The following is a 72,089-nucleotide window of genomic DNA, read 5'->3' on the forward strand; positions in this document are numbered from 1 at the left end:
ATTGATTCGTTACACAGCTTACAGTCACTATTTTGATCGCGAACTTTGTATAAAAAAAGTTGATTAACTGAAGTAATAAAAATCATTCAGAAATCATCCAATGACTCACCACTGATGTAGAGTGGCATACACAAGGGGTTCTGGACCTCGTCCCCCCCTGTCTTATCATCCTCAATTTTTTTTTTTTTTCATCCTCTATCATCTTATTTATAAAGTGTAGGTCTTATTTATAAATTGATAACTCCAACGGACAAGAAATTCGCAACTTGATTTATTAGTAACGAATCACTGCTCCAAAAGACTATGCATTGAGCAGAAACGATGGATCATTCTGTAAAAATGAGGTATCAAAATCGTAAAAGAAAAAAAACTCACTTGTTTTTAGTGAAAATCTTACGTTATGATCAAAAACAAAAGAGTCTGGAAATACATAAAATACTACCGAACAGAAAGCATACAAAATATATATTCAATGCATAATATTATAGAATGAATTAAACTTTAAAGCAGTTCTAATGTTGAGTCCAAAGTACAATAAAGAACCAATGAGTCCAAACTTCAAAAAATATTCGGCTTACTAATTACAGAAGTATTTTTTTCAATCTATTTTTTTTTCGACAAATAAGGTTGCATACCTATTGAGTTAAAGAAATCAAGACCGCTTCTCTGTTCGGATAAAACAGCTCAGTTGGATGTTCGGTGTGGTGATCGATGTTGCACCTTCTTAAAGAATGTTGGACACCTCAAAGAGCTAGCGAGCAGATGCTGTAGAAAATATTTTAACAGAGCGACCTCTCAGATTTATTAAAGATAATTCGAAAAAAAAACCCGAAAGATATAAAAAAATATAAACACATGTGATAAGCTTGAAAAACTTTTGACCCTAAAGGCGACCGCGTAAACAATGTCACGTGGTTACAGTTAAGATCTCTCTAACTTTTTTTTCTGGCTGCGTTCGCTGACCTCAACCGGTATCTACCAGCCGGTTGATCACATGACAGCTAATAACTGTTGTAAAGTAAACATAAACAACGTCAAAAAAGCACAAATTTGCAGATTACTGCATACACCTGTTTCGGCGTTTCAGGGAACGCCTTTTTCAATGCAAAAAGTAAAGAGCTTATGGATGAAAAGACATCCGATGTGTTTTTGACGGATGTATTTCTGAGATGTATTATATGTTCTGAATACTACTTTTATGACTAAAATAATGTTTGAAAAGTACATTTCGTTGTTTGGGTAACCTTAACAATACAAATTTTTGGACATTCCTAAAGATTACTAACTTTCTCTTCTTTCTCTTTAAGTGTACCACCTCCCTCCCCCCCCCCCAAAAAAAACCTTTTTGCTTGTTTAACTCATTTATTCTTTTCTTTCTTATTTTGAAGGCAAAGTTTTTCCTTTTATACATCACTAAAATGTGAGGAAAATGGGTGAGTGTTTAGCTCCTCCAGTCCTCTCCCCCCCCACTCTTCGTGAGAGCTTTGTATATGTTACGACCAAAGCCCGAAATTGGCCAGCTTGCGAATTGGCCAGCCAATTCACGAACTGACCAACATTGCCGAAAATTTACCGGCCAAAGCCTGAAATGTTCTTGATTTTGGGCTTTGGCCGGCCAATTCGCGAAGGGGCTAGGGACGATCGGCCAAAGTATGAAGAAAGAAATCAAGAGCATATTTAAAATACACCACCAGCTCAGTTATTACAACCGAGGACTGCAGTTTCGTTCTCTTTAGCACTCATCAGCCCAAAATAGGAATCACATGAGCTGGAGGCGAAAAATCTCTTAAGGCTCTTCTAAACCTCTCCGTAAAATCAGATTCGACGAAAACACGAAATCTGTGGCAACACAGGGGGTGTATCTGGGAGGGGCTAACTCGATTTTTTTGCACTGCTAATTGGTCAGATTTCATGATGGACAACGTCAATCATTGAGTTGTTGAAAGGACAGTCGTAAATCTAAGCTGTCCCCATGAGGGCAGAGAGCGAGCTAAGAAGGATTCTGTTCCAAAACATGTCCCCCACCCCTCCGGCCTGTTTCCCACCACGACAACAGATCGGGTAGAAGGGTGTAGTATGAGGATGAAGAAAAAAGAATCCAATTCTTCTATTCTATTCTACCACCCTTCTCACTTTTACTTGAAAACTTTGGAACCGCGAGACAATTCTACACATTTACTCTTCGAATCGAATTCTGTATTTGTTTTGCAATTCATGGGCGGCATAATCTTCGTTTTTTTTATTTGTTTTATATTTATTCGTTCAGTTCATTCATTTATGTATTTTTCAATATATAATTGAGGGGGAGAGGGCGAGCGGAACACTGATGATCTTTATAACTTTATCGATAAAAGATTGCTTTACTTTTTACAGAAATTTCTGAAACTATTCTTGAAAAGAAAAGCAAATTAATCATAGAAAAATGTCGAAGAATTTCTGCGGATGTCGGTGTGAGCATAAAATAAAAACATTTGGTAGTTGTGTAGTTAGGTTTGCTGATAGCTAGTTTGATGAATGTTACAATTAATAAAAAGGCATAAATAGTAAATCTTTCGAAAACAATCGCGCCCTGTACAAGGATTTTCTGTGCAGTTTTTAATTAGAAAATTATGCTTTTGTTTTGTCAGTGAATTTTCTGCGCATTAAAAGAGGAAATAAAGAAACTGACGAATCTGCATGTTGGCACGATAGAAAACAGGAAAAGAAAAAAAATGCTGTTGTCTTGTTAGTGATCAGAAGGATACCATATTACCAGTGGCGCACATGAATTTTTTAAAGGGAGGGTCCAAGGTCGAAAGTCTCATTCCATTATTACGCCGTCAAACATATTGACTTGATTTTACCGATTCCCGAGAACAAAAAACAGTAAAAAATAAGCTAATGAATAAATAATCAGCATTAAGTAAAGAAATAACCAGAAATTAAATAATTTACGCTTTTATTTTTCTCATAATAAAAAAATGAATTCAAGTTCAAAGGATCTCATTTCAATTTGTAATCACAAAACTAAAAACATACTTATTACTGTCTATTCATTTATAATCCCTATTCTTCTTCTCATAGGCTAAGAGCACAATATTTTAAAAAATCTCTTAACATGCGGGTTTTATTTTTTCACTTATTAAAACAGAAGTTATTGTAACCTTTGTTTGAAATTATTTCACGCACAAAATATAGAATCGTAATCGATCGGGGAAAAAAGCAAGACCTATGGGAGGGGTCCTGACCCCCTGGTCCCTAGTGTGCGCCAATGATAAATACCCACTAAGGTTTTCATTATTTATACACGTGTACTAAATAATTAGAATGAAATGACACCTCTCAGTAATGCTAAAAGCAAATTATTGCAGAGCTTAGTATTTTTGACAGTTGCATGCAGAATCAACGCTTGATTTAAATCTGAGAAAAGCCATGTTACTGCGTACAAAAGCCCTTTATCACGCTCTGAATGCAAATTGGGAATTTTACTGTTGTTTTTCTTGGATAAAAGCATACTTCAATTCAAACTTTCGTCGATGTGCCTATTCATCAACATTTTAAGATAATTTCAATTCATTGAGCGTATTGTTAAAAGAATAAAAATTATATGTTCACAAATTTTACCAATGCATATAATAAAACGTAAGTAATTGAACTCTAATGGTTTAAATATACTTCGAAAGAATGAATGAAGTGTAAGAAAGCGTACAGTGGTTCAAAATAGTCAGCAAGTGGTATTTAGGAATTTCCGTATCATAAAAATTTGATTTCTTGATCTTGAGGCAAAGAATGTTTTTTTCTTTCAGTTTGACACTCTCTGTTATTTAAACATTTTGTTCACATAGTAGGAAATAAATAAAATTCCTTATGAAAATAGAGTGGCGTTAAACAATATGAGTAGCACAGTATACAAATGAAAAACGTTATCTATCATGAAAGCGTCTCGAAAAATATTTACGTGTACCAACAACTACGCTGTTGTAAAAAGATTGCCATCAATCATGAAACGAGAAAAAAAAAATCCTAAAAAAAGGAAGGAACATGGTTTTGTTAATATTTTCGAAAAATATTTTCGTTTAGAGTTGAAAACTGTCATATGACAAAAAGAAAAAAAATGCATCGATTCAATGAATCAAATGTATGATCATGTTCAATATCGAGAATTATAGGAAAAAATAGATTGCAAAAGACACAAAATTAAATAAGCATTATTCGAAAGGAGAGACAGTGAGGCACTCAATTTATGTGCCGAATTAATTATCACTATGAGGAACTTTCTTGTTCCCAGTCTCATTCGCTGTACGCAAAAGAGAAGACTTGTTTATCCAAAGTGGGGAAACAAAGTGCAAAAGGTGAGAAAAAATTATACATGAAATCAAATGAATTGATATCGTTCCATCTTCAGTATTGGAGGCAAACAAAATAATATGAAAATTCAAAAAAAAAAAAAAAAAAAATGAGCAAGGAAAAAATAGTACTGTGGCCCTAAATTACTGTGACAGTATCACCATACTAAACTTTCTTGTTCGCAGCCTCATTTCTTTTCATGCAGTCACGATGATTGACAAATTCGGATTGCAAAAATAAACTTTATGTAACATGAAAAGATTTCGGAAAATGCATTGTAAATTGTGAATAGAGTTCTTTGATTGTGAGCATGCGCAAATGATCAAGACGAAAGTTCAACTAATGATACTTCTTGAAATATGGAGAATGTTTTTGATATGAAGTGCTGCTGGCGTCATTGCTTTCTGGATTCTTTGAAAAAAATACTTTCAATTAGTGTTTTAAAGAGCCATTTGGGCGGAAAAAAGCATCACTTTATACATGAAATTGAATGAAGCAAATATGATCTTGTTCCATCTTGAGTATTGGAGGCAAACAAAATAATATGAAAATTCAAAACAAAAAAAAAAAAAAAAGAGCGAGGAAAGAGTACTGTAGCCCTAAATTACTGTGATAGTATCACCACACTGACCTTTCTTGTTCGTAGTTTCATTTCTTTTTCATGCAGTCACGATAATTGACAAATTCGCCCTGCAAAATTCGTATTGCTTTCTTGATTCTTAGAAAAAATATACTTTCAACTGGGGTTTTAAAGAGCCATTTGGGCGGAAAAAAAAAGCACCAATTTATTCATAAAATTGAAGGAACCGAATATGATCCTGTTCCATGTTGAGTGTTGGAGGCAAACAAAATAATATGAAAATTAAAAAAAAAAAATGATCGGAGAAAAAAGGTTGTGAGGTACAAGGGCGGATTCAGGGGAGGGTCAAAGGGTCAGCCGACCCCCTGTGAGAAGAATGTCATTATGATTATTATTAAACTTCAATTCTTTACATCCGAAAAAATAGTACATGGAATCAATGTCAACATTTTTTTTTTGCTCGGTTCTGTAAGGTAGTTCTTTTTAGCGCGTCGTAATTCAAAGAATTGACTGGATTTGTTTACTGAGGCATTGCTATTTTGATTTCTTTGTTCATTTTCAAAAGCGCAAATTTCTCTAATGAGCTTAACTTTTTCCCCAGTTCTCCTCCCCCTCAAACCACATGTTGTGCGTGTTATGGGTGCTTTTTATTACTATTTATAGATGTTATCTCATATAACTAAAGCTTACGGTGACACGACCAGCATATCTGCCGAAAGAAATGTGACTTTTGATGAAAGTTTGAGGGAATATGATCCATATGGCTCAGGCTGTGGCACTGAAAATTTAGGGGGAGGGGAGGTAATTTGAATGGGTTTTGACTTGGGGGGGAGGGGAGTGCTTCGTAGCATATGAGGCGGTACGCTCTCCTGCATGGAATGATGGGCAACCCTGATTAACTGCTACTTTTTTACGTAGGAATAATAACGATATCCATTGAAACTTGACCCCCCTTACAAAAATTTCTGGATCCGCCCCTGTTGATGTACTAAATCATACTTGCTGATGACAGTATCACCGTACTGAGCTTTCATGTTCGCAGTCTCATTTCTTTTTCATGCAGTCACGATGATTGACAAATTCACATTGCAAAAATAAACTTTATGTAACCTGAAAAGAGTTTGGAAAATGCATTGTAAATTGTGAATAGAGTTCTTTGATTGTGAGCATGCGCAAATGATCAAGACGAAAGTTCAACTGATGATACTTCTTGTACTAGCGAGAATTATTTTGATATGAATTGCTGCAGGCGTCATTGCTTTGTTGATTCTTTGAAAAAATACTTCCACTTGAGGTTTTAAATAGCTATCTGGCCGAAAAGCATCATTTTATACATGAAATTGATTGAATCAAATATGATCCTGTTCCACCTTGAGTATTGGAGGAAAACAAAATAATATGAAAATTTCAAAAACATTGATCGTAGAAAAAAGGTTGTGAGGTACTAAATTACTTGCTGATGGCTGTATCACCACACTCAACTTTCCTTGTTCGCAGTCTCATTTCTTTTTCACGCAGTTGCGAAGATAGACAAATTCGCTTTGCAAAATCGACTTGATGTAACATCAAAAGAGTTCGGAAAATGCATTGTAAATTGTGAATAGAGTTCTTTGATTGTGAGCCTGCGCAAATGATCAAGACGAAAATAAAAGTAATGATAATTATTGAAATATGTACAATCTTTAAAGGAGAAGCATTTTGATACGAGGTGCTGACTTTGCTGATTCTTCGAAAAAATACTTTCACCTGTGGCTCTAAAGTCACAGGGGAGGAAAAAATGCATGAAATTGTGTATATATATATATATATATATATATATATATATATATATATATATATATATATATATATATATATATATATATATATATATATATATATATATATATATATTGGATTAATCAAATGTGATCCCTTTCCATTTTGAGTATAGGAGGAACACAAAATAATATGAAAATTTAAAAAAACAATTATCTGGGAAAAAGATAAATACTGGCTGATGAGAGTATTACCATAGTGAACTTTCTTGTTCGCAGTCTCCTTCTTTCCTTTTTTTTTCACACAATTATAATGACTGATAAATTGATATTGTAAATAAAAAATAATAATAAAAAGAAAAACCTTTATCTAAAATGAAACATTAAAGAGTTCGAAAAAACCATTGTGAATTAAGAGAGTAGATCCATGGTCGCGCCGTCCTTATGTGCGAGGTCGTGAGGCGCACTACGGCGCCAGAGTCAAAACGGCGCCTTTCACTACCAATCAAAAATGTTCCAAATGGGGGGAATCTCTCCAACCAAAGAAGGAAAAAAAAGAACTTTTCATTATATCCAGTATCCAACAGGGCCCTCTCAGCCCAAAGTGATGCCCAGGCCCTGGCAAAATTTGGTGCCCCCTCTCACAGGAATATCTGCAATTTTTTTGTGTGGAAGTTTTCAAAAACGGGAAGAAATAAAGAAATTTACCCCCATTTTGGTGCTCCTAAAATTGTGGTGCCCAGGTCCATGGACCTACCAGACCGTGAGTTCATCAGGCCCTGATTATATATCCTATGGTGGCGGAGAAATTACACTGCTCACTGAAACAAGCAATCCTCTCGCTGCCTATCCAAAATGAAAAATTATTGCCATGTTGTGTGTCTAAACATGCTTTTCAAGAGTGCAATCTTTTACACTGAAATCACGTGATGCTAGTTAATTCATACATCAGCATTTTTCTTCTTCGTGTGGAGGCGTGAATGCTGTTTAGGGTTAATAGTACACGAAGCTGAACATATGAGGCGCGAGAAATTTTCTATTCTTCATTTTGGATCTTGAGGAGAATATGTTGTACTATAATTTGTGCAATATGTCTCTTTTTGATTTTAAATTATTGCTCGCGGAAATTCGACTATTTCATTTTATCATACATAAAAATTATGGTAAGTGTATTTGCATATATTTTACTTGTGCGTAATATTTGTATATTGTAGACTACAATTTTGACTAACTTTTTAGTTCCAAAAAGTAACGACTTGACCATAATTACTCAATTCCTCTCCCCCTCCTTTTTTTAAAACTATTTGTGTGTCAGAAAAAGAGCTTTGGACAATGTATTTGTTTTAGATATCATATTCAATGCCTTCCGTATTTTAGAATTGTTAATATTTAAAATATTTTCTTTTTCCTAAACGCATTAGCATATCAGAGGAGCTACTGAACTCGAAATAAGTTCGAGATATGAAGTGAAACTGTAATCACACACGTGCACTGTAATCCAAAATTAAATACACATTTTTTTCAAAATCAATTAAATGACAAACGTATTTTTTTCTACGTCATATTGGTCTACAAAACGTCAATCCAGCTGTTAACTATATTTTCGCCGAACGCCACTGCATAAAGGCGCTCAAAAGACATTTGCACAACGGCGTTGATCAGGCTTGGCGCGGACCTGAGTAGAGCTCTTTGATCTTGGTTATGCGCAAATGATTAAGACAAAAGTTCAAGCAATGACAATTCTTGAAATATGTATATGAATCTTCAAACGAGAAGACTCACATTTTTTCCCATTATAAGATGCAATAATTTACACAGATTCTTTAAACAAAATAACTTCTACACTCAAACGGTGTACTTATATTAAAACAGCATTGAAAAATATATCACCTAAGTAATTTCAAAAACTTATCGAGGAACTCGAAAAAAGAAAAAAAAAATGCGTTTTCTTTTTAGAACGGATGTCACCGTCGAGTCACATAGATACAAAAAACGACAAAGAATGAATGGTCATTAGTAGGGATCCAGTTTATTGCCTGGCGAGGCCTGTGGCGAGGCAGAGGGGAAAAGCGGAGAAGCAGCCAAAGACCCTGGGGGAGAAGAGAAAGTGGTCCCTCAAAGTGGGGTGTGGGGGGGAAATGGGTGTGGTCTGGTGGAAGGCGTGTTTTTCGCAGTTTTTCTCAATTTTTCGAAAATAAGGCTTTATTCCGTGGAGAATATCAATAGAACAAATTGTCTCAGAAACAAACTCAAAATATGTTTTTAAAGAGAAATGTTCAATCTCTTGCGCTCCTTTTTCCGTTTTTCCATATCATTTTTCAAACGTGTGAAAATAGTCGTTTAAAGTTTTAAAATGTTATTAAAAAAATTTCAAAATAACTACAGAAAAAATAAAAAAGAGCATCTCTAGTTCTAAGTCATAGCCATCGTTTAAAACAAACCGCATGAAAATATTCCAGTAATTTCTCGTGTTATGCTTTGTATAGGTAGCAGATTTTCCCGTAGAGAAAGCATTAGCGTCGAAAACCAAGATGGACGGTATAGAAGAGCCTTAAGGGAGCTGAGAGCCAAACAAACTGGTAGCTAATGCAGAACTAGCAAACCAGATGAGCGACCGCAGCAATCTGCCTTAGCCCTGGCTTTAGGGCGGTAACTTACTACAAAATACCTTTGCTTTGCCATCAATCTTTGAGTTGAACCGCACCATTGCTGCGGTCGCTCATCTGGTTTGCTAGTTCTGCATTAGCTACCAGTTTGTTTGGCTCTCTTGGCTCCCTTAAGAGATTTTTTGCCTGCAGCTCATGTGATTCCTATTCCGGGCTGATGAGTGCTAAAAAGCACGTAACAGCATCCCTCGGATGGAATAACTGATCTGGCGGTGTATTTCAAGTATTTCTGCCTTAGCCCTGGCTTTAGGGCGGTAATGTACTTCAAGAGCATATTGTTTTACACACTTTTAAAAATGAAGTATTTTTAAATGAGTACTTCGGAGTACTATTTTTTTCTCTTAAGTACACTTGTTTCAGAAACGAATTCAAATACAAGTGATACCTTTGTGTTAAAAATAAGCTTGTAATGCATAAAAGTCTGATCATATATTTAAGCCACAACAGATATTATCCAGGGAGTGTATATGACGCAACAGCGTGAAATAGAGTGAAGAAGATTACATTTATGCCCTTCAAAACAAACGCGTCACGTCAAGTTTATAAATATAAAAGCAAATTAAGTACTCCATTTTTCAACTGCCTTTCAAGGTGATCCTTAGTCTGCTCCATACACCAACTGTTAAAGATCCCAGATCACATCGTCTCCCGAAATATTGCTTCAAATAATATGAAATATTTTGGAAAAGCTTATTAAAAATGCTCAATTAAAACAAACATAATATAAAGGAAACAAACATAATATAAAGGAAAAATAGTTTTGTTGTTAATATCATTAAAAAAGAAGTCTTTGTTTGCACAATCTGTCAAATTTCACTTACATATCCTTATTTATATTTAATACAGAAATGTCATCATATTAGTTTTAATTTGCTCTTAATATTGTTTCTTCCTTTATGTAAAAAAACTCATATTTCATGCATCTACATTTCGGAAGAGAATGTAATCTGTAAAATTTAGCATTTGGTTTATGGGCCAGGAAAAGAACGATCATCCGTAAACCATTTCTTCACTGTTTTTGCCCGAGTTAACCTAGTTGGTAGCGCACGGGGCTGCAGATCGAACGGTGTGCCCTCTAATCTCTGTCTGTTCAGTTATGTCAGTCGAGGTTACGTTTGGTAGATTAGTAGGTTGCATATTTTTTCTGAAGATTTGGGAAAACACATACAAACAGGAAGTACTCAAGAATGGGTACATTTCAATGATTTTTAAGTATTCTGCTTTAATAGTGAATTTTAGTGATTTCAAATAATGAGAGCAATTACGATTGTGTAAAGCCCATCATTAATTGCTATAAGTTGAACTTCCACACTGCGAAAAAAAAATTGTGCAACTAACCTTTCATAAAACCGGTGGAAGCATAGCTGCCTCGTTACTTAACTGATATAACTAGTGAACATTTACACATCGCTTCTGGAAGATAGCACCATGGTAATGTAACTATGGCGTAAAGTCTCACTCATTTCCAAGGGCTCACATATAGGGGGCAAGGGGGGGGGGCTCGACCCCCCCCCCCCTTTAGAAATTAGAATTTCCTTGTTTTTAGTACTTTTTTTCTTTGCAAAAATGAAAAAAAATTTCTTCTCAAGCCATTAATGAATAAGTAATTTAAAATGTCCAATTTTAATGACTAATCTGTCCTGAAATTGGTTTTCATGGGGAAAATATCATGCTAAACCATGGTTAAAATATCTGAGCCCCCCCCCCCCCCCTTTACATTTTTGCATATGGGCGCCCATGCTCATTTCTGCGTAAGTTTAGACCAGAATTTTCTGCATGCTTACAGAGAAATTGCTTGAAAGGTTACACTTTAGCAAACATTAAGCTTTCATTTGACTTTCTTGGACGGATACTTATTTGTAATGTTAAGTAGACTTATACTTTAAGGGGTTACAGTACCTCAAAAATGATGAAACGATCAAAAAATTTTTTTATTGCTTATTTCAAAAAAAAAAAAAAAAAAAAAAAAAAATTTGAACACAGGGAAAAAAATTCATTGCTTTAGTTCAAATATTTAAAAAGTTATGAGTGGTTTTAGGTCATGCTCCCTATGTGTTCTTATGCAAAAGAAAACTTTAAATTGCTTTTCCTCGATGATGGTTTTTTTGTGTTTTCATATCATTAGAATCCCTAAGGATTTTTTTCTATTAAAGATACAGCTTTAAAGTAATACTTTTTGCAATTGGGATAACATATTTGACAAAACTGTTCATTGGATAAGCATTTTATAAATTAATGAAATGTTTAGAGCATGTTAAACCTTTAAAAACCAAATTTAAAAAAACACATACATGTTTGTTACATAATTAATCACAGAATTTTTTTTAATAAACTCATAAGCAAAGTAAATGAACAGATTTTTAGATATGATTATAGTGATCGTTTAGCAAAAAACTTTTTTTTTTAATTAGTGCAAAAAAAAAAAAAAAAAAAAGAAGCCTTAGGGATTTAAAAAAAATTGAAATTTTCCTCAATTTTTTGAATTTTTAAAAAAAGTAGGGAATATTTTTAAATTTTAAAAATAAATTATTGATTAAGAAATAAGTATTCATGTTATGGTTTCAAAGAAACATAAAATTAAAAAAAAAATGCTTGAAAGGTACTGTGATCCTTAAGTTAACTATTAGATAGTTTAAATTATCCAGATATATTAAATGATCAAGAATTTTTTTCTATACGTTTTAAATTGAAAGTACAAATATTAATTAGTAGGTTACAATACTTGAACTTTCGTTTTAACAGTATTGAAAAAATCATATTAGAAAACCATTGTTTTTTTATTTTTTTTACAGCTTTTGGTTTCAATCATTCGTTTATTCAATACTAGAGGACCCGACAGACGTTGTTCTGTTCAAACTTTGTAAATTGAAAAGTTAAAAAAAATCGATAAACTATCAAGTGTTTGAACCATTCTGTTAAAAAAAAATTTCAGTGACTAAAAGTACTTCTTTTGACTGAAGGAAACAACCCCATTTTGTTTGCTTCTGCCACTATCAGCAAGGTCATGGCCGAAGAACTTTGGCCCTTGGTCTTTGGCGTCCACAAATTTGGCGACAATAGGGAAGTATCAACCTATCAAATATTCCAATTTTAACTATTGCACAATGTTGACAGGCTTACAAAACACAAAAATTCACCATGGCCGGATTTTTAAAACCAACGATTGATTTTTTATGAATTTTTTAAAGAGCGATGCGCAAAAAAGAGGTGTGGCCTAAAACGTCAGCAGCTGACGTCATTTCCCTGTTCCGATCAGAGCTCCATTTCCATGCCGTGTTGCGCCTACCAGGAGGTGAATAGCACTGTCTTTTTCAGCCTTTTTAAAGCATTTAACCAGCATTTTTTCCATCATGGGGCTAGGATTCACGAAAGGTCAATCCAATAACCTTCCTCAAGTAAAGTCATTCATGGTGTTTGACTTTTTTCGAAAGGACGAGAGATTTAATGTCCTAGAAGTACGGGGAGTGAGACAACAAAGTTTCACCATTGTTATTCTTTAAAATTGTACGTACATATCCGTCTATGTTTGCAGTTCATATTATTCGCATTAGTTTCCCTTATCAAGATTGATCATTTCCATTTGTGTGTCGATGGTTTTTTTATCTGAATATATAAATTACAATGTAAGAGCGCTATTCCAGTTCTTACTTGGCGGCTTTTAATGAGGCGCGCATTTTGTAACAACCCTACTGCAAGTGATTCCAGTACTAAGTTTTAGAGCAGTTTTTGCATGAAAATTTTTCGCTTTGTTGGCAATAAAAGTTGATCTGCTTTTTTTTTTGTGGAAAATTGTTTTAAATCCACTAATACATGTTAATTATCCTTGAGTTTTTGTGCAACTTAGCAAAAAAAGGAAAAATATATTTTTTTGCTCTTTTGATAAAAATAATAAATTTGAAAATGGTGTTCATTTCATAAAATAAGTACCTTTTTGCAGGTGAGAAAGGTCTTGTATATATAGGAACGCTTCTGGTGATAAACTGAAAATGTATTTTTAAATTATCAATTTGTAATAGTTAAAATTTGAAGATAGTTTGAATGTTAAAAAGAAAGTATTAATAGTTTTTGCATTGTTATTAAAATGGAAATAGTAATGCATCTATTACTTTCTATTTAAGTTTATTGTGCAGAGTTTAAATTCCTTTGTTTACTTGCATTTTTTTAAAAATATCTCATATGCTTATTAAACATTTATTTATGAACAGTTGTGAACATATATTTCAAACTGTATTTCTCACTTGACATAGTTTTTAATTAAAATGAAGTGCAAATTTTCATTTTCAAATATTAATTAATAAACACACTTGAAAACACTTCTTTCGAAGATCCTGCTGGGACGGAACAACAACAAATCGCTTGTGAGGAGTTTTTTTAGATGTAGATACGCATCCAGGAACGAAGCAATATTTGTAATTGATTCTACTAGCCATGACAAAGAAAATCAAATTAAAAACAATCGCAGAATGCATTAAACCCTACAGACAGCAAAGGATTTTCACTAGCCTTTTATGCGCGCTGCTGTTAGAAGGCTCTTGTTTTCCCGCGCCTTCCCCCAAAGATCGCCAAGCACTTCTTTGTCCTAGCCAACCCCGCCGCCTCGCAGCGCGGCAGTGACGTCAGTCAAAGGACTTACAAGCAAATGACGTCACTCGCGCGTGAACTTTAAAAAATTATTTAAAAAAAAAGTATTAGTCGTATCGTAAAAATTTTTTCGCAGATGATGTTCATGTATGTTACTCTATCAAATAAAAATAAAATTAGAAAATCGAATACTTCCCTATTGGGGAAATTACTAAGACTCTTTGTTTTCAAACTCTTCCCGCAATGTCTACATTGTCGGTGGGAATTATCATAACGTAGATCGTAAAATACGCAGAATTACCGAAAACATTTCCCCATTGCTTAAATTCCGTGGGGCCAAGTTTGTGGACCTTTAAGGTATTAAAATGAAGCGAAGCTAAAAGACGTAACCATGGCAATTCGAAACAAAACATCAGTAATTTTAATGGAGATTAGATTTATTCAAACTTTATTTTTAACGGCTTGTAACTTTTTTTCCTTTGGAGATAGAAGGTTACTTTTTCGACCAAAGGTCGAGATATTTCTGGAGTAAAAAATGTCGCTTTTTCCAACGGTGTCAAAAAGAAAACTCTGGGACAATTCCTTCACTTTTTATTGATAGATTTAAAGAAGAAAGTATTGCCAAAATTTCAGCTAAGCCTAAAAAAGTTCAAGATTAAAATGCAAATTGCTCCCGTCGTAATGAAGTTAGAGCATTAAAACAAATTGCTTAGAACGCGGAAAATTCTACCCTTTTCAACGATATAAAATATTAATATGTGCAAGTAATTTTTCACCCCTTTAATAGTCAATAATAGGCAATTTACGTGAACTTTTGGGCCTAAATTGGAATAAAAAAAAGAAATTATATCGGATTTTTCCGAATTATAGCCTATGTTACTCAGTAAGAAAGCCCCTTTCATGTAGTGAAAGAATTTTTCAAATAGGTGCTGTGGTTCCGGAGATTACCTCGAACATATGAACACACAAAAATCCGCCCTCTCTCTTTATAATATTAGTAAAGATTTATCAAATTCATGCGTTTTCACAACCAATATACACCAATTATTAATTTACTAGCTGCGTCGCCCGGCTTTGCACGGTCCACCTCGAAAATAAAAGTTATGTCAAGCGACGCGAGTTCAACACTCAGGCTTGAACCAAAACAAAAAAAAATCAGTGAAATTTTGCGGCAGATTGCGGAAAAAACCCCAAAAAGTAAACATTTTAAATCTCCTGTGATTACAGGAAAAGCCTCAAAACAAAAACAAGAATTTTACCTGTGTGTATTCGAGAAAAAAAATGGCAACAGATCTTTCATCTCAATAATTTTCTTCACGCTATACATTTTAATAAAAGCGTTGTTTGCGAAAAGTTGAGATGAAGCACTGAATAATAATTTGAATGGAGGAAAGCCTTCGAAAAATAGTGATTTGATTTTGAAATCTAAGAGTCATAATTAAAAGTTTTTAATTGATATCTCCGCTAATTATTAGCGGAGAATTATGTTAAATAGCCAAACATGAAGACGGGAGGATTACGAATCCATCGATACCTGGTTCGATGGTCAGTTCACTGTCGTTCGGGAGAAGAAGCTTGGACATAGATAGATAGATAGATACTCAGATTTTATATGTATAAGATTTTAATATACAAACAAGATGTTTTTATTGCACTATGAGAGGAATAACACTCGGGACACCCGAGTGGTGTTCCGAGCCCGCAATGCGAGTCTCACAGACAGGTTGCAAAGCAAGAATTTTTATCGCTCGGCCACAAGGGCCAGTTTTGTTTACGCATGCGCCTTGAATTCTACTGACAGCACACGCGAAAAATACACAAACATAGTGCTTCTTCCGTACCCGCCGATTCCAGTGGAAGCAGTGTCTCGGGCACAACGGAAAATTCATAAAAATAATATAATAATAAATTCGTAAAAATGTATAACCTATACATTATTAAAAATACCATACTGGCTGATTTGCAAAATTTATGGAACAATTCAGGCAAGGCAATATGAACATTTGATAACCTTCCTAGTTTCCTTCAATTGGCTTTACTTAACTCATTTTGATCAATGTTTAACGAACCACGGTTTAACTCATTCTTTTTTTTTTTTTTTTGAGAGACAAGTCTTAAATTATCCCATCTGCACCTGCGGATACATAGCAGCCATTTTCTTTTTTATTGCAGATTCACTCAGGCTTTTCTTCTTAAATTTTCTTCTACCGTTACTGCTTCAAACTAGAAAACTTTTTCTTCTTTTTTAATAAGATTGCTTTCAAGAATGGTAATAATTTGATTCATTTAATTTTAAAAATTATAATAGCTCCCCCCCCCCCTACAAAAAGAAAATCATTTTTGTGGCCTTATTTCTTGAGATCTTGAGCAGGTATTTACAGTTGTGTTTCAAGATTTTTATTTTGTCATGATTTTAAATGTAATTGACGAGTGCATTATGACTTTGACAATTCAACTGATTTTGACGAATTACCGATAAAGATTATTTAATTATTAATTTAATTGTTCTTCATAATCAAATCTTTTTATAGTATGTTTTTGAATTCTATTGTTAATCTTGCTATGGAACCTTAATTTTATTTTGTAATTGTGTACTTTTTGCAAGTTCTTAGTTTTTTTCAGTTTTGGTACACATTGTCATTTGCATTTTAAATTGTTGTTATGTGAAATTTATATCAATGCTTTCTTCGACTTATAATTCAGAAATATGTAATAAATTATGTTCAAGATTTTTTTGCGATTATCTTTAAAATTTTAAATAAACGTTAGCCACTCCACATCTCCCACCTAAACCGAGAAGGTTTTGCAACCATTCGGGGAGAAGAGGAGGAGTCTCTGTCTCTCACTTGCACGCTGTCACACAGGAAGCGACAAACGTGCGGTCCACCAGTCAATGTACGATCTACCATCACCATTTCGGGCTTTGGCCAAGGATTGCCGGCCACTTCGCGAAATGGAAACCCAAAGTAGAAAATACAATATTAACTGCAAGTATTTCGGGCTTTGGCCAAACCTCTTGGCCGATACGCAAAATGGCTGGCCAATTCGCGAACTGGCCGAACTTCGGGCTATGGCCGTAACATATACGGCAAACTTGAATAAGTAGTAATTTGCTGGGCTGTTACAACCTTAACTGCAGGGAAAGGAAGCAGTTTTTTTAACAGGCAAAAAAATGATTATTGATTGACAAAACTTTGAACGCGGTTGTGAATCACGGATGTTGGGAGACTCCTCGATTTCATTCTGACCATATTTTTATCTGTGAGATTAAACACATAGGTACAAGAACTAACTCAATGCGTTTACACACGGACTTTATTGATGTCTGCCATCCACACTACAACGCGCAGAGTTGCGCTTCCACTGAAACAAAAAGGCAGTTGACTACCTGTCAACAGAAGGTATTATTTTATCTGGCGCCACCTGCCAGATAAATTTCTTTACATCAAAATTTACATAAATGACGATAAATAAAGAATTGAATAATTAAAAATAGAAAACATTTCAAAGTTCTTTTGTGATCAGTTTCACAACAACGGACAAACACATGTGATAGATTTCAAACACAAACTAATCAAGATGATTTTTTTCATAGAATGACTAAAATTTTTTAAATATATTTCTAAAGAAACATTGCATCCCTACGACATGACATTCTAAAGAAAAAGAAAATTTTCTTTTAAATTCCCATTTTGTGAGGGGAAAGTAATATGACAAAAACTTAAAGAAAGAACAAAAAAGCAAGAGAAGGATTTGGGGGGGGGGGGGTAAATTAAAATTTTACTTTGAAAATACATATTACATACAAAATTATACCTTTTGCGCTCCATCTTTATAGTACTTTGTCCCATGAAAAAATACCCTTCGGCAATTTCTTCTTTCTTTTCTTAACTCAGGAAAAATGATAGTTTGCTGTTGATTGCATGCAAGTAAAGTCCGGTGATTAGAAAAGAAATACTATTATGCCATCTCTCAGCAACATCTGAAGTGCTTCAATGTGCATTCAATTTTCGCAATTACCAGTTTTTACGGAAAAGGGGAAGGCGCCATTTAAGCAGTATACACAGTCACCTGTTTTTCCAAACATATCTTTGTAACAATAATTGAGACTTGAACAAAATAACATCATGTTTGATCATTACTATTTTTGAGGCGTTTCCTATTTCATACGATCATCACTTCCCGAATTCGACAGTCCTTATCTCATCTGTCAAAAAGAACTTGTGCTGCTAAAAGGTTAAATGCCTCTCGGTTCCCCCTTCTCCTGTGCATTCTACAGAGGTGGTCAGTCTTTGTGATCCAGACTGGCTAGTTAATCAATTGTATATTAGGGTCCTGTAAGTTGGTCGGCAAGCGAGTTTCTTCAAAAAAGGGAGAAAGATGAAAGAAGGAGGAAAATATTTTGGGCCTAAAATTTTGTGAAGAAATTTATCCTAATACAAGAATATGGATTTTATTTTGTATGTGTCCTCAAATGAATTTTCAAACTCCCACTCTCACAAAATGACATTATACAAATTTCACAAGAATATGGTTTTTCTTTTGTATGTGTCCTCAAATGAACTTTCAAATTTCCACTAACAGAAAAAGACTTTTTACAAATTTCACAAGAATATGGTTTTTCTTTTGTATGTGTCCACAAATGATCTTTCAAACTTCCACTCTCAGAAAATGACATTTTACAAATTTCACAAGAATATGGTTTTTCTTTTGTATGTGTCCTAAAATGGATTTTGAAATGTCCACTTTGAGAAAATGCCTTTTTACAAATTTCACAAGAATATGGTTTTTCTTTGGTATGTCTCCTCAAATGAACTTTCAAAGTTCTACTCACAGAAAAAGATTTTTTACAAATTTCACAAGAATATGGTTTTTCTTTTGTATGTGTCCTCACATGAATTTTCAAACTCCAACTCTCAGAAAATGACTTTTTACAAATTTCACAAGAATATGGTTTTTCTTTGGTATGTCTCCTCAAATGAACTTTCAAAGTTCTACTCACAGAAAAAGATTTTTTACAAATTTCACAAGAATATGGTTTTTCTTTTGTATGTGTCCTCAAATGAACTTTCAAAGTTCCACTAACAGAAAAAGACTTTTTACAAATTTCACAAGAATATGGTTTTTCTTTTGTATGTGTCCTCAAATGATCTTTTAAACTTCCACTCTTAGAAAATGACTTTTTACAAATTTCACAAGAATATGGTTTTTCTTTGGTATGTGTCCTCAAATGAACTTTCAAAGTTCCACTCACAGAAAAAGATTTTTTACAAATTTCACAAGAATATGGTTTTTCTTTTGTATGTGTCCTCATATGAATTTTCAAACTCCAACTCTCAGAAAATGACTTTTTACAAATTTCACAAGAATATGGTTTTTCTTTGATATGTCTCCTCAAATGAACTTTCAAAGTTCTACTCACAGAAAAAGATTTTTTACAAATTTCACAAGAATATGGTTTTTCTTTTGTATGTGTCCTCAAATGGATTTTGAAATGTCCCCGCTGAGAAAATGCCTTTTTACAAATTTCACAAGAATATGGTTTTTCTTTTGTATGTGTCCTCAAATGAACTTTCAAATTTCCACTCTCAGAAAAAGACTTTTTACAAATTTCACAAGAATATGGTTTTTCTTTCGTATGTGTCCTCATATGAACTTTCAAAGTTCCACTCACAGCAAAAGATTTTTTACAAATTTCACAAGAATATGGTTTTTCTTTTGTATGTGTCCTCAAATGGATTTTGAAATCTCCACTCTGAGAAAATGCCTTTTTACAAATTTCACAAGAATATGGTTTTTCTTTTGTATGTGTCCTCAAAGGGATTTTGAAATGTCCACTTTGAGAAAATGCCTTTTTACAAATTTCACAAGAATATGGCTTTTCTTTTGCATGTGTCTTCAAATGAATTTTCAAATTTCCACTAACAGAAAAAGACTTTTTACAAATTTCACAAGAATATGGTTTCTCTTTTGTATGTGTCCTCAAATGAACTTTGAAATGTCCACTCTTAGAAAAATACTTTTTACAAATTTCACAAGAATATGGTTTTTCTTTTGTATGTGTCCTCAAATGGATTTTGAAATGTCCACGCTGAGAAAATGCCTTTTGACAAATTTCACAAGAATATGGTTTTTCTTTTGTATGTGTCCTCAAATGAACTTTCAAATTTCCACTCTCAGAAAAAGACTTTTTACAAATTTCACAAGAATATGGTTTTTCTTTCGTATGTGTCCTCATATGAACTTTGAAATGTCCACTCTTAGAAAAATACTTTTTACAAATTTCACAAGAATATGGTTTTTCTTTTGTATGTGTCCTCAAATGGATTTTGAAATGTCCACTTTGAGAAAATGCCTTTTTACAAATTTCACAAGAATATGGCTTTTCTTTTGTATGTGTCCTCAAATGGATTTTGAAATGTCCACGCTGAGAAAATGCCTTTTGACAAAGTTCACAAGAATATGGTTTTTCTTTTGTATGTGTCCTCAAATGAACTTTCAAATTTCCACTCTCAGAAAAAGACTTTTTACAAATTTCACAAGAATATGGTTTTTCTTTCGTATGTGTCCTCAAAGGGATTTTGAAATGTCCACTTTGAGAAAATGCCTTTTTACAAATTTCACAAGAATATGGCTTTTCTTTTGCATGTGTCTTCAAATGAATTTTCAAATTTCCACTAACAGAAAAAGACTTTTTACAAATTTCACAAGAATATGGTTTCTCTTTTGTATGTGTCCTCAAATGAACTTTGAAATGTCCACTCTTAGAAAAATACTTTTTACAAATTTCACAAGAATATGGTTTTTCTTTTGTATGTGTCCTCAAATGGATTTTGAAATGTCCACGCTGAGAAAATGCCTTTTGACAAATTTCACAAGAATATGGTTTTTCTTTTGTATGTGTCCTCAAATGAACTTTCAAATTTCCACTCTCAGAAAATGCCTTTTGACAAATTTCACAAGAATATGGTTTTTCTTTTGTATGTGTCCTCAAATGAACTTTCAAATTTCCACTAACAGAAAATGCCTTTTGACAAATTTCACAAGAATATGGTTTTTCTTTTGTATGTGTCCACAAATGATCTTTCAAACTTCCACTCTCAGAAAATGACATTTTACAAATTTCACAAGAATATGGTTTTTCTTTTGTATGTGTCCTAAAATGGATTTTGAAATGTCCACTTTGAGAAAATGCCTTTTTACAAATTTCACAAGAATATGGTTTTTCTTTGGTATGTCTCCTCAAATGAACTTTCAAAGTTCTACTCACAGAAAAAGATTTTTTACAAATTTCACAAGAATATGGTTTTTCTTTTGTATGTGTCCTCACATGAATTTTCAAACTCCAACTCTCAGAAAATGACTTTTTACCAATTTCACAAGAATATGGTTTTTCTTTGGTATGTCTCCTCAAATGAACTTTCAAAGTTCTACTCACAGAAAAAGATTTTTTACAAATTTCACAAGAATATGGTTTTTCTTTTGTATGTGTCCTCAAATGAACTTTCAAAGTTCCACTAACAGAAAAAGACTTTTTACAAATTTCACAAGAATATGGTTTTTCTTTTGTATGTGTCCTCAAATGATCTTTTAAACTTCCACTCTTAGAAAATGACTTTTTACAAATTTCACAAGAATATGGTTTTTCTTTCGTATGTGTCCTCAAATGAACTTTCAAAGTTCCACTCACAGAAAAAGATTTTTTACAAATTTCACAAGAATATGGTTTTTCTTTTGTATGTGTCCTCATATGAATTTTCAAACTCCAACTCTCAGAAAATGACTTTTTACAAATTTCACAAGAATATGGTTTTTCTTTGATATGTCTCCTCAAATGAACTTTCAAAGTTCTACTCACAGAAAAAGATTTTTTACAAATTTCACAAGAATATGGTTTTTCTTTTGTATGTGTCCTCAAATGGATTTTGAAATGTCCCCGCTGAGAAAATGCCTTTTTACAAATTTCACAAGAATATGGTTTTTCTTTTGTATGTGTCCTCAAATGAACTTTCAAATTTCCACTCTCAGAAAAAGACTTTTTACAAATTTCACAAGAATATGGTTTTTCTTTCGTATGTGTCCTCATATGAACTTTCAAAGTTCCACTCACAGAAAAAGATTTTTTACAAATTTCACAAGAATATGGTTTTTCTTTTGTATGTGTCCTCAAATGGATTTTGAAATCTCCACTCTGAGAAAATGCCTTTTTACAAATTTCACAAGAATATGGTTTTTCTTTTGTATGTGTCCTCAAAGGGATTTTGAAATGTCCACTTTGAGAAAATGCCTTTTTACAAATTTCACAAGAATATGGCTTTTCTTTTGCATGTGTCTTCAAATGAATTTTCAAATTTCCACTAACAGAAAAAGACTTTTTACAAATTTCACAAGAATATGGTTTCTCTTTTGTATGTGTCCTCAAATGAACTTTGAAATGTCCACTCTTAGAAAAATACTTTTTACAAATTTCACAAGAATATGGTTTTTCTTTTGTATGTGTCCTCAAATGGATTTTGAAATGTCCACGCTGAGAAAATGCCTTTTGACAAATTTCACAAGAATATGGTTTTTCTTTTGTATGTGTCCTCAAATGAACTTTCAAATTTCCACTCTCAGAAAAAGACTTTTTACAAATTTCACAAGAATATGGTTTTTCTTTCGTATGTGTCCTCATATGAACTTTGAAATGTCCACTCTTAGAAAAATACTTTTTACAAATTTCACAAGAATATGGTTTTTCTTTTGTATGTGTCCTCAAATGGATTTTGAAATGTCCACTTTGAGAAAATGCCTTTTTACAAATTTCACAAGAATATGGCTTTTCTTTTGTATGTGTCCTCAAATGGATTTTGAAATGTCCACGCTGAGAAAATGCCTTTTGACAAATTTCACAAGAATATGGTTTTTCTTTTGTATGTGTCCTCAAATGAACTTTCAAATTTCCACTCTCAGAAAAAGACTTTTTACAAATTTCACAAGAATATGGTTTTTCTTTCGTATGTGTCCTCATATGAACTTTGAAATGTCCACTCTTAGAAAAATACTTTTTACAAATTTCACAAGAATATGGTTTTTCTTTTGTATGTGTCCTCAAAGGGATTTTGAAATGTCCACTTTGAGAAAATGCCTTTTTACAAATTTCACAAGAATATGGCTTTTCTTTTGCATGTGTCTTCAAATGAATTTTCAAATTTCCACTAATAGAAAAAGACTTTTTACAAATTTCACAAGAATATGGTTTCTCTTTTGTATGTGTCCTCAAATGAACTTTGAAATGTCCACTCTTAGAAAAATACTTTTTACAAATTTCACAAGAATATGGTTTTTCTTTTGTATGTGTCCTCAAATGGATTTTGAAATGTCCACGCTGAGAAAATGCCTTTTGACAAATTTCACAAGAATATGGTTTTTCTTTTGTATGTGTCCTCAAATGAACTTTCAAATTTCCACTCTCAGAAAAAGACTTTTTACAAATTTCACAAGAATATGGTTTTTCTTTCGTATGTGTCCTCATATGAACTTTGAAATGTCCACTCTTAGAAAAATACTTTTTACAAATTTCACAAGAATATGGTTTTTCTTTTGTATGTGTCCTCAAATGGATTTTGAAATGTCCACTTTGAGAAAATGCCTTTTTACAAATTTCACAAGAATATGGCTTTTCTTTTGTATGTGTCCTCAAATGGATTTTGAAATGTCCAAGCTGAGAAAATGCCTTTTGACAAATTTCACAAGAATACGGTTTTTCTTTTGTATGTGTCCTCAAATGAACTTTCAAATTTCCACTCTCAGAAAAAGACTTTTTACAAATTTCACAAGAATATGGTTTTTCTTTCGTATGTGTCCTCATATGAACTTTGAAATGTCCACTCTTAGAAAAATACTTTTTACAAATTTCACAAGAATATGGTTTTTCTTTTGTATGTGTCCTCAAAGGGATTTTGAAATGTCCACTTTGAGAAAATGCCTTTTTACAAATTTCACAAGAATATGGCTTTTCTTTTGCATGTGTCTTCAAATGAATTTTCAAATTTCCACTAACAGAAAAAGACTTTTTACAAATTTCACAAGAATATGGTTTCTCTTTTGTATGTGTCCTCAAATGAACTTTGAAATGTCCACTCTTAGAAAAATACTTTTTACAAATTTCACAAGAATATGGTTTTTCTTTTGTATGTGTCCTCAAATGGATTTTGAAATGTCCACGCTGAGAAAATGCCTTTTGACAAATTTCACAAGAATATGGTTTTTCTTTTGTATGTGTCCTCAAATGAACTTTCAAATTTCCACTCTCAGAAAAAGACTTTTTACAAATTTCACAAGAATATGGTTTTTCTTTCGTATGTGTCCTCATATGAACTTTCAAAGTGCCACTAACAGAAAAAGACTTTTTACAAATTTCACAAGCATAGGTTTTTTCTTTTGTATGTGCCCTCAAATGTAATTTCCAAGATGAAACGTAACTAAACGTCTTTTTACAATATTCACAGGAATATGACTTGTCCGCTACGTCCATTCCCATTTTAAGCTTCAAAATTGAGCTAATGATTGAACTGTGGTCACATATATTATCTCCTGGTTGAACTCCGACCTAAAAATAGAAAACCATTTTACATTAACGGGAGAAAAAGCAAAATGCTTTCAGTTTTCAAATCAAATCAAACTTTTATTCTTCACAATATGATGAGAAAAAACATATTCTTGTAAGGAGTTGTGATTCTTGTGGAATTGCCCCCTTTCATGCCCTAGAATTTGTTTATAGTCTAGAGTACTGACGAAAATGGTGCTAAATATGATAGGGGGGTTACTGAATGAATCTGTATGAAAAGAGATTTTCTTGCTAATTGTTCCCGCCATTGAAAAGGTTTTTCTACTCAACAGTCAACTTTCCTCTTTACATAGTAAGGACTGAGTTGGAGGGGGGAGGGGGTGCAACCCCTAAGGTATTTTATTTTTTATTGTAAAAATATTACAAATGCAATGTAAATAATTTTCAAACTATTATTTATTCCGTTAAGTCCCTCAAACCGCAAGGTGAGTCAATCGAAAATATTTTTTCCTATCAGTTTGTCATAGCTTTTGCTTTTAAGTTTCTTTCACAGCTTAGCATTTTGTCACACTAAAATACAAATTGTATGTGTGAGTGTTTGTGTTTTTTACTTTTCCTGTTACTTCTGTAGTTATTAGGATCATACAAATTTTGGTTTTCATTGATTGCATAGTTTTCTTTCTTTATTTATTTTATTATTGTTATTTATTTATTTATTTTTTTGTCTTCAAACGAAATCACAGAAGGGCTATCACGCTATTAAGGATCTGTAGTGTTAGTTTGAAAAAACACAAGGTTTTTTTTTTTTTTGAAAAAGTCCAGCCCACCTGTGGTAAGGTGGGGGGGATGAAAAACTTGGGCCCCCTTTTTTTTTTTTGGTTTTTCAAAGAATCATTTCAATCTCAATCTCTATTTATACATTCTACAAAACCACTTTTACTTTTCATACAGCTATAAATAATTTTAATTTATGCAATTTCATTTAGGGTGAATCTATTTTTACAATAATCAACAAGAATTTGGTTTTCTTTGAAAAAACTCGGTACAAGAATATCATCTTTTAAAAAAATAAAAAGATTACAGGATCTAGATGAACCAGAATAAAAATCTTGACAACTGTTGTTAATTCTTTTTATACCAATAAGGGTTGTGAGGGATATATTACAGTACTGACTTATTCTTAATAATTAAAACATTTGTTGTCGATTTAAAAATAAACGGATATGCTTTCATGCAAGGTTGGCCAGGTTTTGGACACTACGGTAAAAACACTGGTTTTTACCGTCCTGTCTAAAACCCTTGTGTCCAAAAATATATTTTTAGAAAAATTGTATTCAGGAGAAAACATCAAAAACAGAATAAAATGTATGAAAGTAATTTTTTATATTGAACATTTATTCAATGAGAACATTCAACTTATTTATGCGGCTGATTTCAATTTAGTTACATAGAAGTTGAATTCTTGATTAAAATTTCAATTTTGTATGCATGAGTTTACTTTTTTTTTTTTGATATTAGTAACCAAATTTAACTATGTTTATGTATGTGTGCAAATGAAAGCAGGGTTGGCAAGGTTTTTATCATCCTGTTAAAAACCCTTGTGTCCAAAAGTGTCCCAAAACTACTGCTTGAGAAACTATATTTTGTGAGAAAATATCAAAAACAGAAGAAAATGTGGCTTTTTTTTTTTTTTTTGACTATTTAATATATTTATTCAATGTGAACATTCAACAATAAATATATATGTAACTTATTTATGCAGCTGATTTTAATCTAGTTACATAGAAATTAAATTCTTCATTAAAAATTTCAATTTGCATGCAGGAGGTTTTTTCCCCCCAGAAACCAAATTTTTTGACATTTATGCATGTGTGCAAAAGTGTTCGAAATGTAGTGCAATAATGGCTTAAATACAATAATTACAATTTTTAGTAATTACAGAATGTATTATAGTAAAAATATGAACTAAAAAAAGATTAGCACAAGTTTTATAATATAAGTGTTTAATCATCAATTCCCTGTTTTTTAATCAATGATTTAAAAAATAATTTTTGTTAAAATATCACGTAAAACAAATTTGCCAAAAAACTCTAAAAATTAAGCTTTTTTTTTGTAACTAAATATTGCTCATTTAATAACATTCCTTTGAGTTATAAATGGAACGAAATTAGTTGTCTTAGTATTGTTGTGAATTTCCTTTCATAACTCTACCAACAGTTACATAAGAAAGTTTTTATGTAATTATTGGCAACTTTTTTAAGTAAAATATTTTTTAAATAAACATTTTGGAGAAAAATATTTTCAAATACTCATCAATTAAACCCCATTAATATCTATATTTATGCATTACAAATATTGCAGTAAGTACGAATTGATTAGATTACACCAATTTAGCTTTAGCATAGTTTTGGACAGTTTAAGACAGTTTTGGACGGTAAAAACCACCTGTCCTGTCCTAAACCAGTTTTGGACAGTCCAAAACCCAACCCCTGCTTTCGTGGTGGGTAACGTGTTTCGATTGAAATTCAAAATAAAAATTTTAAGGGTAATATAAGTAAAACCCCTGTGTTAGATCATTATGCTAGGAATGTACTTTTATATTTCCATTCAACTACCAAAAAGCATCCTGAATTCAATTAACTATTACTATGAACAGAATGTTGAATTTATTTTTTTAGAAGTACATTAGTGTTTTCATAAAAAAGAAAATAAAGAAAGGAATAAGAAAGAAAATGGGGAAAAATGTTTGGAAACTACTTTTGTTCAGAGGGAGAATTTGGAAGTTGTACCAGTGGGAAAATTTAAGATCTGAGCCTAGCATATTAACATCTTCTGCAATATCGCAGCTAAAAAGGATTTAACTGCCCATTAATAACTGGAGAATAAACTCTGGGATGTTTTTCTTTAAAACTTCTCTAAAAAGTCACTCGGAATGTTATTTTTTAACCAATTAAAAAATATCTAATACTCTTCAAACAATTACACTGTTCTTTCTTGATTGCATCATTTTAGGGCACAAACCATAAAACCCAGCTTTTGCTCTACAAAAGCTAATAACTCAAAAAGCAAAAGATAAAACATCCTGTAATTTCAGATTTTTATTCTGTTCATGAATAACAGCACATTCATAAAAAAATTGAGACAAAAACCTTTTTAGTTGATAAGCATCAAGGTACCAATACATTTTACTAAGATTTAGAGAAAGCTTTTTTAGGACAGCTTAAAATGTATAAATAAATCCAGCAATATTAAATTTAAGACATTTTTTTTTTCAACAATGCAAATACTAACAATTTTCAGCAACATACTACAGTAGAAGACCGTTATAACGCATACCTTGGGACCAGAGCTTTTGCGTTATACAGGTTTTTGAGTTATATAGATCATTTCACAAATTTTGAAACTAATATTCAGAATATATCTATATATTAGTACTTCAGAACGAGTTTTAGCTTCAATGAGTAGTAAAGCACTAATGTTACTATTGGTCATTCACAAATAAATATGTTTCACAATCAAAACAAAGAGAATTATCCTGCACTTCTGCTTCATGGTTTGCATAACAGCTGCATTTTCAAGAGCCATCTGGTATTTTCTGTTTACTGTGAATAAAAATTTTCATTTAAAAGCTTTGAATTAAGATGGAAAGATGAAAAACTGTTTCAAAATTTAATTTACAATTTTTATGTTTGCAAAAAGAAACAGATGGATTTTTTAAACTTTAAAACGTATTGTTTACTTCTGAAAAGTTGTGCGGTTTGTAGAGAATTGCGTTATATAGGTCGGCATTATAAAGGTATTCTACTGGACTACTTTGACTCTTTCTGCCAAGAAACCAAAAAATATGTAGACTATACCCAACAGGGACAAAAAATAGAAAAATTCTTGGGACCGAAATGTGTAGGACAAAGAGAGGTATGTCCTAAATTTAGTTTTGAAGTAAATAAAGATTGAATACAGACCTTCACGTGATTAACAAAAAAAAAAAAAAAAAAACTGCTTTAATACAAAAAGTGTTCAAAAATACAAAATGTAAATTAACACACAAAAGAATCAATGACAATTCCTGAAGAAATACACTTCCAAAAATTCTCTAATGAGGAATAATTGTGTGACATCTGAGCCTGTGCTGCATCATATCAGATATCAGGGGTGGCTACCGGGGGGGGGGGGGCAGGATGTGACATTGAAACTTTAGAGGGAGGGATATTTTCAAGGGGTTTTGATCTTATTTTAGAGGAGGTACGTTTTGTAGAATTTGACCCCCCATTCTACTTTTTAATTTTTATAATATCCCAAGTGTCATATCTGGCAGCATTGAACAGCACTCAACAGATGGAATGAAGAAGTGAACTGAATTGATCGGCCATGTTTAATCTCACGTGTGTACTTGTTGTGTGCATTTTCAATCTTGTTCCATGCTCTTGTTCCTGTTAATGTTTCTATTTTAAATGACCTTTGAGAATAATGCAATGTTATAAACAGGTGTCACCTCTCTTCACACAACTATATACATAAAAGACAAGGGGGGGGGGGGGTTTCCTTAAAAAATCAAGTTTTCGACGGATCTTTTTCAAATTTGGCACAGAGGCTATTTGATGCTCAGTTATTTTACATAGGCTAGTTTTCTTTCCACTACGGGGGTAACACCTAGATAGATGGTTTCTCTTTTAAAAATCTAGTTCTTTGTCAACTATTTTCTAAATTTGACACAGAGGCCTTTTATACTCAGGAATTCACATAAGGTAGTTTTCTTTCCACTACGGGGCAACCACCCTGACAGACGGTTTTTCTTTAAAAAAAAACAGTTTCAGTCAAATCTTTTCCACCGCCGGCACAGATGTCCTTTGATGCTTTGAAATTCCTCAGCTTTCCTCCCGCGATAGGGTATTAATGTAAAATTCTCAAAAATAAATAATGATAATAGTTCGTTCTGGAGTGGGGAAATCTGTTATGCATGAAAAGAGATATCTACCGTTTCTAATTGAAGCTGATGCTGTATACACAACATACTTAATACAAAAAATACACCGCCAGCTCAGTCATTCCATCCAAGGACTGACTCATCAGCCCAGAATAGGAAGTAACAGAGCAGGAGGTGGAATATCTCCTAAGGGAGCCAAGAGTACGAAACAAACTGGTGGCTTATATAGAATTAGCACTGACCAGATGAGTGACCGAGGCAAAGATTTGGTTCAACTTAAATATTGAAGGCAAGGCATGGTAATTTCAGTAAGGTACCGCCCTATAGCCAGGCCAAAGGCAGAAATAAAAGTGATAATTCTATATTACACCAAGTCTATATTAGCTACTAGTTTGTTTGGCACTCTTGGCTCCTTAACCCCTTAACGATCGATAATTTTCAAGAAAACGGACATAAAAGTGTCTATCTTTTTTAAAGAAAATGATATAAAAATAAGTGTATGAACAACATGTGCATTCAATTTTTCATTTTCAATATTTTTTTGATTGAAATTTTAAAAAAAATTTAAAATTTTATGAAAAGTCAACAAGCAAGCAGCAAAAATTTAAGAAATACGTCTTTAAAACATAAAAAAAAAGAATTTCATTAATCTTTTGTGTAATTTAAGTAAAGATGAGAAAATTTTTCTTGTGTGGTAAATTTCAAAGCTTGAGATACAGAGGCCATTGTCACAATGTGGTAAGTTAGTACCAAATTTCCTTTCTTCAACTCTGCAATTACATTTAAAATCTGCAATTACATTTAAAATGGACTGGTGCTGCCATTTAGTGTATAAAAAGAGAAATAAAATGTATTCCGGGCAAAATAAATGAATTGGTTTTAATAGTTTCGTCACGTTAATATTGTACACCCCAGTACGGCAATATCACGAGAGCGAGCGGGAAGGGGTTAAGAGGTTTTCCACCTTCGGCTCAGATACTTCCTATTCTGGGCTGATGACTGCTAACAGACACGAAACTGCAGTCCTTGGATGGAATGACTGAGCTGGTGGTGTATATTTCTGCCTTACAGCTGGCTATAGGGCGGTAACTTACTGAAAACATACTTAATATTCAGAATCACATTCTCAAAAACTGCCAAATAAAGATTCAAAAAATCAAAAGAATTCAATGTGTTTAATCACTTTATTGAAGTCATGATTTCATCAGGCTTATGTAAACTAACAAACCCTACTATTTTACTTTTTAAAATACTACGCTTGTTTGATATAATTGTGTTTTCAATTTTTTCGTACTTACATTCAAAACATATTCATAGAATCAAAAATATCATGTTCAGTTGGTAATCATCTCACACACGTACTGTTACTTCATAATTACGAAGGGAGGGGGTAGGAGGCAACTTCTACAAAAAACATAAGAAATAAATTGTAACTGGTGTTACAGAAATGATTTTCTGTGAAAATTTATATTATTTATGTTTATTCAGGAGTGCCCCTCACCCTCCTCAACACCACAAAGAATAAGAAAAGTCCAAACACTTCTACAAAATTCAACAGAGCACAAAGCACCATGACCCCCCCCCCCCCCCGTCGAGGACACACCTGATTAAACGAACAGAAAATCTACCGAAACATCACAATGTATTTGAACACTATCACAATATTTTACTGCCCATGCATCGCAATGTTAGAATCAGCACAGGGTGGCGACAGAAACTGTGGGAAAAAATTTTCCCTGACTAAGTTCACCAAATTTTCCTGATTTACGTTACCAATGATAATAGTTCCCTTGCTTTGCCCTACTTGAAAACCATTGCATATTAAATAAAATGCAGTGTTTAAAACATTTTAAGCTGTTAATTAAAAGTATATTTTGAAAAGATGCTAATTTTTTAGTAAAAATAATGCATTAAATTATCTACAGAGAAATGCTTATAGGAAATCTAAAACCATTATACTTGACTTCCAGTAACCAGTTAACATAATAATTCTAAAAAATTATTACAAACACTCTTAAAAAAAATATCTACTCATTACAAAACTAAAAAGTTTATACATAGAAATAATTTTTAACAAAATTTTTAAACGGTATAATTATTGCTGCAAGAATTTAAAAAAAAAAAAAATATCTATGTACACAATGTAACTCAATTTCAAATGATTAGAAATATTTATTGGGGGGGGGGAATCTTAGATTACTTTTGTAACAAACATTGAAATGCAAAAAAACAATCAATTTCAAAATGTATTTATATGTATAACTTGGTTTTAAAATGAAAGAATTTTATAGTCTGAAAAAAAAAACCTTCGTATAATCTGAGGCGACAGCGAATAATACGATGTCAAAAAACAAAATTGATTCTCATTCAACATCCAATATTAGCAATTAACTTAAAAACGCAAAATAATATTTTTTAAGCTTCTATCTGTATTAATTTAAAAAACAAAGATTTTTTCTTGAAATCGTGATTACAGAACGCTTATTACTTCAGGACAATCGGTAAAGGCAAGGGAGCTAAGGAATTAATGATGGCTTCCTCTTTGCCTGTAGGGTTGTTTATATTACGTAGCATGGAACTCGTGAAAGGTAAATTTGAGCTACGTAAAATAAACAACTCTACAGACACAGAAGCTATAACAGGAAGTTCATTCTGTGTTTAATAAGTTAAGATTCAATACTTTGACAGTGAAAAAAAAAGATGCACAAATATGAGGCAGTGTATAATCGCACCTCATTCATTTTACTTTTTTCTCAACAGATAATTGGCAGGAGACTCGTAGGAAATTAGGGTACTAAATTTTGCAAAGCAAAAAAAAAAAAAAATTCTTCATTTAATCAATTTTCCCAGAATTTTTGTTTTTTTTTTTTAAAAAAATTCCCTGATTAATAAGTTCCATGACTTTTCCTTGATCTGTCGCCACCCTGCAGCAACATCGGCGAGCACCAATGACAAGAATGTGGTTTTTTTCAGAATGTATCGTCAAATGTGTTTTTAAACATTAACTCTCAGAAAATGTCACCCTAATCACAAGAATATGGTTTTTCCTTAGTGTGAATCCTTAAGTGCTTTTTCACATTAGAACAATCAGAAAAAATCTTTTTACAATACTCACAAGAATATGGTTTTTCATTAGTGTGTATCCTCAAATGTGTTTTTAAACTTGAGCTCTGAGAGAATGTCTTATAACACTGACTACAAGAATATGGTTTTTCATTAGTGTGTATCCTCAAATGTGTTTTCAAATTTGAATTAAAAGAAAATGTCTTTTTACAAAACTCACAAGAATATGGTTTTTCATTTGTGTGTATCCTCAAGTGCTTTTTCAAAGACGAACTATCAGAAAATGCCTTTTTACAGTACTCACAAGAATATGGTTTTTCATTTGTGTGTATCCTCAAGTGCTTTTTCAAAGACAAACTATCAGAAAATGCCTTTTTACAATACTCACAAGAATATGGTTTTTCATTTGTGTGTATCCTCAAGTGCTTTTTCAAAGACGAACTATCAGAAAATGCCTTTTTACAGTACTCACAAGAATATGGTTTTTCATTTGTGTGTATCCTCAAGTGCTTTTTCAAAGACGAACTATCAGAAAATGCCTTTTTACAGTACTCACAAGAATATGGTTTTTCATTTGTGTGTATCCTCAAGTGCTTTTTCAAAGACGAACTATCAGAAAATGCCTTTTTACAAAATTCACAAGAATATGGCCATTCATTAGTGTGTAAATGTAACAACAAATGGCTCTTCCAATATCTTTTATGAGAAAATGTCTTTTTACAGTAGTCACAAACATATATTTTCCCTTCAGTGCACAATGTTTCATGCACATTCGAGTTCGTTTTTACAGGAACAGACATCTCCAATTAATTTGAAGATGATTTTTCACATAAAGCAGTAGCTCAAAGGCAGAATCTAAGATAAGTTCAATAATAAACCGACGCACACCAAACAACAATTACACAAACACTATATGCTTCGTCATATTTTTTTCAGTCCAACTTCTAAACTGCGAAATTTTACTTAAGTACAGCAAATGTCTCTGAGAAAACATGGATAAAATATTTTTTTCTGACCATTAGAGAATGTTCATTCATGAATTTCTTCATTCATTCATGAATTAGAGAATTTTCATTCATGAGAATGTTAATTCATCAAGGTTACGGACTTTTATCAACAAACAAATGAAAACGTCAGTTGTCAAAGGCACCTCTTTCACGATGACTCTAAATTTATGCCTTAAGAGGCAAGTTTTCATAAAAACATATAAATATGACTTTTGTATCCTGAAATTAAAGGGACCTCCTGTGAGAGGTGTTTATACACAGGCCATGTTCAACAAGCATTCTTGGATTCAAAATTCTGGTATAAAATAATAAAATATTATTTCACACTACAAAGAAGTGTAACGATGAATGTCCTCTTTCAAAAGAATGTTCAGACAGCATACCTGCACCGAAAACTCTTAAACGTTTGAAAATCACTTGCATGAAAACTGAATCTCCTGATGTCTATGGTGTAATGTCCAGTTTAAAGAGCCGAACTGTGCACAAAGAAGCACCTACATGCGAAAAGAAAGCATCTTAAAATATTTAATTGTAATCAACAGCAGAAAACTTATTTTAATAAAAATTTTTACATTCATAATCAAAACACAGCATTTAATTTGTTGAGTTACGGGGCAAATTTACAAGTGTAAGTCATTAAAAAAGTCACAACACATAATAAAAAATAATTTTCCACTTGGAATTTTTTTAATTTCTTTTTCCATATTATCTTAAATAATGTTGATGCACCCATCCTATAGTTTTATCTTAGCCTGCATTCCAGCTGCATTGATGTCACTGGGTTGCTGTCTCATCTAGAGTTGAACTTCATGTTGAACGTCGTCGTCATCTGTTCAAGATGGCTCCAGTACTACAGCATCCATCTCACTGTCGAGACCTGTTCCCGCGCTCTTTCCATTCGCTTGGTTCAGAGAAACATTTCCTTGGAGGCAAACTGTTGGCAGATGGTGATGACATTCAATGATGTGGATGAGACAGCATTTTGAAGTAGGGGAGAGCGGGGTACTTTGTCACAAGTTGAATTTGGGAAAATTGTGAGAGCAGAGATAAATTTTACAACCAACTCAAGCTGCTCAAGGTCACTGCCTTAACTGCCAGCATTAACTTTGAAAATCAACAAATTCTAGAAACAATATTAAAAAAACGAAAGTTTCACAAAAACCTGTGTTTTAAAATAGAAAACATGTTTTTCTGTTCAAAACATAGTTTACTCATAAAGTAAAGTGCTAAGTTGATTGATATGAACAATTGCTTAGGTAATAACTTTTTCATAGTATTAAACTCAAGTTTCACTGTTTTTCATCAAACTGCTTTTAAGCAATCTTTTAGCATCAGTTTTAGAGGGTTGGTGATTTCCTGAATTGTACACAGTACAAAGCTTATGGAGCTGAGATACAATGATATTTTCCTTACCTCTTACAAGGACGTAGCCAAAGGGGGGAGGATCCATGGGTTTCGGACCCCCCCCCCTTTCCCGAAGGACCACTGTCTGCTTTTTGTCAGTTGTTGCTCCTCACGTCAACAAAAAATTTTCAAAAGAGAAAATTTTTTATGAAACCCGGTATTTTCCCCTTAAATATTCTCATTAATCGGCAATTTTCCCGCATCCGAGTCAATTCAGAACACGAGAACCTCGTGAGATACAGTTCCCTCTTGCCGCCTGTTGTTATGTCGCGTACTCTGTCCGAAAATGACGAATTTCCATTTCTTCTTTCAACTGAGCTGGGTTGTGACCTTGAAATTCAGCCTCTTTCCCTTGATCCGCAAGATTGCCATCGGCAAATAAGTATTTGAAAACAAGTATTTATTGTCACTTTTGCCCTTACCCCAGTCTCATTGGCGTGATTTTCTTCCTTTTTTTTTTCTTGACTCTTTTCCCGTTTGAACTTGATTTCCTAGACACATGCTGACGAAGGACAGCCAGAGTGGGGTGCATCTCTGGTGAATCAGTAATTGAAATTCCTATTATTTTCTGTTTTAGCACAGTATTTTTCTACCACACACTTATAGGAAACATATCCAGAATAAATTTGTAATCAGAAGAAAATTAAATTTACACAAACTAGGTAAGTTGTAATTCCCTTTTTTAAAGTTTTCTTAATAATATGAGCAATTTTATGTGTTAATGTGTTTTCCCATTTAAAATTAAGTTCAGACAGCAACGAAAACGAAATTCTGTACATTTCGTGTGTTTGAGGATGAGAAAAAATGAACATTAATTAATTTATTTTTGCTCTTTATATTTTTGGGATGATTCATTTCAGATTCATTTTATATTTTGATTGATAATCTTATTTAAACTTTTAGTTTACTTTAACAATAATCTCTTTGAACATTTGTGTCTTATTTTTAGCTCAAGATCACATTGAGAAACTTCTCTCTCCTTTGGAGAAACAAACTGGATTTTTTATGGATGTTTTCCACCCAATATTTAAACATGACCATGAAACATCTTAAATGCCCAAAAAGAATTTGTGTTTGAAGGTAAAATAAGTGAAAAATTTGAAGTTGATGCAACGAAATTACTTTTCGCTGTATCAAAATCTTAAAAAACGAAGAATGAAATTGAAAATTACTCGAATATTTTACTGTGATCAGTTTATGAAATTGCAATTTCGGCCATATTAACACATGTAATTTAAAAGTAATTATTTGAAATTCGTACTTTTATATCTTACTGAATTGTGAGTTATGGTACCAAGAGAAGAGCTGTTAGTCATTTTTAACTGACAAAAACAATCTTTCTCCGATGGTGTTCCGTTTTTCAAGAAAAGCATATTTGTATTTGCCTCATTGGAATAAATTTTCTGATTGTTATTTACTGCCTTTGTACTGAGGAATTATTTAGTAAGCATTTATGCATCCATCATTAGTAAATTGTGAAGGTAGCGTTAAACGTAACAAAACGGACATGTGCATTTAACTATAAATTACCTGGTGAAAATTTCTGCTATTTACTGCGTTACAAGCAAATAATTTTTAAAAAAGGTGAATGGGAGGTAAATTTTCTTGTGTCTTTCACTTCTATATTAGTTTTTTTTTTTTTTTTTTTTTTTTGAACTCTTAACTTCTTCAAATTAAAATTACTTGCTATTTCTTGCACTAGAATATATTTTACTAACATCACATAAAAGAACGAAAAAAAAAATCAGTACCTACGTTATAATATATGATCCCATATAGCACACTTCGTCTGAGCGATGTTCCAGCGACGTCGCAATGTCCCATTCACGTCACATCACACTGCGCTATTAACAGTACGTCGCTGCAATATTACAAGCAAACGTAGCTGCAACATCTTGATGCGACATGCTTGAGACGTTTTCCCCTCTCTCCGAACTAGTACACGCATGCGCAAAATGAAGAACTTTGCCAGCGAGTGCTGATTAACTGTGACTGTAAATTTTTTAACTGATCGATTCCAATGTGTTTGTTTTTCTGTGGTATTTCCGCTATGATTACTGATTAAATGAGAAAGTTCGTAAACTAATTGTACTATTCTCTAATTTACTGCAAAAAGTTTTTTTGAATAATACTTAAAAAATCCAAATTCATAGCTTTGTTATGGAAGGATATTAATTTTTTCTATGCCTTGTGTTTTAATGTTGTCACACGTGTGCTGGTTTATTTTAAACTTAAGCGGTTAAGCTTCTCATCAAACATTTGATTTTAAAATTTTGAGTTTTAGTAGGTGATGGATCGTCTTCGATCCATAAAAAAAGTTAGCTAATAGAATTTGAATGAATGAATTGTTGGTTTATAGAATTCTTGCTATTTTATTCTATATCATGTTGTTCGTTAAATATAATTATTGTTATTTGCTTTCACTATCATTTTTCTTGATTTTTTAAAAGTACTATGTTTACAAAACTCAAAATTCTTATTTTAAATATTCTATACATTCATCTATGGCTTTTCTTTCTTAAGACTTTATTCATGAGTTATGTTAAATTTTATATTCATTACTTTATTTGCATAACGTATGATGAAAACAATTACTCACCAATGTGTATTTGCTTAGTCTTCAATATTTAAGCACACATTAAATATTAACTTTTCTGCGCTATACAATTCAATTCAGAAATGGATAGCGAAAGAGGGTAGTAGTGTATTTTCTTACTCTCTCTGCCGTTGTATCTTTTTCTGTCTTCTTAAGCAGTCCCATTCCTTTTGTCAGCAGTTAACTAATTATAGTTGGTACAATAAACTTAGAATGATAAAGCATTCATTATAAATGTCATGAATTCAGACTAATTTAAGTATGAATAGTATTGATTTATATCTCTGTATTGTGCTGTGATTCCATCTATTGCTAGATCCTCTACCAAGTACCAAGTCATGCTGACTTGCAGATATTAAATTTAAAAGTAAACCCTAATATCTTTAAAATTCTCTTTATTTTCATGTATCTCTGTTTAAAAAAGCTTATATGATTGTGTCAAATATAGTTTTAAAAAATCTTCAAGTTACTCGAGACAATTTCAGTGTAATGACTGACATATAAGATGTAAAGTCCTAATAATTGCACAAAATTGTACATAACTTTAAAAATAATCAGGCTCATGCAAGATTATGTAATCCAAAAAGTTATTTTCATTCAGAAAAATAAAGATTTAAACCATATTTTTAAAACATAGTTGAGGTTTCCCCAATTTGTCTATTGTGAACGGCATTAACTTTTCAAATTAAAGATTCAAAATAGTAAAATTATTGCTGAAAATAGGTAGCTTTGAATTAATTTCATGTTTGATATTTATTGTACTTAATAAACATTTTGCTCATTTATAAGACTTATTTTATTCATGGTCTATCTTTCTTATTTGTTGTGATTTTAAATAAAATATGCATATACTTTCAAGATTTTGAAACAATGCACAGAAAAATGCTCTGCTACATACAGGGTAGGCTTTCTGCTGGCAGAAACCAGTTTTTGCCATGCCATTGGCAGAAACTGGTAAAAACCGGCAAAAACTTAAAAGCGTCTTCAATAACTCAAGTAATCGCTAAATGATATTCATTTAAGTAAACAAAAAACTAAATTTCATTTCATCATTTAAAAAAATAAAATCCTATGTTAGTGCCCTTGATTTAGTTTGGAAACTAAACTTTTCAATTGCAGATGCTTGTAATGTTTGGATTGATCTAACAAAGGACGAAAAATCAAATGGGTGCTTAGGGGAGAGACATACAGAATTAAACAGGCATTACTTAGTGTAATATGCTTGCTTGTATCATATGCTTATGTATCAAGTACTCCTGCCTTCCCCCCACCCTACCCACTCTGGAAAATGTTGAAATGGTGTACCTTAAGTTATATAATCATTTCCGATGAAAACTTACAAATTTTTTGAGAGTCCTTAAAAAGTCCTTAATTTTCACTTTTAAAAATGAGTATGAACCCTGATGTACATATCAGCAGCAAATGTATCTGCACAGCATCAAAACGTACCCATGCAAGCGTGCGTCTATATTATCTATCTATGTTGACAAACCTTGTAAACTGACCCACCCTGTGCAATCTAAAAAAGTAGAAATTATTTCCAATTACCTTGATATTGAAGATGCGTTTTATGAACTAATAGTAATATTTCCTTCTAATTATATACAGTAAACTCCTGATTATCCGCGAGTCATTCAACAATCAAGAACATGTATTTTTGTAGCAAGAAGCTTAAGCCAATGGCTGTTTTCTTCTCGAAAAATTGCAGATTTAAACTCATAGTTGTTTATGTTTTATTATTTATTGATTTGGTTATTTTTTACACTTTCTTCATCCTGCATGCCATTGTTATTTATTGATGTTCAGTTCTGTTGTGCAAAAATATAAAAACATTTTTATTGTGCTGCATATATTTTCACAAAACAAAATAGTGAAACCTGTGTAAGTTGACCACTTGCGGTGCAGTACTTTGGTGGTCAACTTAGACAGGTGGTCAACTTATAGAGGGTAGTAACAAAAACTTTTTTTTTTGTCATTTCTTCCCCCATGCATTCATTTTTTAACTAATTGGAATACTTTAAACTCCATTTCATTGTTTAACATTACTTTAAGACAATAAGTAAAATGGTTTAAAATATTTTTAGAGATTATTTACCAGAATGACGCGTAAATTATCATACAAATTCAAAATGTCTGTAAATCGATCGAAGAAAAAAAATGTCTCATTGCTTATGAAAAACTACTGACTTGACATGAACAATTCCTAAAAATTCATAATAAGTCAAAAGTGACTTAAATTCTTTTATTTTTTTTCTTGTACATTTGTAACAATAGTAATCTACTTTTCAACAAAATAACTTCTTAATGAAGTTTGGCGCATTTTCTGGGACTTAACATAAACCCAATGTTTTTAGATAGAAACATAAATATTCATTGGTGTTTTTAAAAATGTTTGGTTGCTTATTTGATGCATAACTGATTACACTTTTAGTACAATCTAATGCTTTTGCCAAGTGGTCAACTTACAAAGGGTTTTTTACAATACTCCAAACCAAAGCTGGTGTATATTAGTGGTCAAGATAGAGAGGTGGTCAAGTTACAGAGGTTTTCCTTCATTATATAAGATAGGACTAATTCCGTTCCTGACAAAAGCGGTCAATTTAGACAGGTGGTCAACTTTACAGGTTTTACTGTACTATGTATCAACAAAGCTATGTTTGTCAGCAAGAATATTTTTTACCTTTGGTTGTCCCTCTCTATAGCCTTTTAGCGGTTTGGCCGCGATTTTTGATATCCACTGCACTTGTGCCTCTTAATTCCTCATATAATGGGAGTTTACTGTACAGTTGAACTTAGTTAATGTGAAATGCTAGAAACTCCACAATTTGTTCGATTAGCTGTTATTCATAACAGTTGCATAAATAAGTGAAATAGTGAAAAAAACAAATGAATATTGTCTTTAAAAAAATGAATTACTACTATTCATTATTGCGGTATGAACATATCTGTTAGTTATTAAGATTTTCCATTTTTTGAAAAGAAGGATGCTAAACAGTGGAGGAACAAGTGATAATCCGCATAGACACATAGAAAGTTCCGAGAAATGTCCACAGGCAACAGGTATAAGGGCTTTATGCTCCATACAAAAATATTTAACGTATGGTTGACTTTTTAGTCGTACAAAATGATGTATAATTTCGACAAAAAAATGGCATTTATCAGCAAAAGTTTTCAGAGGAGGGGTCAAAAATTTTTGTTTGTCTTAGCCTAAACTTTCATTTGAATGCATAAGATTTTCAATTTAATTATGTACAGTGATGTTCCTATCATTTTTTCTGAGAGTATACTCCCAGTAATCAATTATGCACAATATGTGTATGCGATCATATGCATAATATGAAAATTTTTTAAGCTTGAGGGTATAGGATATATGTGTTAAAAACGTTTGAGAGTATACGCGTACTATATGGAGTATACCCTAGGGGGGCACCACTGATTATATATAGGGGACCCTATCTGAACACTCGCTAAAGTGAGCACTGGCCTGAAACATAAATTTTTGGGAGGTCGGAACACAAGATAGTCCCAGAATACATGTGCATTATCCAATTTTCTCCTATAAAGAACACGTCCATAATCCAAACAGTTTTGCTTGGTTCCATGATTGTTTCAAACCAACTTAACTAAGAAAATATTCGTTTTAACCGAGATTTTGTATCAACCGTGAATATTGGGAATTAAACAATATTTTTGCATTAATATTTTATTATTGGGTCTAAATGCTACTAAAATATATATATCGTCACCTCAGAGCAACAGTAGGATATCTTAGTATTATTCCTGGGATTAGATTTCTTACTGTTGCTCTGAGGCGACAATATTCTCTTGCTATATTATTTTCTATTTTTTAAATTGAACAATCACTATTCGTATTCAACAACCAGGGGCATGCACAAAAATTTTGGGGCCCATCACAAATGACTTTCCCGTTACCCTTTATGTTGTTTATCCTTATTTTCATCCCTAGTTTAAAAAATATTTTGCCAACAGGTGTCCTCCCCCCCTTTGCAGGCCCCTGCAATAACTAATCTGAGTTTTTTTTTTCTTTTGTACTTCTTAAGTTAGTGCGTACTAACTTGTATGAATTGTTTGTGTTATGTGGGAATTTAAATATTTTGTTTGAAAGGTTAGCTATACAATTTTAGCAAACATTTAGAATTAATGTGAATGTTACTTGATGAAAAATACAAAATTTTTGTTTTTTCCCAATAAATAAGAAGAGATTTCAGAAATTTTTAGCTGGGAGCTGTCACATTTCCTCATCAATATCACAAGCCCAATGAATGTGCATGTAACTGAAGTTGGACAATTCCACGTGTCCAGATCATCTCTGGGCTGTCGCATTGGGATGAAAACATCACACTGTGACAAAACATACATGTTGCATTGCAATATAACAGAAGTTGGACAATTCCACGGTGCCAAAACATCCCTGGGCTGTCACATTGCGACAACTCATACATGTCGCATTACGACGTAACTGAAGTTGAACAATTCCACGTCTTCAGAATATCCCTGGGCTGTCGCATTGCCACAACCCATACATGTCGCATTGTGACGCAACTGAAGTTGGACAATTCCACATCTCCAGAACGTCTCTGGGCTGTCGCATTGCGACAACCCATGCATGTCGCATTGTGACGCAACTGAAGTTGAACGATTCCACGTCTCCAGAACATCTCTGGGCTGTCGCATTGCGACAATCCATACATGTCGCATTGCGACGTAACTGAAGTTGGACAATTCCAAGTCTCCAGAACGTCTCTGGGACGTTTCTGGAATGTGCCGTGACGTGCCCGAGACATTACAAACGTCGCAGTGCGACGTATTTGCTACGTTGCTGAGATGTGACTGTGCTATGTGGGATATGCTTTCGAGAATACTGGATCATTACAAAATTGTTCCTAGAATGGAAGCTATACCAATTTGAAAATAAAAGAACAAGAAGTTTTATTATTGTTATATTAATTTTGGAAGACGGATTTAAGTCATTGCTGGATTTTTAACCACAACTATTCTTAGAGTTTTTACAAAAGATTGTCTTTAGACTTTGGAACATCAGATGACTGAGGAGCAAAAAATTTGCAAACTGAGGCTATAAGAAACCTATAATTTTGATTCCGAAAATTGGCTAGCTTTATGCATACATATTGTTCAAAATGTATCTAATTTGATGCTGCTGTACAAAGACTACCTGACCTACTAATGATCAAAATTTTCATAATTTGACTCCAAATTATGAAAAATTTGAATCTGACACTTGCTTACTGCTAATAAAGACAATAAACTAACCAGGTTATAATCAAATATTGTCACAATAATTCGTAACAGAGCATGTTGATTCCGCCTCTAGAGGGCGCTACAGTTGCTGGGGAGTGTTTTTGCTGCTCCTGAGATAAGTGATTTTTTACTGTAATTGTTTATTTTACTACTTTAGTTTCTGTATTTTTATTGTATTTTATCATATAATTAAGTATTCTTGTGCTTTTAAGTCTTATTTTTGATTTACTTGCTTTCTTAAAGTGTTTTTCTATTCTGTGTAGCTAAGCCTAAGTTGTGCTGATTTCTTGTTAAGCCTGACTGCTCTGTTTAGGGTGTTATTGTAAACATTTTCAATGCTTCTTATAACTTGTGTATTTTAATTTACTGCTTGTCTTAGGATTTAGTAATATTTGTATCTTTTACTTCCAATGCTTTCTAATTCTAATAATTAGCATTATTTCTCCAATTTTGTATTTTTGTATTGACTTTTTAAGTGTACCATTTTGAGCTAGAATGGGAGTTATATGCATAATGAAGGAGGTTAAAAGTGGTAAAGGGGACAAGTGGATTTCTTGTGACCTATGTCAGATGTTCTGCTTGTTTAAGGGGAAGGATGAGTCTGAGAAGGATTTCATTTGCACAAATTGTGTTGAACTCTCAGAAATCAGAGTTAGGATGCTTACTTTGGAGGGTGAGTTAGCATTAGGCTGTAGGCGTGTAGATGGGGTAAACACTCCAGAGGGAAAGGGGGAAGTTAGCAAAAAGGAGGTTGGCATTAGCTGTGTGTTAGATAGTGGGAATATTCCAGAATTAAAGGAGGAAGTTAGTAAAAAGGATGTGGGAATTAGCTGTGTATTAGATAGTGGGAAAATTCCAGAGGTAAAGGGGAAAGTTATTGCTGAGGCGACTGACTGGGAAACAAAGGATATAATTTTGGGAGATTCAATGGTGCGTGAGGTGGGAAACTCAATAGGCAGAGTTAGACGTAAGGTGGCTAGATGTTGTTTGCCAGGGGCTCGGGTGAGAGATGTAAATAGGGTTGCTGAAAAGAAGGGGGTATTTAATAAAGAGGATGTAGTTACTTTGTGGGTGGGAACTAATGATGTAGGCCATAGTAACAATGATGAGTTTACAAAGGAATGGGATTCCCTGTTGGACAAAGCAACCAACTGTTCGGCAAATGTCCAAGTGGTTGGTTTGCTCCCCAGGTATGGAGTGCATAGGAGTTGGTTAAACAAACGGGCTATGTGTATGAACCTGGTACTCAAGGAAATTTGCGTTAAGCGTAGTATCAGGTTTATTGACGTGTGGAGTAGATGTAAACGAGATTGGATTGCTAGGGATGGCCTACATCTCAGCTCTACAGGGGTCAAAATAGTTAGTCAGGGGTCTGTCCAGGATTTTTCACAGGGTCCGTTTTTTGGGAAAAATCAAATAATTTTGTGAAAAATGAATTAATTTTGTGAAAAATCAAAAAATTTCGCAAAAAAAAAAAAAAAAATGTTAAAACGAAATTTTAGAATTTAGAGATGGCACAAACTGCATCAATTAAACTTAGAGCTGAGTGTTTTCCTCTTCTATGACGAGAAAATCATTCTGGAATTTTTTTCTGATATTTGGTGGGGGGGGGGGGGCATCGCTCATTCAAGTATCAATATTTATCTACAATTCTGCATTATGTTAAATTATACTAGATATATTTCTGTACAGTATTTAAAATAGTAACAAAAATATAAATAAATAAAACAAAATTCAGAATAGAGTTCGGCATTCAACTTTTTGACCCAAGACACTCTTAAAAAGCACAGAATTTCGTTTAAAACTTATAAATTCCGTGATTTTAACAAAAATAAAAAGATATTTCAATTGTTTACCTCTTAACAAAGCGTAATAATCATCAAAAGTTCGGAAAATCGGATTCCCATAGCGGATGCAAAGAGATCGCAATTCTCAAAGTGAAGGCATCAAAAGTATAAAAACGGCTTGTAAAAGAAATATTTTCGATAAAATTATTTTAAAATTTCATTTTAGAGTCTTATGATAACATATCATTAATATCTGTGGACACAGTTGACCCCTCTCCCCCCCCCCAAAAAAAATAATAATAAAATAAAATAAACCATCTATTCAGCATTTTTATTTTTGATTCATTACAGAAAATGGAATTTTGCTTTAAAAACTTGAAATGAGAGTTAAATAAAGACACTTTTCATTTATTTGAATCCTAATAAAGCGAAGTTAGCTTGAAAAAAGAACAAAATATGATTCTCATATCGGATGTTAAAAGATTGCATTTTTCAAAATGTAGACATCTAAAGAAAAAAAACGGTAATTAAAAGAGTTTATTTAAAGTTAATCATCCTTGTTAGCATCGAAAAAATCAAAACCCATATAATTTTCTCCCAAAGTAACAATCAAACATCGCACCGCACCGTAAAAACGCAAATATTGACAAGCCGACAAAATGATGAGAATATTTTCTAATCAAGTCATTATAAAGGTTCAACGCCAGACACTAAGTGGTGATAGTTTTGAAGTTGGTAACCCTATCTGAAGCGATCATATTTTTTCCTCACCCTTACTATCCCTTTGCAGTTCTAAGTTCATTTCGCAGATATATATATTATTATTGTTTATTAAATCATGAGCGGAAAAAAGTGCTTACCAATGCCTTTTCAAAAAAGTTTACAACAACACCGCTGCTAATTAGCTGTGATAAAACAAACAACCATTATATTTATTTGGCAGTAGCAATTATTTATCGCTTGCAGGAACATCGCAAGAGTGTCGATTTTTTCTTTTTTTCAAAATTAGCCGATTTTGTATAAGCTGATCCCTCTAATTTGACTTAAAAAAAGGTTCCAAAAATTATCGGTTTATACACAGAAATATGCGTTTTTTTTTGCTTTCAGATTTGCTCTTTCAATAAACAATTTGTGACAGATCCGATCTTGTTTATCAGAATTTTGTGAAGGGTCCGTTTTGTTTGATCGGGATTTTGTGAAAGGTCCGTTTTGTTTGATCGGGATTTTGTGAAAGGTCCGTTTTGGTTGATCGGATTTTTGTGAAGGGTCCGTTAACGGACCCAAATATCCCCTGGCCAGACCCCTGTTAGTGGTTTGGTTTTAGAGGCTTCAGAATCAAAAAACTAAGTTGGAATGGGGGGCATGGTTTAAGGAGCAGAATTCGAAAGGGTACTAACTATCGGGATTTTAGTAGAAACGGAAATAGGGTAGCTAATAAGAGAAAAGATTTTAACACTTGGGATTCAAACAAACGTGCAGCATTAAATAAAAGTAAGATGGGCTTACTTAAGGTTTTTTATACAAATGCTTGTAGTATTAGGAACAAGATGGAAGAATTGAAAAGCATAATCATAGACGAGAGGTTGGATATTATTGGAGTTACCGAGACATGGGCTACCGAAAGTGATGATGATTTATTATCTATTGCTGGGTATAATTTGTTTAGACAAGATAGAGTAGGTAAAAGAGGTGGTGGGGTTTTATTTTGTCAGAGACACTTTAATTTGCAATGAATTGGTAATTAATAATAAACCTAATGAGATTGATATGATTTGGCTGGAGTTGATTAGTAATAAGGGCAAAAAACTACGTTTGGGGAATATTTATAGGCCACCCAACTTAAGCCAGGGTCAAGACGAACAGATGTTTAGTATTATTAGTGACATTTCTAGCAAGGGGTCAGTCATCATAATGGGAGATTTTAATTTTCCAGGAATTGATTGGAATAATTTTTACCATAGTAATAGCAGAGAAGAGGATTTTTTGAAAGTAATTGGTGACTGTTTCTTAGATCAAATTGTAACTCAGGGTACTCGACAGGACGCGATTTTAGATCTAGTTTTCTGCGACATGGAAGGCTCTGTTCAAGGGTTATGTGTAGGGGAACACATTGGAGATAGTGACCACAACAGTATTAGGTTTGGGATTAAATTTGATATGCACAAAGTAGAGAATTTTAGGTTTGTGCCCAATTTCAGAAATACTGACTTTGTGGCACTTAGGCAGAGTTTGAAAGCAGTTTTTTCTTCTGGATTGGACAATAGCGATGTGAATCTTCAGTGGGCAGAGTTTAAAGAAAATCTAGCGAATACGTTAGGGATCATGTTCCTTTTAGGAGAAAGGGTGTCAACACTAAAATTTGGCCAATGTGGTTCTCCAGGGAAACTAAAGACGCTCTAAATTACAAGCAAGCTGCTTTTCATAGGTTTAGAGAAACAGGTCACAGTGCAGATAGGCTCCAATATTGTTAGGCAAGGCGTAAATTTAAGTATTTGGTACGGATTCAGAAAAGAGAGTTGGAGCAAAGACTGGCAGATAACATAAACAGGAATCCCAAGAGGTTTTTTGCATACGCTAATTCGGGGAAAGTTCGAAATAGTCATATTGGGCCACTGGTTGATGAGCACGGAATTTTAATTCAGGACGATAGTGATATTGCTAATGTTCTTAATAACTTTTTTTCGAGTGTTTTTAACGATAACTGTATCTCAACAGTTGACACCAACAAGACACAAGCTATAGTACAGCTTGAGGACTTTGTATTTTCCAGGGATGACGTTTTACTTCATTTGAAAAAAATTAAAGAGACTAAGGCTCCGGGGCCAGATAATATTTATCCGAAAATTTTAGTTGAATGTGCAGAGGAATTAGCAGATGTAATCGCAAACATTTTCAATGCTTCTTATAATTCGGGGACAGTGCCAGAGGACTGGAAGCTGGCTAACATTACACCGCTCTTCAAGAAAGGGTCTAAAGGGAGTGCGGGAAATTATAGACCTGTGAGTCTAACTTCGGTGGTTTGCAACATTTTTGAAACATTGATGAAAATTAAGATAGTAAATTTTCTAGAGACTAATAATCTATTGACTAGTTTTCAGCACGGTTTCAGGAAAGGTAAATCTTGTGCAACTAATTTATTACATTTCTATGACAAAGTTACCATGGCTTTAGACAATAAGAAGCCTGTAGATGTTGTTTACATTGATTTTCAAAAAGCTTTCGATAAGGTACCGCATGTTGCTCTACTTAGCAAATTAGCTGATATAGGAATAGGAGGGAAAACTTACATTTGGGTAAAAAATTGGCTGACCGGAAGTAAACAAAGAGTAGTTGTAAGGGGAAATTATTCTAATTGGAGTGAGGTTTTAAGCGGAGTTCCTCAAGGATCAGTGTTAGGGCCTGTTTTGTTCATTGTTTTTATGAACGATATTCACGAAAATATTTCTGGGAACATGAATTGTTTTGCTGATGATGTCAAAGTTATGGGGACTGTAGAAAATGAAGAGCAAGCAAAACAGCTGCAAGAGGATCTACATCATATTACGGAGTGTGCTGATAAATGGGGTATGGCTGTTAATGTTGGGAAATGTCAAGTGCTACATTTAGGGCATGGAAATAAGTGTACAAGTTATTATTTGCAAGGTTCAGTCATTAGTCAGGCAGACAAAGTTACTGATCTGGGGGTCTTAATAAGTCAGGATTTAAAGTTTAGCCAACAGTGCAGCATTGCTAGTAACAAGGCCAATAAGATGCTTGGGTTTATCAATAGATCTATTTCAAACAAATCTAAAGAAGTTCTTCTGCCCTTATATAGAAGTTTGGTAAGACTTCATTTGGAGTATGCTGTTCAGTTTTGGTCTCCTTATCTTAAGAAAGACATCAATGTATTGGAAAGGGTTCAAAGGCGAGCTACAAGGCTAATAAACGGACTTTCTCACTTAGACTATGATTTCAGGCTTAGAAGGTTAAAAATGTACAGTCTTGAGCAAAGAAGAGACCGAGGGGACATGATTCAGTTGTTTAAATTTATTAAAATGAAAGATGTTACGGAACTGAAGTTTAGCACTGAAAACAGCACTAGGGGTCATTGTTTTAAGCTATTTAAATCTCAGGCTAACATGGATGTTAGGAAAAATTATTACTTTAGCAGGGTAGTGGAACCTTGGAACAGTTTACCGGAAGAGGTGGTAATGAGCAAGGGAGTAGATAGTTTTAAGAGGGCCATTGATCTTCACTGGGGATTGTAAACTGACTAGGACCAGTCTAGCTGGGCCCAGAGCCTGTTGCTGGTCGTCACTTTTGTATTTGTAATAGTTTTCTGGACAGCTACCATCGTAGTGGCATGGAGTATTGTAAATTTTAAAAAAAATTAGGAACGTTTTAGAACTGATGATGGTTTTCTTAAGTAACTGAATCTTGTGATATTTCTCTGTGATATTTGTTTGTTGGGGGGGGGGCATTATTTTATTTGAATTGTTAATAGGGGATATGCTTTTTATAAATGTTTCATTGTTTTTGCCTACTTACATTTTACACATGTTTTGAATAAATTGTTATTTAAATTGAAATTCAGTTTCCATTGCTTCATTTCTCCCGAACTTACCATTCCACATCCGTTGGTCTACCTGAAGGCCAACATAAAGTTATAAAATCCACAAGTCGGACATTTGATAATCTCCCAAACATCGTGGATCCCATGATTCAATGAAATGCTTACTTTATTATTTTTGAGAAATTGTTATTGGTCATGGCAATGCACTAAATGAGAAATGTAAAGGAATTGGATTACAGTAGGTAATCTATACAACGCAAAAAACTATCAATCAAGAGACACTTCAAAAGCTATAAGAAAATTTCTTTCATCAATATTAAGATTTCAAGATTCGACTACAGCGGTTAGTTTGAACTACAGCAGTTGACAGGTCAACGTGTTTACTTCCTCCGCTTCATTGATGATGTGAAAAACATGGATATTTTACCCTTTCTAGAAACTATACATTTATTTCTTAAGCATGTATTCTTAAAATTTCCATATCACGCACGGGCAGTGGAATGGATAGTGGAACTGTTCAGTGAATCCGCAGAAATTCATTTGAGGTATTAGATGGAAGAGATGGATTTATATGAAAACCTTTATATTTTTCAAACATCAGTGCCAAAACTGAGTCGTAAGTCCAACTGTACACCTTGATCGAAACATGGAAACTTGTTGAAAACTACATAGTTATAATGAAAGTACTTTACAAATGTATAGGTCCTGTCAATAAGTCCAGTCTCCTTGGGAACTGCAGGTGGAACACTAAGTGCAACCAACTACTTGGGGTGGGTTCTGAGTTGTTAATGCAACACAGTAGAATTTCAGTTCCAGCAGAGAGCTGTATAGTGCACACTTACTGTAAAAAATACATGTCTGGGATCTAAAAGAAGAAACACTGCAATATACAAAATAAGCTAAAAATGTTGATTTTTGGTCGATTTCACGTAACTTTGCGGCTTATGTGCGAACTAAATAACTGTAAAGGAATTAAATATTTTCAAAGATAGATTAAACCAGTCTTTCTCAAAGTGGGCGCTGGAGGCCTATAGGGGAGCAGTAAAGGGCACAGGGAAGATTGGGGGGCAATGAAGCGGTTTAGGGGAGCGAAGGCTAATTAAATTTTTTTTCTCATTTTAACACAAACTTTACCGCTCCTTTACGCTTAACGCCCGTTTCCTTGTGTAACGCCATCTAGGGGACAAGTGAATTTAGCGACTAGGTAAAGTGCTGTATGTGCGGTGGTGAATACTGCGAGTGGTGTAATTAGCAAGTTTTTAGTGCTCTATTTTTTACTTCGGCATTTTTGACGACAAAATATGTCGGAAGCAAAAAGGAAGAGACGGCAGTACAGCGCGGAATATTGAAAATATGGATTTATTGAAAATCCCACAAATCCATCTTCTCCTATGTGCCTTCTTTGTCAAAAAATATTTTCAAACGAAGCGATGAAACCCTCAAGGCTACAAGATCATATGAATAAAATGCATTCAGATAAAAAAGACAAAAATGTGACTTATTTTCAAGAACTGCAAAAGAAATACGCAGCTCAGCCAACTGTGTCAAAACTTTTTTCAGCAGCTTCTAAGCAAAACGACGACCGACTCTGAGCTTCCTACAATATCTCCTGGCTAATTGTTCAAACAGGTAAACCTCACACTATTGGAGAGGATTTAATTTTACCGGCAATAAAAGAAGTAATAACTACAGGAAAATTCCTTTGAGCAATAGTTGTGTGCAAAGACGAATTGATGAGATGGCTGAAAACATTGAAGAGTCACTGGCAATCATCTGAAGACTTCTAAATTCTCAATTCAGTTAGATGAGTCCACTTTACCAACCAATGAAGCATTGTTGTTGTCATGCGTGAGGTTTATTTGAAATGAGAAAATATGTCAAGAAGTACTATTAGTACGGTGCAAATAGACCAAAAAAAGGCCAAACCTCAACATATAAAGTAATATTTTCCCTCCATCTCCAAATTGTTCTATACAGTCCACATATTGTTTGGTAAAAAGTAACACCATTTTCAGCGTCCGGTTTTGGGGGGAGGGGGGAAGAAGGTGGTAAATTAGTGGTTTTTATCAGTTTTTCCGAAATATTTAGAAAACTATGGTGTTTAGCGCGAAAAATGCAATATACAAAATAATCTACACTAAATTTCGAACAAAATGGTCCTAAACATTATTTTGTTAAGTGAATGGTTGCAGATTTACATCAGGTGAAAAATAGAATTTTTTCGTATTATTTTAGATTTTTCGAAAAAAATATTGGTTATCACTCAGAAAACTAATTTTTTGTATGAGGAGTGTTTTGTAAGAGCAAATTGCGATTTATAGGGCCGGTGGTATGTTTGTGATAAGCCTTTGAAGGAATGACAACCTCACCACCTCCTCAAGGGGCTCTACTTTTAAGGGAAAAGAAGCATTCATGGACCATAACTATATAAATTTGCGGCACGGAGAAACACAAACTTTCTCTAGACAATGCCGCAATAAGAATGAACATATTTTATATAAACATAAATGATTTTTTAAATTATAAAAATTCAAAACAATTATGATTTATAGTTATATCATTTTTCCTGATAACATTTTTATAATTTCAGCTTTTGAAGTTTTGTCTTTTGAAAATAGGCATATTTGCCTGTATATTGCAACCATATTTTATTGTGTTATATTTTTGACGTTCGTAAACTGAGTTCAATACTAATATTTAATACAAATGTAGAACGTTGAATGTGACATATTGTGATGTAAAGTATTCACCAGCATTCAGTCCTCTTCAAGCATACCACCGTCCTCTTCTAGATCTTCGTCTATGATATTAGTGCCCTTGTTATTACTTCCTAGACCTGAGCAATTACTGCACATGCTTGAGCAGTTTAGAGTGCTTCTGCACTCGCAGTTACGGAAGCATTCGGCTTTGTAAACGCGCACTATGAGGGAAAGTAATTCCTAGGAAGCTGCAGAACACATTGTTGTAATTGGTGTCAGGTATTCACCAATCTTCTTCCACCCCCACTGGAGATAAATTCTTTTTCACATCCAGCCGCTGCTGAACCTGGTGGTAGGTTCTAGATGAATGCTGCCTGGTTGCTGCTGAAGTGGGGGAAAGTCAACTTGTGTGCGTGTGTGTGCATGAACAATGAATGTATGGGCTGTTTTGCAATAGCCTGCAAGTAACACTGGTAGTGAAAGCTATCTAGATCTTCAGTATTCTTTGCTCCAAACATCGCAAGAAAGAAATACTTTCCTGCGTCAGTCACTGAACTGGGGTCAGCTTTGGAATCGTTAAAGACTTGGAAGCTTCGTATGAAGAGCGTTGTTGGCTTACACTTTCCTATATGGTGAAATGTTTCCCTTCTTGTAGATAGATGGTACATTGTCACATTCTGTGAAGGCGTACATTGCAAAGAGTACACCCTTCATATCTCCAATACTTCGCTGAATGTCCGAGACAGTGCACACCTTCTCCTGCTGATTGCCTTTCCTTGGTACCACCATTTTCAATTTGTTTTCTGATGGTGTGTGAACATTCAACAAGAATAGTAAGCTCATGTCATCGCCGATCACACAAGCTTCAACTCCATTCTTAGCTTTATCAATAGCTGTTAAAACTATTAATAAGTCAGGTCACCCAATGCTTGACGAACTGTGCAACTGCCTCTTTTCAAGTACATTGTCGGGAGAGAAATAAGGGCAATTTTGCTCCTAGTGTTAGCAAGACATTCACTTTGCTTGATAGTTACACTGATTGAGTCTTCAACTTTGACTTCAACGTTAGTGGCAGAACGTGATCTACGTAATTGGTCTTCATCTTTTGTGGTTCCTTTCTCGTATTTATCAAAAACAAGTTGCTGGCCTATAATGAGCAATTACGTAATTTATGTATTCCTTGCAAATTTATTTGAAGGTAGCTGGGAAACGTCAGAAAACACGATGAAGAAGGTGGTGATCTTCATCAATGATGTAGGACACTTTTTCTAAATCTGGGGTGACCGATGATTCATTTGAATCTGGAACCAAAACAGACACCATTGAAGATTTGCTCCCCTTCCTTATCAAGCCAGATTTGTCGAACAAGGATGGAGGATATGCACGTAATTGAAATTAAAATACAGTCGAGCCCGCTTATTAGAATATCGATTAAAAGAATATCCTGCTTAGTACCAAACCAATGTAATGTGTTATTTATTTTTATTTCGGTTTTTGGAATATCCCGCTCATTAGAATATTTTTTCGTGGCAAAATGGCTATTCACTTAAGCGTGTTTGACAGTATTTCTTAAAGTCTCTCATATTTTCTTACAGTGCACACCATCCGATGTGAGAGATTATTAATCAGGGGTGCACGTGAGCTCAAGTAAAATTTTCTAAAGGCAGTGTGAAATTTTCTGAAACTATGAGGAAGCTCAGGCCTTTCCCCTCCCCAGTAAAAACTCTTCAAATATGCATACAAAAATCATTCAAATCATTAATAAAAATTATATTAGAAGTTTTTTTTAGTTATATTTTAAAATAATTTTTCAGTTTTAGAATGTGTTGTCAACCTAAAATTTTCGAAATTTTCTGAAATTTCCGATCAAAAACACCCCTGGTACTAGGGTTTCCACACATAGTGGTGCTGTTAGACTTGGTAAAGGGGGCTAGAGACTGAACAGCGAACTTTCCTTTCAAGTGTATCTCTGAATGTTTTGTTCTCAATCTTTTTTAAAGCTAGTACTCTAACTTCAAGTGCTTTATCACAGTTCACGCAAATTGCAGAAAACCGATTCTCATTCCCAGTATTTCTAAGTTTCTAACCCCATGTGGTGCCTCTTAGTTTCTTTTAGACTAGAATACGATTGTACAATATTACTTTTTAATAAAATTGTTTAGTTATTTCTGTTTACGATAGTAGTTAGAATTCCATTTTCTAAAAAAAACTTAAAAATGCGAAAATTTTCTACTTTTACATCCGCCGTAACTATGGACCCGTTCACTTAACAAAATAATGCTTAGGACCATTTTGTTCGTAATTTAGAGTAGATTATTTTGTATATTGCACTTTTTGCTCTAAATGCCATAGTTTTTTAAATATTTCCAAAAAACTGATAAAAACTACTAATTTACCAACTTCTTCCCCCCTCCCCCCAAAACCCGACGCTGAAAACGGTGTAACTTTTTACCAAACAATATGTGGACAGTATACAACAATTTGGAGTTGAAGGGAAACTTTTACTTTGGATGCTGAGGTTTATGTCTAATTGCACTGTACTATATTTGCCGCAAATTTAGAGACGGATACAAAAGGAAGAACCGTATGTAATACACTGGAAAAATTTTCTGATGAGAAAGAAATTCCACTGAAGAATATTATATCAGCTGCTACGGATGGCGCTCCGGCTGTGACCGGACGTTACAAAGGCTTCATGGCGCACTTAAAAAATAAAATTCCAGGTGTGTTCGCTGTACATTGGGTCATTCATAGACAACATTTGGTTGCGAAAAATTTGAGTGAGCGCCTCTCTCAATCACTGCAATACATCATCAAAGCGGCCGATAAAATCCGAAAAAGCGCTTTAAATGACAGATTATTTAATCAGCTTCGTGTTGCTAATGATGGAGATTTCGACCGATTGCTATAGCACACAGGAGTGAGTTGCTTATCAAGAGGTAACTGTCTGACTCGATTTTACAATCTATTTGACTCTGTGATAGAGTTCTAGGAAAACAAAGACATAGAACTGCACGACAACCTCATCACTGCAAAGAATGATACTGCGTACTTGACAGACCTGTATAAATTATTTAATGATGTCAATCTCCAACTTCAAGGTAACGACTTGAATTTGATTAAAACAAAAAATGTCATTGCTGCTTTTGTAGCCAAATTGCTCTTATACAAGAATAATATCGGCAGACGTGAGTTTCTCAATTTCCCTAATTTGTCAGCAGTATCGTTCAACGACGACGACTTGCTTGTTTACTGCCAACATTTGGAGAACCTCCACAGTCATTTCGGAGAACGATTCCAGGACATTTCAAAATTGAAAATACCGGAGTGAGTGTTGGATCCTTTTTCAAATGTCAACACAGCAGGATCACCCCAGCTGGAGGAAGAACTCATCGAACTGATAACGAACGAGGAAATAAAAATAAAATTCAAAAATGGATACCAAGAATTTTGGCTACAAAAGCCAAACCCGCAATTGTACCATGGATTGTGGTTCAACGTTCAATGATTTTTGACAGCATTCCCAACATCGTATTTGTGTGAACGTGGATTTAGTGCTGTGGCAACGTTGTTAACTAAAAAGAGAACTCGGTTGCAGATTACCAAACGCAGTGACTTACGGCTGTTTTTGAGCAAATTCGAGCCTGATATAAACAAACTTGTTGAAAATCATAAAATTCATCCTTCACATTTGATTAGTTTTAAAATTCAAATTGTAATGTTTGTTTTAATAACATGAATAAAGGTTTTCCTAATATTACAAAATGGTATTTTACATTACCCTCATCAGAAAGTCTTATTTTCACATGACACACATAATTTAATCATTAAAATAATGACTGCAATTGCGATTCTTAAGACGTAGTAAAGTAAAAAAAAAATGGGGGGGGGGAGCGAGAAAATAATTCTCGAAGTGCGCGTTAGGCAAAATAAGTTTGAGAACATCTGTATTAAACGATGATTAAAAAAAATACAAATATTTAAACGCGATTGGAACAAAAATTTCGAACATCTGGATTTTTATAAAAATATTTGAAAATTGACCATTTTTTACCTTTTTTCAAACTTTGCTGCCAATGCACGATCTGAAGATATAAATTATATTTTTTTTTCTTAAAACTATTTTCCCCCATATTTAAGATGGCAATACACAACTTTTTTTTGCTATTAGAAGTTGCTTCTCGGTAATATCCTTTTTTCGGCCAACCCAAGCGTATATATGTGTGCATGTTTCTCATACAATTCCACAGTTTACGTCAGATCTTGACAGACTTTTGGCAGGGAGGTACTCTGTCACCCGTGAAATAACCTAGGGGCGTTTTTAACGCCAAAAGAGTACGGTACTGTTCGAGTTTTAATTATAGGACCTAAAAATGATATTTGTTTTTTATACATATTGTGAGGGCAAAAAAAAAAAAAATGCTCCAAAAAATTAGAATAAAATATTCACTGAAACCCTTTATTTTCCTGCATTTGATAAAAATTTGATCCACTGTTCGAAGGTAATTAGAACGTGAATTATAACTGTTTTTTTTAAACTAACGTTAAAATGTAAGTAAGCCTGCAATCAGAAGTTTATTGTTGATCACTGTCATTGTTGAGCAATGTTTTTATTAAAATTTGTAGTGTGAAGGAAACCATTGAGAAGAAATATCTGTTGCCTTTTTCTCCAATATGTATGAATAAAATTCCGTTTTTTTTTTTTTTTTTTTTTGTTTTGTTTTTAGGTTTTCCTGTAATCTGAGATTTAAAAATTTTTCCTTTGCAGATATTGTCTTTTACTTTCTTGCTGCATCATTAAATTCCATTGGCAAGATGAAATGGGAAGGGAAAAGTCCGTTTTTTAATTAATGCTCATTATATACAAGTCTCATTGATTTTTATGTATACTTTTTTTTATATTTTCGAATTAGATTTGAAATTGTCATGAGTATTTGAGGAAAGGAATCTAGAAAAAAATACAAAAAGGAAAAGAAAAATAAATACTCTATTCACTGCTACTATGTTTTAAAAACAGTTAAGGAATACAGTATTTCTGAAACTGACTTATTGCAGTATCCTAAGCAGTGGGGCAAAACATGCATGTGAGTGGAAAAAATGGAACTTACCTGTTAGAAAACTTAAACGATACCAGGTTTTTCTTTCACTGATGAGGCAGCTGATAACTCGGCCGATTTTGGTAACTTCGGAATTTTGATGCTGAAATAAAATGATAAAAATAAGAAAGTTTGTAATGCATATACATTTAAGGAACTGTTGGATTTAAGAAGGTTACGATTATCCAAGAACATTTTGCACTTTCGATACATATCTAAGAATTTTATTAGGTTTGTAAACATAAATAATGTATACAAAATAATACTAACTTTTAAATGTAAATGTAGAACCAGCCTAGGTAATACACATTAAAGACCTTTAAGACACTGATCATAATAAATATCAAGGTATTTTATTAATTCAAATAAAATCACAACTAGCCTTGATGAGTATTATAATAAAAAAAGATAAATTATACTGTTGGATTTAAGAAGGTTACCAGAACATTTTGCACTAGAATTTTATTAGTAATACACATTTTAAAGACATGTAGAACTAGGTAATACACATTAAAGACCTTTAGTTAGACACTGATCTTACTAATAAATATCAAGGTATTTTATTAATTCAAATAAAATCACAACTAGCCTTGATGAGTATTCATCAGTACCAGTTCTGCTCGTTTCTTTGGGGAGAACTTCTTAAATAGCATTCATGCTTAAAGAGAAGAACATTCTATCATTGAATGTTCTACTCCGCTCGACGAGCTTTAAACTTGATTAACTCCAGATCCCATTCAGGTTCATCAGAATGCTGAATTTCGTTTGAATCGCTGCACTATCTTTACATGTAGAGTAAAAACCTGGATATCAGAAGTCCTCATTGGAGTCCAACTGCATAATTTCTATGTAAATCTGTGAGCAATTTTTTGCTATATGGGAGCCTCACTTAACAGATAAGAAATGCCCGACTGTGCAAGAGATACTTAAAAAGAAAACCTAATAATTGCACTACTTCATTTGGAGCGTTTGAAACCAATATTCAATCAGCGCAAGTTTCCATTAAGAGTCAAGTTGTACAATAAGTTTTGTGCGAGTCCCTGCATCACCTTTGAGATACAGCAGTCACATTCAACTGCAGAAAATGGCACCAATAGTGATATGTTCCCAAAACCATTTAGCATTATTTTCTTTAATATACTTTTTTTCTCATAATGAGTTTCGATTCTTTGCATTACTCTTTGTATTAGAGAGCCCGCAGAAAACCAATAAATAAAATAAATAATAAGTGTTCACTCGTATTCAGATACAATCACAATATTTGAACTGCTGAAACGAACAATTTTCCAAAAACTGCTAAAATGGTTTCAGTGTCCCCTAAAACGGGTAGATCCGCCGAAACTCAAAGCCTTTCGAGCGTTATGTTGTTTTATTCATCCCTGGGTAGCTGAATGTTTTGCATTCTTCGCATACTGGTTCTCTGATTTCAGTTTTGTTTGAGTAAGCAGAAAGAAAAAGTACCATACATAAACCATAGTGTAGCGATGTGAGTAATACAATGACTCGAGGCGGATACAAACCAGACATGTTTATTTGACTACGGACGATCACACACTACGCGGGAGGTAACTGCCGACTGTGTAGAGACACAACTGTCACATGTTCAATAGGCACAAGTGTGACGTATGCGACATCTTCCCCTGTAAAAATAAAAAAAAACACAGAACATACAATATTACAAGAAACAATTAAAGAGAGTTTATAAGTCCAGTCTATTAGGTGGCCTGACAATGCGGCCCGATTTGGTTTCGACAAGTTTGGGAGAAGGTTTGGAGAGTTTTGTTGGTGAGGTGTGTCTTAGAGCTGGTGAAGTTACTGGAGGTGGGGGCAATGAATGGACTTCTGCAGGTGACTTGTCGAACTTAAAGTCAACAAAACTTTTCTGGGAAACAGGAAGGTCTGCTAATGTTGGGGCGACTTGAATAGTGTTTCGCCGGAATACTTGCTCTCCACTTTTAATGATAGCGGATCTTGGATTGACCATTTTTTCTACCTCTCCTCCGATCCATCTTTTATGATCTTTTTGCACTCTGACGTGATCACCAGGACTGCTTGTATAAGCGGAATCTTTTGTACGTCGATTAGCGAATTTTTCATCCGTGCTGCTTCCGGTAATGCAGACGCATTTTCAACAACTTTTGGCATTAGAGCTTCTTTAGTAGTGGGCAGAAGTGATCTGGTTTTTCTGCTCATTAAGCGTTGATTGGTGGACATGAGATTGTTTTCTCTTGGGGTGTTACGGATATTTACCAGAGCTAAAGCAATGTCTGTGTTATTTTTATAACGTTTTTGAAGAACAGTTTTTGCTGCTTGAACAGCTCTTTCTGCTAAGCCATTCGATTGACCATGATATGGACTGGAGGTTTCTCTTTTATATCCCAGTCTTTTAGAAATGCTTTGAAAGGTCTGGAAGAAAATTGGGGTCCATTATCTGATTCCAAGACTTCGGGAATTCCGTGTACAGAAAACCACCTTTTTAAAACTTTTATGCAGTCATAAGAAGTAGGACTTTTCAATTTTTGAAAGTCGTAGAACCCGGAATAACTATCTGAGATAGCAAAATATATTTTTTTATTAAACTCGAAAAGATCTGAACAAACCCTTTGAAATGGGTATTCAGGTATAGGTGTTTTGACATTAATAGCACAACTAATTGCGTGTTATATACTATAACAGTCTCTTGCAGGGTGGCGACAGGAACCGGAAAAAAAAGTTCCCTGACTTTTCCCTGATTAAGTTCACTAAATTTCCCTGATTTATGTTACCGATGATAATGGTTTCCTTTCTTTGCCCTACCCGAAAAGCATTGCATATTAAATAAAATGCAGTGTTTAGAGCGGTTTAAGCTGTTAATAAAGAATATATTTTGAAAAGATGCACTTTTTTTTGTTAAAAATAGTATATATAGTTAAAAATAGTAATAGTATAAATTATTGACAGAAAGAGAAAAATTGTAGGCAATCTAAAACAAATACTTTACTTCCAGGAACCAGTTAATATAAGAATTCTAAGAAATTATTAAAACCACTCCTAAAGACATATCTAATCATGATAAAACTAAAAAAATTAAATGGAAATAATCTTGAACAGAATTTTCAAGCAGTATAATTGTTGCTGCAAAAATAACAAGTGACAGTTAAAATATAGAAGTTATGTAGTTTTACTTACGGAAATAATACTGCCGTGTGCAGTTAAACGCCAGCATCTGCAGAAATAAGTTTTTGAAATATTTTAAGAAATGTGGTGGACTCAGTACTAACAATGGGAAAATGTTGGAAGTTTTTTGGCGCCTCTTTTTCAGCGGAAACCAAATAAGTAAGTATGTACAATAAAGATAACGTACAATAGATGATAAAAATGCAGAACAAATGAAAAATGTGCAGTTACTGCCCTTTACTTGCACCCGGCAGAATAGACATATCTATGTAAAAGAAATTGAAATCTTTCAACAACCAGTCATATTGAGCTATTCTCTAATCAAGAACTTAGTTTTTGATGAATGAATACAGCATTTGAACTAGTAAAAAGTAATAAAAATATTTACTCATGTACACAACTCAATTTAAAATAATTTCATTAGTTGTGGAAAAAAAATAGTAACAAACATTGAAATTCAAAAACAATCATTAGTTTCGAAATATATATGAATATAGTTTAAAAATAAAAGAGTTTTAAAGTCCGAAAAATAAAAACCCTTCGTGTTATCTGAAGTGACAGCGAATAATACCATGGCAAAAAGAAAAAAAAAAGATTTTCAGTCAAAATTCAATTTTAGCAATTAGGTTAAAAACGCCAAGTTTTAGTCAAGTTAGTTCAAGTCTCCTTGGCCTGCATTCCGGGGAATATGCAGGCCAAGGAAGAAGCTGTACCTGCTGCGAATAAAGGAAGGATTTGACAGTCCTGGCGACATATGGACCGGCATTATCCTGCTGGAATACAGCACCTGGCAATCCTTGCAGGAAAGGAATAGTTTGGGGTTGTAAGCTTCATTTATGTATCGGGTACTGTTCAAATTGCACACATTGCGTTGCAATTGCAATCGTCCGTGATATGCTATGGCACCCCAGATCATAAGTTCGGGTGTTTGTCCACTGTGGCGTTTCGATAATGCACTACGGAATGTGACGTTCACCGGCATAGTGCCAGACACGAAATTTGGCCATCATGGTGCCAAAAATTGAAGTAGGATTCGTCACAAAAGACGACCTGCTGCCAGTCAGCCCAAGAGCTCCTACACACATTGGCACTTTGTAGTCGCAGGCGGCGATAGTTTTGCTTAAACGGAAAAGGGCTTAATTTAAAAACAAAAAGAGAGGGGGGGGGGGGAGAACTGCATTAATTTATTCAACATAACTCATACATAATAAATTTCATAAATCATTATGCACTTCAACTAAAAAATGGATTATATTAATTTTTTGATTCTAATATTTAAAATCATAAAGTAAAAGAGCTAAATTTCAAAACAGGAATGGAGAGGGGCAGAATTGTATTATAAATCATAAAATTCAAAAATCATGTTGAATTTCAATTCAAAAATGGATTATATTTCTTTCTTGGTATTATTATTTGAATTTATGAAAGTTAATAAGCTGAATTTCAAAACAGGAACAGTGTGGGCAGAACCGCAATAAACATCATAAACCATAAAATTCATAAAGAATGTTGCACATCAATTAAAAAATGGAATATATTTATTTCTTAATACTAATATTTAAACTTCTTAAAAATAAAAGAGCTAAATTTAAAAACAAGAATTTCAATTCAAAAATGGATTATATTTCTTTCTTGGGGGGGGAACAGTGTAGGCAGAACTGCATTCATTTATTCAACATAACTTATAAATAATAAATTTCATAAATCATTATGCACTTCAACAAAAAAATGGATTATATTAATTTTTTGATTCTAATATTTAAAATCATAAAGTAAAAGAGCTAAATTTCATAACAGGAATGGAGGGGGGCAGAACTGTATTATAAATCCTAAAATTCAAAAATCATGTTGAATTTCAATTCAAAAATGGATTATATTTCTTTCTTGATATTAATATTTGAATTTAAGAAAGTTAATAAGCTGAATTTCAAAACAGGAACAGTGTAGAACCAAAACAGCAATAAACATCATAAACCATAAAATTCATAAAGAATGTTGCACATCAATTAAAAAATGGATTATATTTATTTCTTAATACTAATATTTAAGTTCTTAAAAATAAAAGAGCTAAATTTAAAAACAAGAGGGGGGGGGGGCAGAACTGCATTCATTTATTCAACATAACTTATAAATAATGAATTTCATAAATCATTATGCACTTCAACAAAAAAATGGATTATATTAATTTTTTGATTCTAATATTTAAAATCATAAAGTAAAAGAGCTAAATTTCATAACAGGAATGGAGGGGGGCAGAACTGTATTATAAATCCTAAAATTCAAAAATCATGTTGAATTTCAATTCAAAAATGGATTATATTTCTTTCTTGATATTAATATTTGAATTTAAGAAAGTTAATAAGCTGAATTTCAAAACAGGAACAGTGTGGGCAGAACCGCAATAAACATCATAAACCATAAAATTCATAAAGAATGTTGCACATCAATTAAAAAATGAATTATATTTATTTCTTAATACTAATATTTAAGTTCTTCAAAATAAAAGAGCTAAATTTAAAAACAAGAGGGGGGGGGGGGGCAGAACTGCATTCATTTATTCAACATAACTTATAAATAATAAATTTCATAAATCATTATGCACTTCAACAAAAAAATGGATTATATTAATTTTTTGATTCTAATATTTAAAATCATAAAGTAAAAGAGCTAAATTTCACAACAGGAATGGAGGGGGGCAGAACTGTATTATAAATCCTAAAATTCAAAAATCATGTTGAATTTCAATTCAAAAATGGATTATATTTCTTTCTTGATATTAATATTTGAATTTAAGAAAGTTAATAAGCTGAATTTCAAAACAGGAACAGTGTAGGCAAAACCGCAATAAGCATCATAAACCATAAAATTCATAAAGAATGTTGCACATCAATTAAAAATGAATTATATTTATTTCTTAATACTAATATTTAAGTTCTTCAAAATAAAAGAGCTAAATTTAAAAACAAGAGGGGGGGGGGGGCAGAACTGCATTCATTTATTCAACATAACTTATAAATAATAAATTTCATAAATCATTATGCACTTCAACAAAAAAATGGATTATATTAATTTTTTGATTCTAATATTTAAAATCATAAAGTAAAAGAGCTAAATTTCATAACAGGAATGGAGGGGGGCAGAACTGTATTATAAATCCTAAAATTCAAAAATCATGTTGAATTTCAATTCAAAAATGGATTATATTTCTTTCTTGATATTAATATTTGAATTTAAGAAAGTTAATAAGCTGAATTTCAAAACAGGAACAGTGTAGGCAGAACCGCAATAAGCATCATAAACCATAAAATTCATAAAGAATGTTGCACATCAATTAAAAAATGGATTATATTTATTTCTTAATACTAATATTTAAGTTCTTAAAAATAAAAGAGCTAAATTTAAAAACAAGAGGGGGGGGGGCAGAACTGCATTCATTTATTCAACATAACTTATAAATAATGAATTTCATAAATCATTATGCACTTCAACAAAAAAATGGATTATATTAATTTTTTGATTCTAATATTTAAAATCATAAAGTAAAAGAGCTAAATTTCATAACAGGAATGGAGGGGGGCAGAACTGTATTATAAATCCTAAAATTCAAAAATCATGTCGAATTTCAATTCAAAAATGGATTATATTTCTTTCTTGATATTAATATTTGAATTTAAGAAAGTTAATAAGCTGAATTTAAAAACAGGAAAAGTGTGGGCAGAACCGCAATAAACATCATAATCCATAAAATTCATAAAGAATGTTGCACATCAATTAAAAAATGGATTATATTTATTTCTTCATACTAATATTTAAGTTCTTCAAAATAAAAGAGCTAAATTTAAAAACAAGAGGGGGGGGGGGGCAGAACTGCATTCATTTATTCAACATAACTTATAAATAATGAATTTCATAAATCATTATGCACTTCAACAAAAAAATGGATTATATTAATTTTTTGATTCTAATATTTAAAATCATAAAGTAAAAGAGCTAAATTTCATAACAGGAATGGAGGGGGGCAGAACTGTATTATAAATCCTAAAATTCAAAAATCATGTTGAATTTCAATTCAAAAATGGATTATATTTCTTTCTTGATATTAATATTTGAATTTAAGAAAGTTAATAAGCTGAATTTCAAAACAGGAACAGTGTAGGCAAAACCGCAATAAGCATCATAAACCATAAAATTCATAAAGAATGTTGCACATCAATTAAAAAATGAATTATATTTATTTCTTAATACTAATATTTAAGTTCTTAAAAATAAAAGAGCTAAATTTAAAAACAAGAGGGGGGGGGGGGCAGAACTGCATTCATTTATTCAACATAACTTATAAATAATAAATTTCATAAATCATTATGCACTTCAACAAAAAAATGGATTATATTAATTTTTTGATTCTAATATTTAAAATCATAAAGTAAAAGAGCTAAATTTCATAACAGGAATGGAGGGGGGCAGAACTGTATTATAAATCCTAAAATTCAAAAATCATGTTGAATTTCAATTCAAAAATGGATTATATTTCTTTCTTGATATTAATATTTGAATTTAAGAAAGTTAATAAGCTGAATTTCAAAACAGGAACAGTGTAGGCAAAACCGCAATAAGCATCATAAACCATAAAATTCATAAAGAATGTTGCACATCAATTAAAAATGAATTATATTTATTTCTTAATACTAATATTTAAGTTCTTCAAAATAAAAGAGCTAAATTTAAAAACAAGAGGGGGGGGGGGGGGCAGAACTGCATTCATTTATTCAACATAACTTATAAATAATAAATTTCATAAATCATTATGCACTTCAACAAAAAAATGGATTATATTAATTTTTTGATTCTAATATTTAAAATCATAAAGTAAAAGAGCTAAATTTCATAACAGGAATGGAGGGGGGCAGAACTGTATTATAAATCCTAAAATTCAAAAATCATGTTGAATTTCAATTCAAAAATGGATTATATTTCTTTCTTGATATTAATATTTGAATTTAAGAAAGTTAATAAGCTGAATTTCAAAACAGGAAAAGTGTGGGCAGAACCGCAATAAACATCATAATCCATAAAATTCATAAAGAATGTTGCACATCAATTAAAAAATGGATTATATTTATTTCTTCATACTAATATTTAAGTTCTTCAAAATAAAAGAGCTAAATTTAAAAACAAGAGGGGGGGGGGGGGGGGGGCAGAACTGCATTCATTTATTCAACATAACTTATAAATAATAAATTTCATAAATCATTATGCACTTCAACAAAAAAATGGATTATATTAATTTTTTGATTCTAATATTTAAAATCATAAAGTAAAAGAGCTAAATTTCATAACAGGAATGGAGGGGGGCAGAACTGTATTATAAATCCTAAAATTCAAAAATCATGTTGAATTTCAATTCAAAAATGGATTATATTTCTTTCTTGATATTAATATTTGAATTTAAGAAAGTTAATAAGCTGAATTTCAAAACAGGAACAGTGTAGGCAAAACCGCAATAAGCATCATAAACCATAAAATTCATAAAGAATGTTGCACATCAATTAAAAAATGAATTATATTTATTTCTTAATACTAATATTTAAGTTCTTAAAAATAAAAGAGCTAAATTTAAAAACAAGAGGGGGGGGGGGGGGCAGAACTGCATTCATTTATTCAACATAACTTATAAATAATAAATTTCATAAATCATTATGCACTTCAACAAAAAAATGGATTATATTAATTTTTTGATTCTAATATTTAAAATCATAAAGTAAAAGAGCTAAATTTCATAACAGGAATGGAGGGGGGCAGAACTGTATTATAAATCCTAAAATTCAAAAATCATGTTGAATTTCAATTCAAAAATGGATTATATTTCTTTCTTGATATTAATATTTGAATTTAAGAAAGTTAATAAGCTGAATTTCAAAACAGGAACAGTGTAGGCAAAACCGCAATAAGCATCATAAACCATAAAATTCATAAAGAATGTTGCACATCAATTAAAAAATGAATTATATTTATTTCTTAATACTAATATTTAAGTTCTTAAAAATAAAAGAGCTAAATTTAAAAACAAGAGGGGGGGGGGGCAGAACTGCATTCATTTATTCAACATAACTTATAAATAATAAATTTCATAAATCATTATGCACTTCAACAAAAAAATGGATTATATTAATTTTTTGATTCTAATATTTAAAATCATAAAGTAAAAGAGCTAAATTTCATAACAGGAATGGAGGGGGGCAGAACTGTATTATAAATCCTAAAATTCAAAAATCATGTTGAATTTCAATTCAAAAATGGATTATATTTCTTTCTTGATATTAATATTTGAATTTAAGAAAGTTAATAAGCTGAATTTCAAAACAGGAACAGTGTAGGCAAAACCGCAATAAGCATCATAAACCATAAAATTCATAAAGAATGTTGCACATCAATTAAAAAATGAATTATATTTATTTCTTAATACTAATATTTAAGTTCTTAAAAATAAAAGAGCTAAATTTAAAAACAAGAGGGGGGGGGGGCAGAACTGCATTCATTTATTCAACATAACTTATAAATAATAAATTTCATAAATCATTATGCACTTCAACAAAAAAATGGATTATATTAATTTTTTGATTCTAATATTTAAAATCATAAAGTAAAAGAGCTAAATTTCATAACAGGAATGGAGGGGGGCAGAACTGTATTATAAATCCTAAAATTCAAAAATCATGTTGAATTTCAATTCAAAAATGGATTATATTTCTTTCTTGATATTAATATTTGAATTTAAGAAAGTTAATAAGCTGAATTTCAAAACAGGAACAGTGTGGGCAGAACCGCAATAAACATCATAAACCATAAAATTCATAAAGAATGTTGCACATCAATTAAAAAATGGATTATATTTATTTCTTCATACTAATATTTAAGTTCTTAAAAATAAAAGAGCTAAATTTAAAAACAAGAGGGGGGGGGGGGGGGGGGGGCAGAACTGCATTCATTTATTCAACATAACTTATAAATAATAAATTTCATAAATCATTATGCACTTCAACAAAAAAATGGATTATATTAATTTTTTGATTCTAATATTTAAAATCATAAAGTAAAAGAGCTAAATTTCATAACAGGAATGGAGGGGGGCAGAACTGTATTATAAATCCTAAAATTCAAAAATCATGTTGAATTTCAATTCAAAAATGGATTATATTTCTTTCTTGATATTAATATTTGAATTTAAGAAAGTTAATAAGCTGAATTTCAAAACAGGAACAGTGTAGGCAAAACCGCAATAAGCATCATAAACCATAAAATTCATAAAGAATGTTGCACATCAATTAAAAAATGAATTATATTTATTTCTTAATACTAATATTTAAGTTCTTAAAAATAAAAGAGCTAAATTTAAAAACAAGAGGGGGGGGGGCAGAACTGCATTCATTTATTCAACATAACTTATAAATAATAAATTTCATAAATCATTATGCACTTCAACAAAAAAATGGATTATATTAATTTTTTGATTCTAATATTTAAAATCATAAAGTAAAAGAGCTAAATTTCATAACAGGAATGGAGGGGGGCAGAACTGTATTATAAATCCTAAAATTCAAAAATCATGTTGAATTTCAATTCAAAAATGGATTATATTTCTTTCTTGATATTAATATTTGAATTTAAGAAAGTTAATAAGCTGAATTTCAAAACAGGAACAGTGTGGGCAGAACCGCAATAAACATCATAAACCATAAAATTCATAAAGAATGTTGCACATCAATTAAAAAATGGAATTATATTTATTTCTTAATACTAATATTTAAGTTCTTAAAAATAAAAGAGCTAAATTTAAAAACAAGAGGGGGGGGGGCAGAACTGCATTCATTTATTCAACATAACTTATAAATAATAAATTTCATAAATCATTATGCACTTCAACAAAAAAATGGATTATATTAATTTTTTGATTCTAATATTTAAAATCATAAAGTAAAAGAGCTAAATTTCATAACAGGAATGGAGGGGGGCAGAACTGTATTATAAATCCTAAAATTCAAAAATCATGTTGAATTTCAATTCAAAAATGGATTATATTTCTTTCTTGATATTAATATTTGAATTTAAGAAAGTTAATAAGCTGAATTTCAAAACAGGAAAAGTGTGGGCAGAACCGCAATAAACATCATAAACCATAAAATTCATAAAGAATGTTGCACATCAATTAAAAAATGAATTATATTTATTTCTTAATACTAATATTTAAGTTCTTCAAAATAAAAGAGCTAAATTTAAAAACAAGAGGGGGGGGGGGGCAGAACTGCATTCATTTATTCAACATAACTTATAAATAATAAATTTCATAAATCATTATGCACTTCAACAAAAAAATGGATTATATTAATTTTTTGATTCTAATATTTAAAATCATAAAGTAAAAGAGCTAAATTTCATAACAGGAATGGAGGGGGGCAGAACTGTATTATAAATCCTAAAATTCAAAAATCATGTTGAATTTCAATTCAAAAATGGATTATATTTCTTTCTTGATATTAATATTTGAATTTAAGAAAGTTAATAAGCTGAATTTCAAAACAGGAACAGTGTGGGCAGAACCGCAATAAACATCATAAACCATAAAATTCATAAAGAATGTTGCACATCAATTAAAAAATGAATTATATTTATTTCTTAATACTAATATTTAAGTTCTTAAAAATAAAAGAGCTAAATTTAAAAACAAGAGGGGGGGGGGCAGAACTGCATTCATTTATTCAACATAACTTATAAATAATAAATTTCATAAATCATTATGCACTTCAACAAAAAAATGGATTATATTAATTTTTTGATTCTAATATTTAAAATCATAAAGTAAAAGAGCTAAATTTCATAACAGGAATGGAGGGGGGCAGAACTGTATTATAAATCCTAAAATTCAAAAATCATGTTGAATTTCAATTCAAAAATGGATTATATTTCTTTCTTGATATTAATATTTGAATTTAAGAAAGTTAATAAGCTGAATTTCAAAACAGGAACAGTGTAGGCAAAACCGCAATAAGCATCATAAACCATAAAATTCATAAAGAATGTTGCACATCAATTAAAAAATGAATTATATTTATTTCTTAATACTAATATTTAAGTTCTTAAAAATAAAAGAGCTAAATTTAAAAACAAGAGGGGGGGGGGCAGAACTGCATTCATTTATTCAACATAACTTATAAATAATAAATTTCATAAATCATTATGCACTTCAACAAAAAAATGGATTATATTAATTTTTTGATTCTAATATTTAAAATCATAAAGTAAAAGAGCTAAATTTCATAACAGGAATGGAGGGGGGCAGAACTGTATTATAAATCCTAAAATTCAAAAATCATGTTGAATTTCAATTCAAAAATGGATTATATTTCTTTCTTGATATTAATATTTGAATTTAAGAAAGTTAATAAGCTGAATTTCAAAACAGGAACAGTGTAGGCAAAACCGCAATAAACATCATAAACCATAAAATTCATAAAGAATGTTGCACATCAATTAAAAAATGAATTATATTTATTTCTTAATACTAATATTTAAGTTCTTAAAAATAAAAGAGCTAAATTTAAAAACAAGAGGGGGGGGGGCAGAACTGCATTCATTTATTCAACATAACTTATAAATAATAAATTTCATAAATCATTATGCACTTCAACAAAAAAATGGATTATATTAATTTTTTGATTCTAATATTTAAAATCATAAAGTAAAAGAGCTAAATTTCATAACAGGAATGGAGGGGGGCAGAACTGTATTATAAATCCTAAAATTCAAAAATCATGTTGAATTTCAATTCAAAAATGGATTATATTTCTTTCTTGATATTAATATTTGAATTTAAGAAAGTTAATAAGCTGAATTTCAAAACAGGAACAGTGTGGGCAGAACCGCAATAAACATCATAAACCATAAAATTCATAAAGAATGTTGCACATCAATTAAAAAATGGATTATATTTATTTCTTAATACTAATATTTAAGTTCTTAAAAATAAAAGAGCTAAATTTAAAAACAAGAGGGGGGGGGGGGGCAGAACTGCATTCATTTATTCAACATAACTTATAAATAATAAATTTCATAAATCATTATGCACTTCAACAAAAAAATGGATTATATTAATTTTTTGATTCTAATATTTAAAATCATAAAGTAAAAGAGCTAAATTTCATAACAGGAATGGAGGGGGGCAGAACTGTATTATAAATCCTAAAATTCAAAAATCATGTTGAATTTCAATTCAAAAATGGATTATATTTCTTTCTTGATATTAATATTTGAATTTAAGAAAGTTAATAAGCTGAATTTCAAAACAGGAACAGTGTGGGCAGAACCGCAATAAACATCATAAACCATAAAATTCATAAAGAATGTTGCACATCAATTAAAAAATGGATTATATTTATTTCTTAATACTAATATTTAAGTTCTTAAAAATAAAAGAGCTAAATTTAAAAACAAGAGGGGGGGGGGGCAGAACTGCATTCATTTATTCAACATAACTTATAAATAATAAATTTCATAAATCATTATGCACTTCAACAAAAAAATGGATTATATTAATTTTTTGATTCTAATATTTAAAATCATAAAGTAAAAGAGCTAAATTTCATAACAGGAATGGAGGGGGGCAGAACTGTATTATAAATCCTAAAATTCAAAAATCATGTCGAATTTCAATTCAAAAATGGATTATATTTCTTTCTTGATATTAATATTTGAATTTAAGAAAGTTAATAAGCTGAATTTAAAAACAGGAAAAGTGTGGGCAGAACCGCAATAAACATCATAATCCATAAAATTCATAAAGAATGTTGCACATCAATTAAAAAATGGATTATATTTATTTCTTCATACTAATATTTAAGTTCTTCAAAATAAAAGAGCTAAATTTAAAAACAAGAGGGGGGGGGGGCAGAACTGCATTCATTTATTCAACATAACTTATAAATAATAAATTTCATAAATCATTATGCACTTCAACAAAAAAATGGATTATATTAATTTTTTGATTCTAATATTTAAAATCATAAAGTAAAAGAGCTAAATTTCATAACAGGAATGGAGGGGGGCAGAACTGTATTATAAATCCTAAAATTCAAAAATCATGTTGAATTTCAATTCAAAAATGGATTATATTTCTTTCTTGATATTAATATTTGAATTTAAGAAAGTTAATAAGCTGAATTTCAAAACAGGAACAGTGTGGGCAGAACCGCAATAAACATCATAAACCATAAAATTCATAAAGAATGTTGCACATCAATTAAAAAATGGATTATATTTATTTCTTAATACTAATATTTAAGTTCTTAAAAATAAAAGAGCTAAATTTAAAAACAAGAGGGGGGGGGGGCAGAACTGCATTCATTTATTCAACATAACTTATAAATAATAAATTTCATAAATCATTATGCACTTCAACAAAAAAATGGATTATATTAATTTTTTGATTCTAATATTTAAAATCATAAAGTAAAAGAGCTAAATTTCATAACAGGAATGGAGGGGGGCAGAACTGTATTATAAATCCTAAAATTCAAAAATCATGTCGAATTTCAATTCAAAAATGGATTATATTTCTTTCTTGATATTAATATTTGAATTTAAGAAAGTTAATAAGCTGAATTTAAAAACAGGAAAAGTGTGGGCAGAACCGCAATAAACATCATAATCCATAAAATTCATAAAGAATGTTGCACATCAATTAAAAAATGAATTATATTTATTTCTTAATACTAATATTTAAGTTCTTAAAAATAAAAGAGCTAAATTTAAAAACAAGAGGGGGGGGGGGCAGAACTGCATTCATTTATTCAACATAACTTATAAATAATAAATTTCATAAATCATTATGCACTTCAACAAAAAAATGGATTATATTAATTTTTTGATTCTAATATTTAAAATCATAAAGTAAAAGAGCTAAATTTCATAACAGGAATGGAGGGGGGCAGAACTGTATTATAAATCCTAAAATTCAAAAATCATGTCGAATTTCAATTCAAAAATGGATTATATTTCTTTCTTGATATTAATATT

General features: G+C 32.2%; 4 protein-coding genes across 4 annotated transcripts in view; all 4 read right to left on the reverse strand.

Annotated features, from left to right (window-relative positions):
• Window positions 1-20,097: 20,097 nt before the first annotated feature.
• Window positions 20,098-21,024, reverse strand: LOC129228544 (zinc finger protein 239-like; the record flags this gene model as incomplete). Its single annotated transcript, XM_054863225.1, has 2 exons — window positions 20,987-21,024; window positions 20,098-20,587 (listed from the first exon to the last, which is right to left on the reverse strand). Coding segments are annotated over exons 1-2 (528 nt in total), but the record flags the coding sequence as incomplete, so codon positions are not given.
• Window positions 21,025-21,855: 831 nt separating this feature from the next.
• LOC129228545 (zinc finger protein 26-like) lies at window positions 21,856-23,760 on the reverse strand (the record flags this gene model as incomplete). The annotated part of the gene is made up of 2 exons (XM_054863226.1): window positions 23,227-23,760; window positions 21,856-22,992 (listed from the first exon to the last, which is right to left on the reverse strand). Coding segments are annotated over exons 1-2 (1,671 nt in total), but the record flags the coding sequence as incomplete, so codon positions are not given.
• A 45-nt stretch (window positions 23,761-23,805) lies between these two features.
• LOC129228546 (zinc finger protein 25-like) lies at window positions 23,806-52,560 on the reverse strand (the record flags this gene model as incomplete). The annotated part of the gene is made up of 2 exons (XM_054863228.1): window positions 52,391-52,560; window positions 23,806-24,283 (listed from the first exon to the last, which is right to left on the reverse strand). Coding segments are annotated over exons 1-2 (648 nt in total), but the record flags the coding sequence as incomplete, so codon positions are not given.
• Window positions 52,561-58,421: 5,861 nt separating this feature from the next.
• The window catches only part of LOC129228547 (pancreatic lipase-related protein 2-like), a 69,177-nt gene continuing 55,509 nt past the window's right edge, over window positions 58,422-72,089 (reverse strand). The window contains exon 7 of the mRNA XM_054863229.1: window positions 58,422-58,507. Within this exon, the coding sequence (XP_054719204.1) occupies window positions 58,422-58,507 (86 nt within the window). The remainder of the gene's footprint in view (window positions 58,508-72,089) is intronic.

Source organism: Uloborus diversus, chromosome 8, assembly GCF_026930045.1.
Source record: "Uloborus diversus isolate 005 chromosome 8, Udiv.v.3.1, whole genome shotgun sequence".
NCBI lineage: Eukaryota > Metazoa > Arthropoda > Arachnida > Araneae > Uloboridae > Uloborus > Uloborus diversus.